At 50.2% G+C, this 54,541-nt stretch overlaps 1 protein-coding gene across 3 annotated transcripts; it reads right to left on the bottom strand.

Annotated features, from left to right (window-relative positions):
* Positions 1-10,538: 10,538 nt before the first annotated feature.
* LMCD1 (LIM and cysteine rich domains 1) lies at positions 10,539-48,345 on the bottom strand. 3 transcript variants are annotated; one of them, XR_008233591.1, is made up of 7 exons: positions 48,231-48,345; positions 30,433-30,521; positions 26,890-27,145; positions 21,408-21,743; positions 15,370-15,585; positions 12,209-14,967; positions 10,539-11,767 (listed from the first exon to the last, which is right to left on the bottom strand). XR_008233591.1 is itself a non-coding variant. In XM_052777915.1 (6 exons), exons 1-6 carry the CDS (start codon positions 48,255-48,257, stop codon positions 14,809-14,811), a joined length of 1,083 nt encoding a protein of 360 aa, XP_052633875.1. In that variant the 5' UTR covers positions 48,258-48,345; the 3' UTR covers positions 12,092-14,808. The 3 variants fall into 3 exon arrangements, 2 of the variants coding, with proteins under 2 accessions (XP_052633875.1, XP_052633876.1); XM_052777915.1 differs by lacking the exon at positions 10,539-11,767 and having other exon boundaries at positions 12,092-14,967; XM_052777916.1 differs by lacking the exons at positions 10,539-11,767; positions 48,231-48,345 and adding an exon at positions 32,479-32,516 and having other exon boundaries at positions 12,092-14,967.
* Positions 48,346-54,541: the final 6,196 nt, after the last annotated feature.

Here is a 54,541-nt window from a genome sequence, read left to right as displayed (position 1 = left end):
TGTGGGCAACTGAGTGCTGAGTGCCTCCCAGCCAGACCCAGTATGCTGGAGAACGGGAGAAAGCTGGCGAGAGCCGGCGTGGTTTGCATGCCACCGGCTGGCGTGTGGGTGCATGTGGCATTTGCCATGGTTAGTGGAAAGCATGTACCATTTGTTGAACTTTTATGGTTTAAATATTGTGCCTGACAGTCAAGGAAATTTTTGTATATTCTAAACAAAGCAGAAGATGCAGTTTCCTTGCTGGTTGCTTTCAACTGTAAACACTAGGCTTTGATTTGTCTAAACTTCTGTCCTTTGGGGGAAAAAGTCTTAAAGAATAAAAGATATTTGTAACTTTTTCAGTTTGTTTGTACTAAAAAAAAAAAAATCAAAGGGCTCTTCTTTTGGCTGGTGTGCCTCAATGAGCGCATCCCTGGCACGCCAAGGAGGGCAAATGTGGGTGCCGGGCAGGCTGGAGCTAGGGCAGCTTCCAAAATCACCAGGAACTCCTTGGGGTGGCGTCTCCTCGGGGACTGATTTCCTGGGATTATTCCCTCTTTATGCATATTTAGTGTTGCCTTGGGGATTTGCTGAGTTGCTGACATAACTGAGTTTTATCAAGAGCTTTGGCATTTCCCCAGGCAGCCGCTCGCTGCGCTGCAGCAGAACAGCAAAGAGCAAGGGACAGGGAGAGGTCATGGTGTCCCTTTACTTTAACCCGACATGAAGTATTGAAACAGAGCCTCACCCCAGGGCTGTGCACGTGGCAGTGACCCGGGGGGCTCCGGCCCTGGAGCAACCAGCTGGGATGCCGGGCTGGCCAGTGTGACAGTGCTTCGGCTGCCTGCTGACAACCGAGAAGCAAGTGTGGTCCCCAGCAGAGCAAAAGCAGGTCTGTGGGTACGGGAATTCCCGTATGGGGCCACAGCGATGCGGCTGGAGGAAGCCCCTGCTTGTGTGCTTTTTGGGAAGGCAGCAGACGACCCGTGCGGCTTGGGAGGGGTTAGGAACAGCAGTGGCTGGAAACCTGGCCGGGGAGCAGGTGGGGGACGGCAGCGCTTCCAAAAACCGAATCCAAGCTTAGGATTCCCCCTACCAGCTTTTCTCCCAGCTGCATTTAATAATGCAGACATGTGTCAGGAGCCACTGAGCCCAACTCTCTGCAAGTGGTCCAGCTCTGCGGTTAGCATCCCACGCAGCCCCAGGCTTTGGCAGCAAGGGCTGTAACCCCTGGGCTGCCTCCTGCGGCTGCCCTGGTGAGTGTGACAGCCGGGCACATGATGCTGCTGGGCTCGAGGGGCTGCAAGCAAGCCCACCGAGCTGGGGAGAGCCGAGGGTCGCACTGCTGAGGGCACGCTGGAGCCCAGGCAGCAGCCTCGGCTCGTGCTCCTCGGAAGGCACTGGGTGCCCCTGCAGTCAGGTGTTGGCAGAACAATAAGCCCCGCTGCAGTACTTGATCTCCCTTGAAAAGGAGCTGGAAAGTGGGTAAATGTCTCTAAGTGTCCAAAATTCACTTTTTTCAACCTGCGAATAGTAAGGCGCTCTCACAAAAAATGCTCATGTCACCTATAGCAAACCAGTAACAACAGGAAATAATTTTTGTGTGCCTCCAAACGAATTATTGTGGGAGACTGATGCAAGGACAGATCCTTAGCGCTGACCCATGGTCGGAGCAGCTCGGCCGCAGCCCCGGAGACGAGCTCATCCACTCTCGGAGCTGGAGGACGCTGGTGCTGCCGTGGCTTTAGACAAGACACAATGGAAGCCCTCTGAAAGAGATGTGGCCTCGTAAAGGCATCTGTTGTCCCAAGGGCTTTTCTTCCTGCTTGCTCCCAGTCTTTTCTTTTGGATAGTTCATGGCCAAGCCCTGCATTTAAAGAGGTGTCTTGGAGACCTAACATCTGGCCACGAAAGATGGTGTTCTGGATGCTGATATGTCAAGGCAACACCTCCACATCCTTTGGACAGTGTTAATATTTGGACAATGTTAAAATATAACCAGCATTTCTTAGTTTAGATTAATGCCCTGGCTGCGCCCCAGTCCTTGCCAACCTGCGAGACACTGCCTGGATTTCCTCCCACTCCTCAAGCAGCACAGGGCTTAGGGCTTGACACTGGCACTCAGCATTTAAACAAAATACACATTAATATCTGTGGAAGTAATGCCTGAATAATAGCTACAGGAACAGACACGATTAAGGGCTGTGAAGAAAAACAATTAAGCTGATCAGCCAAAATATTAGGAAAGCAAGTCTGCAAATACCATTTTTTTCTCTCTGAAAAATAAAGCAGCAGCCCGAGGTTGCTGGGAGCTGTGCTCTGAATATTCATGGGGTATTACTGATCCTCAGGCAGCGCTCGTTTGCAATGAGGATAAGGCAGGCCACCGACTGTTCACCTCTGCAATTTAGTCTTTCATTTCCTGCATTAGTACGCTATGGAAAAAGCTGAAAGTGCCGGTCATGGTGTATTAGTCCTGATAATGGCTGCGTGAAATCAGGCTGAACTCCCTTGTTTGCCCAAAGAGAGGAAGCCTGGGCCGGAGTCTGGGGGGAGAAGAGGAGGGTTTTCTCATAGCCTGGGAGCGCCCGCAGCCCCGCCGGGGCAGGGGGAAGCACGGACTCGGGCTTGGGGACTGTCGGACATGGACAGACAGACAGTGTTCCCATGGGACCGACGCTGTGACTTTTCCTCCTGAGAGAGACGGAGGCAAACACGACAGATCCGCTCGCTGACCAGCCTTGAGGGCATCAGGTCCTGCTTGTGTCCTGTTTGTTTTGACTCTATCGACTAGTCAGCATTAAACTCAGTCATTTAAAAATTAGATGCAAATTGCTTCTGACTGACCCCGCAGACACTCGGGGATGTGCACGCTTTTGCCTTTACACTATGTCACGGGCAGGCAATTAAACTTTGGTACAAAACTAAGAGCCATTTTGGTTCAGGTAGACTACTCAGGAAGGGTTATTTTTCTTGCCAGGCTCTTGCCTTCCAGCACTTCCAGGCTCTCCTGCCTGCCTCTGTCCCCCTTTACTGGGCAAGTCTCCCTTTCTCCCATCATTTGCAGGTTCTTCTGTGGGTCCGGCGACCAAAGATGTGGGTTGCTACGTGATGGATGCCGGCACTATATGGGATGGTGCTGCTGAAAGCAAGCCATTCCTCCCCAGAGCAAAACATCAAACTGCTATGTGGTTGTTGATTCAAAGACGGAAAACTGAATCACCAAATAGTGCAGTTCTTCTGGAATTACTCATGCTGCGTAAAGTGGGAATACGGGAAGGTATTCATTTTCTGGGGGATCTAAAATATAAGCTGGTACGTAGAAACAAAATAGTCTCTTGTAGCTCACTATTAACGTAATCTGGCATGAAACGGGGACGACCGAACGCTGCCAGTGGTTTGCAGACCCAGGTCCCCCCCTCACTGGTACGCCCGGTCTCCCTGGCAGGTGCTGGCAGCAGGCAGGACGGAGTCGGGCAGTGCCCACGCTGCCCACAGCTGGCCACAGCTGCCCGCTGCCGCGTCCCGCCGGGTTCACCACGGCGCAGAGCAGGTTTGCTGGTGGCTGGCAAGGCAGCGAAACGCGTGAGCTGCAAGGCTGCAGCAGGGCACGGGGCATGCCGCCCTCTCATTTCGGGTCCTGTCCCCCCCCTCGCTGGGCTGCCTCCACCCTCGGCTGATGCTCGCTGTCGGCACTCGCCCGGGAGGTGCGGTTTGGCACCGCGGGGCGTGGAAACACCCATGGAAAAAGCAACCGGAGAACAGCGCGGCTCTGTCTCTCCTGCGGCCCAGCCTGTACAACAGCCATCTGTTTGCTGGCCTCTGCGTTTGGAGGAAGTGCTGGGGAATTAAAGGCTGAGGAACAAAACGTTTCATTTCGGTTTGTGGCATGTGCGTGTGTGCGAGGGCAGCAGGAAGCATGGTGAGGGCTCTGTTTGGCTTTTTCCCCCCCAAAAAAGGGAAGATGTAACTCCAGCGTTATGCCCATTTAAGGCCACGCAGACACCTTACACGATGTATGAGACAAACCGGCTCTCGGGAAGTTCCTGACCACGGTCCAGCTCCACGAGGCAAACGCAACCCAAAAACGCAGTCCCTGCACCACCGACTGCTGGGATGCTGCCCATCGCTGGGCTGGGAGGGATGGGGAGGAAAAGCCTCCCCACGCTGCCGGGGGTCACGCAGCCGTGCACGGCCCTTCTCGTGCGCTAATACGCAGGAGACCAGCCCGGACCCGACGGCTGGGTCTCCGTCGGGGGAGCGAAGGCTCTGTGCCCGTGGGGTGTGGGGGAGGCAATGTCCCCTGGGACGAGAGCGGGGCGCGGGGCAGTCGCCCTGCCTGTGCCAGGCATGCACTGGGGCAGGGCCGAACAAACCCCGTTCGTCATCACTGGCTTTGCAAGCGTGGTCGATGATAGGAATGCGACGCTCATTGGAGCGAGGATGAGTTTTTCACCCTAACCTGCCACTTCTTGTCTTCCCTTTAGCTTCTCATCACATGGTTTAAAGCATCTTTTGTTGGCACAGGAACTGTGGTGTTGGAGCTGGGGAGGGATGAGCACAACAGACTTGGCAGTTCTGTAATGCAGCAACTAGGGAATAACTACGTGATAGTCATGGAGAAGCTCAAGAACACGAGGGGACTTCATTAAAGCACAGCTCTAGGACAGACACAAGGCTTACCCTGTTTATAAGCTGGCTGGTGGGGTTTGCAGAGGGATCCCCTTGAATCACCACTTCTTTTCATCGTCTGTTCTCCTGCATCCCCAGTGGGGCAGCATCCCTCCTCTCCCGCGGCGCAGTGGCACTACCGAAGCTGCTCGTCACGACTCCACTCTCTTCCAGCCACAGGAAGGTCCATCCAAACCCCAAGGATTTTATGAAAACCCCTCAACGTTAGGCACAGTCAATTTATCAAGGGTAGTAAATTAAAGGCGACTTGTTATTAATTTGGAGGTTCCCAGAGCGTGTGATCATTTAGTCCCTGTAAAAGCACCAGAAAAGAAAAATTGCTGCAACAAGTTTTCCTTGGATTTGAAGAATGATCTTTCTTTTCTGAGTAAGTTCAGAGCTGCAAAACCAGAAGGCTGGTGCCTTCCAGTTGAACAGCTTTCGAGTCCTGTTTCGCTAAAAGGGTTGCTTTTGAAGCCTTGTCAATCTAAGGAAATTTATTTAGGCAGTCTCAAGGGAAGGTCTTGGCAAACTATTAATAGGTTTCTTTTATAAAAGAGACCTTTATTTGCTGGTCTTTAAGTTGGCTTGTGTCTCGTTTGGCTTTTTGAGTTCATGTGCAGAGAAAATGTCTGTCTTTCTTTGACAGTTTCCATGCTTCAGCGCCGTTGTGGGGCTCCGGAGGAATTTGCTAAGCCCGTAATGAAACATCTGGCTCAACAATAACACAGCTGCGTGCGGCGCCTTCCCACCCCGGGCAGTGAGGTGCTGTAGCCCTCGGCATTACGGGCATCCCAACTGGTGCTGCGGCTCCGTGCAGCCTGCTGCAGGAGGCGGGCAGCACGGGCAGCGCAGGCAGCACGCTGCGCGATACGCTGGTGCAAAGGCAGATGAGTCACACAGGAAAAAAATAACCAACCCTGCTGTGCGTGCTTTCTTACCCCAGATCTGTTGCAGCTTGCCTGCTAAAGTTGCATTGGGACAGAAACTGCTTCATGGAAAAGCCCTTTTCCCACTCTGGATGGTAGATGGAGCTAAAGCGTGGGCAGTTGCAACTCCAGGGGACCGAGCGTGCCTGCAGCGTTTGGGACCTGCAGACCTGGACTCCCACTGTGGAGGTTTTGCCCCATTTCACCCCATGGCCGCCTTCCTGCAGCTCTCCCCAACACGGGCTACTTGCTTCAAGCCTAGCTGAGAGGGACGGGTGTGGGGTACCCAGGCACCATCCAGTGGGACAGATTTCTAGCAAAGGCTGTAGAAAAGCAATGGAAGAATTATCTTTGCCAAGCGAGTGGAGCAGTGAAATATGTCAGCACTTTGCACAACTTAACCCCCCCTCCCCGATTCCAAAAAAGCGTATTCGGCCACTGCAGCACTGTTCCTGCAGCCAGTGGGGTGATGAAGCACGGCCGCAGCTCACCCTCACGTCAGCAGCCCGGGCTGGGTGTGCTGCAGAAGTCTTGATTTCTCAATGGGGTTACCTGTCTGCAAGATGGTTTAAGCTGACACCTGCAAGTTGCCTAGACAAGTACGAGTGGTTATTTGAACACTATCCATCATCATTTGTTCAGAAGGCACTTTGCTTTCCAGGTAGACAAAATCTAGTTCCCTTCCATTTTCTTTTATTAGCAATACAACACATGCATGGATGTGCAAAGTCATAAATCAGGTATTCCTGCAGATGTGCAAGGCAGGACGGGAGAAGCACTGCTGGATGAGCACCGTGTCACAGGGCTGCTGGAGACGCTTGCCTGCATCAACTCGTGAAATAAGGCAACAATGCATAAAAACCTCATTGTGGAAAGGTTTACTTTTTTGGTGATTTGGCTGAAGAAGTTGAGTTAAAAAGTAAATAAAAGCTCAAATTAGATTTATATAGGCATAATTAACCTCACTTTTTATAGAATAGCACATAGCCATATGAACTTTATTTAGCTCAGTCCTAAAGCAGCAGCTGTTGCAAGTCTCTGGAAGAGTGTTTCCACTGAAACACACCAGCACTTCATGAGTACTTGTTTTTTCACCTCTAAATTTTTCTCTCTGGGGCTTTTAAGCAAGTTTTATTGTAGTGTTTATATAGCCACCTCAGTCTGTCCTTGGTTTATGTTTTTCTCACCTGAAGCCACTGAATTTTAAGTTTTATTAGTTATAGGTATCTGAAATCACATTCTTTTAAGAATTGACTCCACTAATAAAACTCCTTAAAAGTTTCTGTTTAAGGCTATTGTCTTCACCCAGGTATTGGATTGAGTTATACTCAAGACCAACAACTTTTCTATGGCTGTTTGTTACCACCAAGGTAAATAACAAGAATCCTATCGATTCCAAAAAGTCATCAATGCAAATCTCCACCTCTCTGGCCAGAGCAGAACAGCCTCTCCCAGGTCGAGGGGACGAGTCCTGCAGAGCCGAACAGCTCTCACACCCAAAAAGCTGTGTGTGCACTGCAGGAAAAGATCAGGAGAGCGTTATTTCTTCCCCCCTTTTAGGGATTTTTCCTACCTTTTCTTCACGGCCCCAGAAGTGCGGGGGATGCAGAGTTGGCCCCAGGCCCACACATCATCTGTGCCCTACAGCACCCAGCTCTCGCCCTGCCACCACTGCTTTGCTCCCGAGGACAGGGCTCCCTCTGCATGGGTTCAGCGCCCATAAATAAATCACAGTGCCCGGGTCTTTTCCATAGACCTCTGAGGGAAACCTGCTAAATGCCTCCAGATCGGCCTTCCCTCTGGCTCTGCCTAGAGAAACCTGTGCCAGGCAGTGGTGGGAGCAAGCCTTGCTGCGACACTCCAACCAGCTTCCCAGGCCCTCCGCGACACTGATGGGTTGATTGACACCTAGCCTTCAAGGGGTAGCCCATTAACAGTAAGATACTGTCCTGTCACAGGGATAGCTCATTTCCTCCTACCCATCTGAGCTGAGAAATTTTATTTCAAGTTTTATTGTTTGTCTTAGACTAGATATTGCAAATACATACAAAGAATCAGCATTCATTTCAGCAAACGGTTCCCTTCCTTCAAGCCCACCTCCCTTGCTGAGGTCTATAAAGGCATTGCTCCAGCCACTGCTCGTTTCTTAATTTTCTCCCCACTTTAGCAGTGAAGGGTCCCCAAGCTTATGTACAGAGCAGTGCACAGGAACTCCCCTGCAGCTGGGGCCAATTCCTCCTCTGGTCCCAGGGGACGTGTGGCCCCAGGGTGGGGATGACCCCGGCGGCAAGGGGAGATGCCGTGGGAAACCTGGGAGGAGGAAGGTGACCTGAACAGAGCCGCTGTCCTTAAACAGCCTCTGCCTTCCCACTGGCAAAATCCTCCCAAATCACAAACAGACGGTCCCTTTTTCTTCCTCAAATATTTCTTAAAAAAAAAAAAAAAAAAAGGGACCACAAATGAGACAGCACCGCGAATATTTGTAGATTCAGATCAGTTAAGCTTTGAAAAACTTCAGCTTGCAAAACTTCAGCTGAAATGCAGTTTCTGCCCAGTCGATGGTTATTTTCTCTCTGCCTGTGGGCTCTGCCCTCCCTTGCACCCACCCCGTGCTCCTGGCTGGGTCTGCTTTTGGGGGGGAGCAGGTGAAGGACCCCCTGTGCCTGGCACAGCCCCTCGCGCCCCGGCTGGGTCCGGAGGCTTGCCCCTCGGCTGCCGGCGTGTGCTAGACCGTGGGCTCCAGCCCAGGGCCGGGGCTCAGGCACAGCCACCCTTCCTTGCCAGAGCCGCTACACTCCATATGCATTTCTCCTCCATTGAAGAGTTTATTTTCAAAAAGTGCTTCTTCTGCTTTTAGACCATCTCGAGGACATACTGAGGGTAATTGCACTCACTAAGCCTGTTAAATAATTAACCTCAAATAAGTAACGGCACTGGGCAACAAGTTAATGTTATCCCAATGGAAATATTGAAGCATCTGCAGATTTTGCAGAGCCAATCGGGATGGCTTCCCCAGGAACCCCGTAGCCTCCCGCCGCCAGCTCCTCGCCGTTAAACGCCCGCCCGCACAGGCAGGGTTCCTGCCCAGCACTGCAACCTCCCGTTCACTGCATCTCGCCGTACGCCCTTGGCCCCTGCTCTGCTGTTCCAGCCTCTGCCTTACTTTGGCTCTGCCATTCCAGCCTCTGCCTTACTTTGGCTCTGCCACAGCCCATTTTACCAACGCGAGCCAGCGTCTCGGACGCGGGGATGGTGGCGTGCTCTGGCTTGTGAAAAGCAGCAGCATCTCGGACCTTCCTCCTTCCCTCCTCCTCGCAGGAGCCCTCGCCCCGCTGCAGCTCCCGCGCTCCTGCCCTTCCCTCGGGCAGCACCCCTGCCCCGAGACCGGGAAGGGAACCGAAGCAAGACTTGGGAGACTTTCCTATCCAGAAATAGTTTATTTAAAGTTTTAGGAACAATTTCACCTATTGTCAGTCATATTTAGGAGAACAATTATACAGAACATTTGCGTTTAAATTGGAGCTGAGTGTTCACGTACTCTATGTGTGCTCACTATCTTTGGCCATCGACAGGAGGAAATTAAGGTTTGTCCTTTGCAGATTCACAAGTTAAAACACTGGTATCAGTTACTGAAATACGTGATGCTAAAATGACCGTTAGACAATTTATCCCTATGCTTTTGTGAAAGAGCTAGATTAATATTAAAAACCCACCAGGGGAGAAGTTCAGCTCACCGGTTCAGCTCTTGCAGACCGGCAGACACCAGCGCTTCGCACCGTCCGTGCGGGACCCCTGTGCCATGCCGCAACGGTTGAAATGAGCAGCGTCCACGGAGAGGTTTCACAGCAGCAGCAGCACTGAAATTCACGTGTCGGCAGCACAGAAAACGTTACCAGCCCCGTGGCACTGTCACCCCCGGCCTTGCCACGTCCCCGGGAAGGGTGGCTGAGGTCCTCGGCACACCGCGGTGCTCAGCCGGTGCAGTGAGACCTGTTGCTGTCCGCGGCCGCTACGAAATCCCTCACCCCGTCCTGTCTGTTCTCACTTGGCAAAGAGCAAACCTGGTGCAGCCAGGACGAGCAGCTTGAAGCATCCAAACGCCTAGATTTTCCAGTTAAAGGAATCCAGTGCAAAGCTTGGGGAGAAAACAAACAAACTCACACAGCCAGTGCGCCCGGCACAGGGGAACAGCTGCAGAGACTGGGCACAGCACGCCTCTGACCGAAGCCGCTCTGAAAGCTTAATGTCCGTGCAGCATCCTGACCACAGGCAGAGACCTGTCTCTTAAGGTCCTTATCACCCTGGCCACCCAACCACGGCCAGGTGAGAGGCTTTACACCCGAGCTGTTCACGCACAGGTGAGCTGCTCGCTCAGGGCTGCATACAAACACAGCCCTCCTCCAGCTGCCCCCCAGGAGCACGGCGGGCCATGGCAAGTCCTGGGAGATGCCCACTCCCTGCTGACAGGGTGTGAGCATCCCATCACATCCCACTTCCCACTGACAGGGTGTGAGCATCCCATCGCATCCCACTCCCCACTGACAGGGTGTGAGCATCCCATCGCATTCCACTCCCCACTGACAGGGTGTGAGCATCCCATCGCATTCCACTCCCTGTTCTGCTGCCTGCTTCTTCGTTAGTTTTAATTTCATCTCCCTATCTGATGAGAAGAGACTTGCATGTTCAGAATAGCAGTGTAATGAGATGAGCCCATCTCATCATCTCACAATAGCAGTGTTACAGGTGACATTAAAGACCACAGCATGATGCAGATGAGCTGAATCAGCAAGTGGGATTGCTGACACCATCCTCCATCAGAGACCATTGCTGTGGGTGGCAAAGGAGATCACATTAACTGGGGGCTGGAGTGCTGCACTGTGCACGGACCCCCTCGCCGGGGGTCCCAAAGCCGCCTGCAGCAGCTAAAGGTCACGCACACAGCCAGACAGCATCCAGCAGTCTTTGTACAGGAGCTTTTATTTGAAATGATGGACAGGACACAGCAGTGGCACAAGATGCTTTTCAAATAGTCACACAACACAGTCTTTGCCTTTAGTCTATTCCTGTCACACACAGTAAACCTATGAAACATCTCAATTTTTATCAATTTTCTGTACAGACCCTCCGTATAATGCTCGCTGACAGCTCTCTATAAGACAGACCAGGATACCCCCGTAAATTTAACTTTCTTGAAAACCAGAGCTCGTGACCTGCAGAAGGCAGCTGCAGCAGCCTCCTTCGTTCTAGATGATAAACCATAGCAAAACACAGCACAATGTCTTCACTTGGGGTGAACGTCTTCACTTGGGGTGATCATCTTCTCATGCTTACACTGAATTTCAATTTTAGTATCAAAACTAAAGACTCACATATGTTTTGAGCTGTTAGATGCATTAATTTCACGCTTTTGCTCCTGACACTTGAGAGGCACAGGATTTTGTTAAGCTGTTTAATTGCAGTAGATTTTTTGGCAGACAGTATTTTACAAGCTGCAGAAATACCTGAAAGGCTCAAGTGGATGCCAGCAGTCCAAAAAGCCTGAAGCAAGCACGTGTATGCTGAAAGAGGGACTTCAGAGGGGAAGAATTACAATTTAAAGATCACAAAATCAAGACCCAAACCAGAACATGCTACAGTGGTATCTTTTTTCCAAGTAGCCAAGTAAAGGCATTAGCGACAGAGGATTGCGTTAACGGAGATAGACTGCGTCAGAAGTTGATGCTACTGCGCGTAGGCTGCGGTCACAGTCCGGTAAGATAAGCCCAGCAAAGGCAATATCACCAGGGACAATCCTTGCACGTAAAGCGGACTGGACCTCTCTCTCGCTCCGAGACCGTCCCACCGCAGGGAGGGTGGTGGGGATGACGCAGCCCTGCCCTCACAGCCCCCGGCAGCGACAGCCAGGACGAGGGCAGGGACGCCCACCACCGCAGTGGGCAGCAATGCAGCGCTGCACAGGGCGGCAGGCTCCGCTCTCGGCATTACACCCCCTCCCCACTGCCGCCCTGGGGTGCCAGCGCTCCCCCCAAAACCCTGTCCTCTCCCCGTGCCTCGGCTCTGACATTTACCCAAGTTCCCACCACGCACATTCTTCTGCAGCAGAGAAAACAAGCACCACCTCTTCTCCACCGCCTCCCTGCGAGCCTCTACTAGTGTTTTAACCCCGGCTGTGGTGGAAGGGGGATCCCCTTCACCCGCACACCTCTCCAGGCAGGCGAGAAGAGGGGTCCGCTGGAAATCCCACCTCTACAGGGCTTACATGTAGGTGCTGCCCCACAGACATAGCAGATGTGCCAACCGTAGGGAGCTGGGAGCGACCTCAGCCCTCTCTGCCGTACAGAGGCGCGGGACGTGGGTCCCCAGCCATACGGGTTTAGCGACAGACATTTGAGGTCCGGACAAGCATTCCCCACCCTGGGGACGTGCCGAAGCCACCCACCGTCGTCTCTTCTGGCCTTGATGCACACCATGCACCTCAAGCTAGCTTACTTGGTGTCAAACACTCAAAAAAAAAGGAAAAGTTGTCACTGTGCTGTTTGTTAGGCTCAATGGTGTCAGAGCCGAGAGTACAGCACCCAGCTCACGGGGTCCCCCGAGCCCCCCACCCTGCAGCCTGGGGAGGGGACCACTCGGCAGCTCTGGAGCAGGCTCGGCCAACAGCCAGCATCCCAGTTCCCGCAGTTGAAGGAACACCCCGCTGTGGTCGGAGTCCAGCTCACCCTTCCCCGTGCTTATTGTATCACAAACCCTTCAAGGATCACGCAGCCAGCTGAGGCAAAACAAACCAAAAACACCCAGGGAGAAGACTGCAGCATGTTATTGAGTTTTCTGTGATAGCAGTAGTTTAGTTACTAGTCTTTCACTTTTAAAAACTTGATGTTTTGTTGACTTTTTTTTTTTTGGCATTTAATTTTCTTCCAGGCATCTGTGTAATGGCTGTGCACCTACCTCCTAGGCAAATCACTCTAAGAGGTAACTAGCTGTGTGCACAGATGGACACTGACCTTCCATCAGGGAATGCTGTTTTAGATGTTAATGCCTGTGCTGAAATAGTGTTTCATAGGTGATTCACACTATTCCTGTCACTGCTTACACTGAGCGCATGCACTTTTGGCTACCTTAACATTGCAGGGTTTAGAACAACAATGCGTCTTAAAAAAAAAATTCACAAAGATGTAAAGACATTTCGCTTGTAACAAAATGAAGAAGAGGCAGTAAAGCTAAGCGCTGGGCTTTATTTTTCATTCCCACTTTACTTATAACCAAAGTGCCTGTATCTGAGGCTGATCCAAGGGAGCTTTATTATACCTAGCACAACTTCAGGTCTACTCATCCTCTCTTGACTTGCAGCATCCGAGTTTACAGAAGCAACACCCCCAGGCACTCAACGCATCCACTGACTAACTCGAGATGGACAAATGACCCCAGAAACATGTGCACCACCATACCCTGCAACACCCATCCATCCCCCCCACAGCTACAGCTGCCACCTCGAGATTTTCCTGCTCTGCTCCAGCAGCAGCATTTCATTTACTCTCTTTAAATCCCCCAGCGTTTCCAGGAACATCAGCCATGCAACAGCACAGGGCTGGACAAAGCGCAAGAGGCACTTGCACCCCCCGTACAGATATGTCTTTACACCACGTCGGTCTCACCTACTCAAAGACAGTGGTGGACTTGGCCTGCTCCTCCCCAGCAGCGGAGCGGGGCATCCCCCGATGAACCCAGCGGAGGGGCAGAGTCCGGCCCACAGCTCGCACGCTCTAACCCTGCAGCAGGTACAATTTCCCCCAACTCTCATTTGCAAGTTATTTTATCATAGGCAAGCAAACATCCACAGCACGGAGCATGCTTTAAAGAGAAACCAGCATCTTCTGTAGCAGAAAGAAAACCTAGCAATTGTGAGCTCCTTGCACACTCACCTTGGCAAAAAAATATTCCAGTTCTCTGGCAAATAATGTAGACATTTAACATAAGAAAAAAGACTGAGCACAGAGACATCTGCCAGCCTGGACTATCTGATATTTTCAGTGACTACCAGAAGCATCGCTTGATGTAGGGAACAAATACTATCCGCAGAGACTCAGTGCCGGATCCTGGGATGGTGTCACCCCATCAGATCCAAGAGGTGACGGGGACCTCCCCTAGGGACAGGAGAGCTGCAGGACAAGGAGCAGGGCAGAGCCCAGGGCGAGGGTGCTGCCAGCTCCCAGGGGAAGGTACGGCTCCCTTGTACTTGGAGGGGGTCATTGACATGTTACAGGGGAAAAACTGGCATTGCAGCATTTCAGGCACCGTGTCTCCCCCCACCCCCCCCCAGACAGCTTAGGCTGGAAAGCTGTTTTCCATAAAATTCCTGGTCAAACCCAGCCAAAATAAAGGCCCATACTTTAAATGCTTAACGGCCTCCAGCATCGCAGTAGGAACACAATGCTGCTCTGTGGAAACACGCTCGCCTGCAGTAACAGGCAGTCGGAGGCAGGCGAGAGGCTGGGGAGCCCAGTCGGGTCGGAGGGACCTGCCAGGAATGCTTTTGCATTCCAGTTTCGGGGCTAAAGCTCACATGGGTTGGGCCAGTCAGCTGCCCTGTGGCAGAGCTGCACCCTTCCCATCTCAACAGGGTTAAACCAATTGCCCTGTGTGCCAACTCGTTATTTTTACATTATTGTACTCTTAGGAGGAGAAAGCTACAGCTACATGTTGCTGCAATTTTCTATCATTTGCTTTCAGAAAGTAATCACCCAGGTTAATCAAACTCTTCAAACCCACTGCTTTAGTACAGTTGTCAGCACTCTGTTAGTGTAAACTTCCAGTATGGATTTCAAAAAATATGAACCACCCTTGTTTTTGACCATGACCATAGGTTTAGCATGCCAAAAGTTACTTTTGAGATGCGTTATTTCCAAAAGACTATTGCAAGATCTTAGTCATAAGAAGCTTAGAGAGACTTTATAAAAAACCAGCATAACACAGAACCTCCTTTTCAGTCCCTCCTAGTCAGATATGCCATGTACTTCTCACCCGCAGGTGTACAAGTTTTCTTTGCATCCTGCCCAAGGAAATATTCTCCTGCAAGCTGTATAGGATGCAAGGGGGCACTTAGTTGCTTGCAAGTGAATATCCAGGCTCTAATTTTTTTTTTAACCTTCCCCTTCTCATTTACTCGAGAAATGACCCCAGTTCTGGTGGGACCTCGGGGAGCCCGCTTTGCCCCCAGGCTGCTCCCCGCTCAGAGGCGTTTGCTTTTGCTGCAGGTTGTGCACAGGAGGCTGGCGTTGTCCAGAGTAAAGGGTTTGCCGGTCAGCAGCGTCTCACACTCCAGGCAGGCGAAGTGCTTCTTGTGCCAGGTCATCCCTTCTGCCTGCTGGTAGTCCTCCGAGAAGATGATCTACGGGACAGACAGAAAATTGCTTATTTCCACCATCTCGCCAATCCGGAGCACGGAGAACCGGCCCCGCACCTCCCACCAAGCCCGTTAACTGCGGAGGCCAGGCTTTGGGAACAGGTAAATAAAGGCACAGGACTGCTCCTGAGCAACTGCGCCAAAGTCACGGGCTGCAGTTAAGCACTACAAAACCATCAGGTTTTAAACGCAACTAGAGCCGGACCCTCGCTCTGAGACAGATACGGCGTAGCTAGCCGAGACCGTCGCTAACGTCCCGCTGCTTCACCCCATTTTCTTCAGGCACCTCCAGCTCCCCAGAGCAGGTACGGACCGGGCGGCCAGCACCAGAAGGATGCCGCTCCCAGAGGAACGAGCCGGCGGCTGGACCCCCGGGCCGGTGCCTACCTCGTCGCAGCCGGCACAGCGTGGCCGGAGGCTCTCGCAGTAGTGGCGTCCACACCAGGCGGCCCCGCTCTTCCAGAAGTAGATGAGGTCGACGAGGGGCTCGGAGCAGCGGCAGCAGACGAAGCACGCCGGGTGCCACTGGCAGGAGTAGCCCGCCCTGTCGGCGTAGACCACCGGGCAGTCCGCCGGCACCGGCTGCTTGCAGGTCTCGCAGCACTGCAACGGAGAGGCAGCGGGGTGAGCGTGGGGCGGGAGCAAAAGCGGCGACGGTCGGTGCACGGGATGGGTATTTACTCCTCATCCTGATTCGCGGCGTCTTTTCGACGCATCGTGCTTAACCGCGCAGCCGGCAAGCAGCGGGGTTAGGAAAACAGAACACCGCTATCTCCAAGCACGTCCTCAATGCTTCCCGCTTCTACATGGTCTGAAGGACCTACTGCACGCCCGCTCGACAGCCCGTAGCACCAAGGAGGACAGTAGAAATAAAACATCTAATTCCACGACTACTAAGCTGTGTGGCTTAGGTTGTTTTTGTTTCAGCTCTTGTTCTGCGAAGGGAAACTTGAGAATACCAAAGCCAGATTTTACAGCTGTGCCAGCTTGGAAGGCCCAGCGAACACACCGGTCCAAAATGAGGCTATCGAAACAGTGCAACAAGGTGGAAGAGCAAGGAAACACTTAACTGAAGAGAAGGCAATGGTTGCAGCTCCAGAAAAGTGCTGGGAAAAACATCTCAGTTGTGCAACAAGACTCAGACAACACAGAGAGCATCGCAGGGCACCCATGGCTGACAGAACCAACACCTCCAAGTCTATCACTCCACACCCTGTGCGAACATTTGGACCAGTGCTACATATGGACAGAGTGTCAAGCTGTTAATAATATTAAAAGTCATTATAAATATATATTTGCCAGCCTTCACCTGGAATACTGTTTACTTTCTTGCAGCCAGATCCTCAGTCAGGTAAGAATGGCACTATCCACCATCAGCTAAGTGTCTGGCCTTTGGGACCCACCCCCCAAGCTAAAGCCAACCTTCACTAAGATCCAAAGGTTCTCCAAGAAAGAGTTAAGACATCCTATAGTGCAGAAGTACAGCACGTCAAAGATGTTATTTTGCATAGAGATTGTGAACTTCGTTCTTTTCTCACTATTTTTTAATATATACCTCTATGCCTAAGGCAGATGTCACACTACAGATTTCAGCACAGTGCTTTCAATTTATAACAGTCCAAAAAGACAGAATTAGATTTGGCTAATCTGAAATTAATTAGCATCTACACATACTACACACAAGACCAACTGGGTTTACTCTTTATCCGTGCCTGCAGAGCGATCCTGCGATTAGTTAAGAGCAAGCTTTAAAGCTCTCCTCTCTGAAGCTGACAGCTGATGGGCTGTTATTTAAGTTCCTATTTAAGTCTGGATAGTCCAGGTCAGGCTAATAGCTTCCAAGTCTGTGCTTTGTCACTCCCTAGAAGAAGTGCTCTTAAGTAGCAGCTGGAGTCTCTTCCAGCAGAGCCCTTGGCTGCATGGGCAGACCTACTTGCAGTCTCCCCAGCAGTCTGGCTACGGCTTTTGTGAAACCAAGACGCAGTGTGAAGCAGCTTGCGTGTCGCACGTGTTGTGGCTGAAGTTGCCGTGCCCGACTGGAGCATTTGCACAGCGGCGTTCCCCCTCCAGCACGCTCCAGGCGGCACAGGGTCAGGGGTCAGGAATTTCTCTGTGCTCAGATGATGACTTTGCTTACAAATGCTCTGATTTAAGTCAACAACCTTCTAATAGGTGGGTAGAAGACACAAAAATAAAGTTTCTCAGTAGAAGGTAAGCTAACAGTTCCTGAGGAGGACATCCAGGAGGATATCGGGGATGGGGCAGGGACAGAGGAGGGGGATGTCCCACGGGGCAGCTCTGGTCCATGTCCCGAGGAACAACACCCTGATGCCACCACAGCCTGGGAAACGCTGTGCTGGGAGTACAGGACCCCCAGTGATCCTCCCTGCTACAACCCCAGTAAAGCAGCAGTGGCAGAAACAGCCTCTCTGGGAGCCCAGAGGGAGTGGGGTTTCTCTACGAGCTCTGCAAGTGCCAGACTAAAGACAAGTTCCCCACCACATCCAGCCCCTTTTGCTAGTTCACGGCATGAGTGCTAAAGAGACTATTCTTTGCACGTAGGGAGTTTTCTTAAACTCATTTCTGCCTTTACAGCAGAAGGTTACAGGCCTGTTTACACCCACCAAGTGGCTTTTCTTTGTTTCGTTGCTATTATTTCTAGCACACCACACATTTTGCTATTGCCTCCTCCTTCGTTCAGTCTGGATTTTCAGTCACTGTCCCGCAGCCCTTGGAGCACTTCCACCACGCTGACAGTCTTCTCCTATTTTACCAGCAAATCCAGTATAACGAGCAAAGGCAGCGCAAGAGGAGAGACAAAATGTTTCCTGGCTTGGCTTTTCTGTGAGTCTGAAAGGGGATACGTCTGCTTACACTGCTCCTTCCACCGCGAAGGGCTTCAGACGCTTCTCGAAGTTGTCCCAAGACGCACGCCAAGGAAGGAGTAAAAGCTCAGGGCGGTGCAGAAGCCGAGCTCTTTCTGGTCTGCATGAACAAGGACGTGGAGCTGCCGCACTCCGCGTGGACCAGCTGGCAGGGCACTACTGCCGGCACACCGGCCTCGCTGTCAGCGAGGGCAGACGGGGTCCCATCAATTCTGCACCCGTCATACGGGACCGAGGCCGTACTGTTCCCTACGCCCCTGGTACCTCCCCAAGGCACCAGATCTGGGCGACTCGGGGACCAGAGAGCCCGACCCTGCAGCTGCCTCCACACTGTCACCCCCAGGGAAAGCGCTGGACCCATCCATCCCAGCCCTGCTTATCTTGCAGGATCTAACAGCGAGAACAAACACAAGCAGCTTTCCAACTCCAAGCTCAAGTTTCTTGCCAATAAGAACTGTTAAAAAACCAACTTATTTTGCTGTTTCTTTCTATGACAATTATTCACAGGGCTTTTCCCAAGTATCATATAACTTCCATCGCCCTGCCATTTACACACTAAATAAAAAGCGGCTCTTCAAATTTAAGATGGGATTACAGCTTGGTACTCATTTTACATCTCCATTGCAGAGGGAAAGGAGTGAAGACTTTATTAGCACAGTTACCAGAGGTGTTGGCCAAGAAAGTGTCCCTTTCTCATAAGCTTTTTCAAACTTGCTTTCTCCACTGGCTGCTATTTTGCAATGAGAGCTCCCACAGAAGGAGCTCCCCGGACACCACGAAGCTTCCCCTGAGCACTCACTACATGGCTGGCCTCAAGCTTTTTGGGACAGTGGCTAATTTTGATCAACTGCCTCAGGATTTGATTTGATTCCACCACAGTGGCTTATAACACCAGAACACTTTCCAGTTCTGAGGGGGTTAAAGATGATTTTTATGCTCAGTGGAGAACCTTCAGCTCATAGGACAGACTTATTACAGTCATGGGGCCCCTCTCTGCAGCCGAGACAAGTTCAAAAAGCTGTTTGAGGTCTGATGCCTCTGACAGTGATTTACATTGGCCCTGTATGTTTTCCTTTACACACCAATTTCAACACAGCTGGCCTGAGTGTGCAATAAGAGGTTTAACAACCTTAGCACAGGGACCACACAAACACCCAAGGAAATCATTCCAGCTTGTTTCTTGGTGCAGCTTTGGTGCTTTCTGGGTTCATTCTCTTCTAGAGCAAGGGTAGTGGTTTTTGGGGGGTTTTATTTGTTTGTTTGGTTTTGTTTTTTCCCCCCCCTCCCACATCCAACGTTCATAAATCTATAGCTCAGACTCACATCTTGATCTGAAATAGGGTGAAATCAAGCTGCTGGTGCCAATTAAGAGGTTTGGTATTAAACAGATTCAAATCTGTGTCCTACTTCTAACAGACTCAAATGAAGAAACGTCATGCAAACTGCTTGAGAACCAGGATCTCCTAAAGCTATTCAGCACCTTATCTTCCCCCTATGCTCTTGAACCAAAGGCACTCTTATCTTCCCAAAAAGCCTTTTTCATTCCTGCAGTCCTGCAGGTCTTCAAGGGCTGGGACAAACATGCTCCCAGCTGAGGACAGCACGTCCTGGAGAGGCCCCGGGCAGGCTGGTGGCACTTGTGGGCATCACCTGCGGCATCGCAGAGAGCAGCGGCGGAGGGGGGCTCGCAGAGCTTCCTCAGGCTTGGGAGCAGGCGTCATGTTTAACCCCCAAGTTTTAGGAGACACACAGGAGATGGTCACACAAGTAGAGAGGTACCTAAACCTCCACTTCTGGAGCATGCTGATCTACATTTCAACCCTGAACATACCGACAACATTAAAGCCTCCGGTGTCGTTGGCTTCGTGCACTTCATTTCTCAGTCCCTTTACATTCATTCTCTGTCTTCATATAGCTCATTTTGCTCACAACTACTTTCAACCTCACACATATTGCAAAGTAAAGTGTTCTATCTCATTTTTCTATGGCATAACTTTTCTTTCAGTGCAGTTTTGTGAAAGCCGGTTCGGCACGTTTCAGGTCTTGGGACACAGTCCATTCGTATCAGGTCAGCTACATTGATTCCTGCACAGGAGATTAAAAAAAAACCTGCCCATTTTAATTTGGAGGGGGGAAGCAGGAGGTCTGTCTTCAGAACAGCAGAAACCACAGCACTTTGCAGTCTGCTGCGAGCTGAGCTGCACAGCATGCTGGTCAAAGTGGATCTCCTGCAACTGCTTTTGAAGTAGTTCCATCTTTCAGCTAGTGCCTCTAGAAAAACGATGCTTTAAACTACAGAGAATAACATCACAGTTATGTATTTATTTGGAAGGACAAACTTGCAGTCTAAATAAACCCTCATTGCTAAGATGACCTTTATTAATGAGTTTAATGGAAACCTTCCTTTTTTGGCTATTTATTTTAGCTTAAAATTCTTTGTCCAATTCAGTATTTTGTTGCAATAGTGAAAAACTTTTACTGTATCACCGGGCTCTGAAAGTCAGATGCACGTTAATAGAAAAAGCCATAGCGGAGGGGAGACATTACCCAATATGGAATGAAAATGAAAACTGCTCTTAACATGCTACAATCCCAGTGCAGTAATGGCTAGAAAAATCTTGCCCTAAAAACACTCAGACACCATTTTTTTTTCCCAGCTTTAAATCCTTTGCTGCAAGTCACCCTCACAAGGGCCAGTACAAAATATTTTCACTCACCATATTCTGTGATAAGCGTTTGTTCAGCAACTACAATGGCCACTCCCGAAGGCGCTGGGAGAACTTAAATCTAAAATGATGTTGGGGAATCTCAATCATTTCCCCGTGGAAATGTATTTTTATGCCCAGAGACGTGCATGGTGTGTTCAAAGTCCCCCAGAGCGATTACAGCCCTGGGAGCACTATCTCCATGTTCACAGCTTTGCATTAATTAGACTGAGCCACCACCTCCTGTCACTCGCAGTCTTTCCACTTGCGCAGGTCTGGAAGCCTAGCTGGAAATACTCACTAGCTCACAGTAAAACAGTTTCTGATCTCAAGTACCTGACTGATGCACAATCACCCAGGGACATGTCACGCCCAGCCCTTCCGAGCTGCCAAGAATCCAAAGCTGAAACCACTGGCTCCTACTGCTAATGGAAAGTTTACTTACCTTGGTTCGGCACAGCTTTTGCCGTGGAGGGAGGGAGATGGCGGAGAGGAGATAACCCACCCCTCCTCACCCCCGTTAGATGGACGCCGGTGCTCGGCAGGGCCGGCAGGAGCATGCAAGGGGTCCCACCGGGGTCTTTCCCCGTGCTGTACCAAAGCACACCACGACGCAACTGAGCATCGCAGCACCACTCCGGTAGTTTGGAAAAAGCACTGCAGCAGACTTGGAGATGCCCGCGGGACCAGGACCGTGAATGAGGAACAGATCACCCCGGCTGGCACAACCTTCTCCCCCCTCTAGCTGAGGCCGAATCTCTCCCCTGCGAGCTCCCCAAACTCCGAGCGGAGCCGGGACACCCCCGCCAGCCCGCCCCGCTGCCGCAGCACTTACGTAGTGCCCTCCCGCGGGCGCGCTCTCCAGGGCCCCGTTGGTGGACTCCGGGGGTTTGCCGGCAGCGATGCTCTTGTCCTGCGGCTTCCCTTCCTCCTTCCCACCGCCGCCCTGGCCCGGCAGTGCCACCTCCCCAACGCCCAGTGCCTCGGCTTTGTACTTCTTCACAAAGTCTTCCATCAGCTTCAGCTCGCCCTCAGTGAGGCCGCGGCACTGGGACGGGTCCTGGTCGTACAGCGGGAGCTGTCTCATCAGCTGCCGCCGGCGATAGTATGCCCCATCCGTCCCCGCCACCGGCTGCATCTCCTTCGGGATCAGCTCCATGTACTGCATGGCCTGGGAGGGAGAGAGCACCGACAGTCACCCTAAGATACCTCCGGCGGGGAAGCACGAGCTCTCCTTGCGCGGGTGCCTTGTAAAGAGATGCTCCGCTCGCATTATGGAGCGGTGGCAGAAAATGTGCCCCTGCCCCTCCCTTCGAGCTGGTCTAACCTACACTTCAGAAAAAAAAGCCTGAACTTAACACAGATGCAAGCTGCAGCCAGGCTGTTGGTAATCATTTTATCCTCAGAAAACAGGTTGGGTGGGGTTTTTGAGGATTTTGGGGTTTGTTTTTAAAAAAAAACAAACAAAAAACCAAACAACCCCAAACCAAAAAACAGGCTCCCCAGGAAAGCAAAGCAGCAAAGGCTTGCTTCACTAGTTTGTACCCAGATCCCAACACACCCTCCCTTGCCAGCACTAGCTTGCCACTATTTCAGGTAATTTGACAACACGCCTGCTGAAGAGACCAGAAACCCATAAACATCAAAACCTGAGCCCAGCCAGCTTCTTGCTGCCTTGTGCCAGGATGGGGAGAGCTCCAGGGAACGGGTCAGAGGCTGCACCAAGAGCACCCCATAGATCTCATGGGCTGCACGTAGCATAATTTTACTGTAAAAGATCCCCTTTTATCAATAAAAAAATAATCTTAATACAAGAAAAAGTGGTCAGATAGCAGTTGAGTCTGTATGTAACAGACAGCCACCAACTCTACCCAGCTATTGACTCTGCAGTAAAGGGAAGGTGTTTGGTCACTGATGCCCTGCAACATGGAAAGTAAATGCCAAGAAACTATCCCAAATCAAGTCCCCTGCTCAACTGGCCACTAGCCACCACCTTAAAAAAAGCAGAGTAAACCATGATTGCAAGAGGTCTGTCCCACACTGAATTAGCATTTACAGGACAGTGGGGTCTGTACAGTTAACTTCTTCTGGCCTGGTGCTAAGGGGAAGGGAGTTTCCCACTCAATGCATTTTCCTATTGTAGTGTGAAGAGCTAAGGGGCAGCCAGTTGGCTCTCTGCCATTCCATTTTAAAGACCAGCATCCAGCTGCATTAGATTTGTTTCTTACTTGGTCAGCATTTGAAAACTGAATTTTAAGAAAGTAGAGAAGCAATTAACTGTTTACTGTACATAGTCTGGTTCAGTACGGCTTTTTAAATACAGAAAAGTGTGCACAACACTGAACAACTCGTGACATCTGTAAAAATTTCAAAGTCACCTTCCACCTCAGCTACTTTCAGCCAGATAGCAGCACTGCAGGGCAAGATTCCTGCCTGAAGATTTGCAAGAGCAATGGGTAAATGACTTAATGGAGGCAGGGATTTTTCCCTGTTTCTTGGAGTGCATGTTAACATCGCTGCATATTATATTAGACATCAACACTCAACGTATTGTGCCTCTGTGCAACTGCAGGATTGATATCCAGAAGTTTACTGCGGGAGGGCTGTCACCCTGTGGGAGAAGGTGCTGCTTGGGAATAGCTGGTTAGAGAGCTGCAGGGTGCTGTAGAAGTGATCTGGTGCACAGATGGCTTTCACAGAAAGTGAGAAATCCTAATAGGAACTACAGAAGCAAGAGACAAGAACTCCCTGACAGCTCCTCCCAGGCCTCACACAGGCACTGCCCCACAAAATAAGGATACTGCCAGTGGTATCTGACAACTGGCAAAAACAGCAACCAAAACCTTGATGCTGTATGACCATGAACATTAAGACAGCGTATGCTATGCAGTCTGCACTGGCCTGGTTCAGTCGCAGCAAGAGCACTAGCAGAGTAGTAACACAGTAGGATCTTAATGGAAGAAATTCTTAATCCACTACAAACGGGCCAAGACTAATGAACACTTCTACCAGAGCTACAAGAATAGCACTGCACCAGCACGTGTATCTGAAGCGCCTTGTTCCACTCCAGCACCAGACTCTCCATTGCCAATACAAAATGTCTGCGCTGAAAGTGAGAGAGAAAAGCAAAGTCTCAAGCCTCTCTTAAAAGTACAGCTGGACTGCTCAGTGGCAGGTTTCAATATCTGCCCAGACATGTGGTGGGATTTCACTCCCTGATCAAGGGAATGCTTAAAGTTACAATTGCAGATGTCATAAAATGTGGCCAGAGAATAGATCAGGGACAAAAATTCAACCTGACACCAAAAACTGACATGAAGGATAACTAAACATCGTTTCTTCTGCTGCTACCATGTATTATTACGGACAAATGCTTTACTATGCCTTAGCGCAGATAATTTTGAGGAAGAACATTCTAGGTTTTCACTGTTAACTACTGGATTTTGGAGATATTTTATGACCTGCTCTTTTCACTTTCCCCAAGGACCCTGAATATCCACTTCATAACTTCTCCAGGCACAGCTCAACAAAAACATGCTCTAAACTTCCTCCTATTATTGGACCATCCACTTCAGGACAACAATATTAAAAACAATCCCAAGTTTCCAGTCTGCCTTCAGAAGGAAATCACTGGAGCGAGTCAGTTATGCACTAAAAGCTTTTGGCCCCAATCCCTTTTAAACTATCCCGAGAAAGACTGGCTGTCAGCCATTCTCCTCAAAGTTTGTCAAGTTGATCTTCAAGCTAGAATTCATCAAGGTTGTCTTCAAAGCTCCTGCACCTCGCTTACTTGAACCAAAACATCTTCCAGTCTGCTGAGGCACTCTTTAGGGTTCCAAAGCTTTCACGAAGCACATACCCTGACCCGGCCCTTGCCAGCACCACAGGGACGGAGTTTGCTGCTGCGGGTGGGGGGGGGCCGCGGTCCCCAGCTGCCCCCCCTGCACAGGGCTGCTCGGGATCACCCCAAACACGCACTCACAAGGGGGTACGGTCGGGGTTCAGGCCCGTAGAAGAAGAAAGCAGCCCAGAAGCATCCTTTTTCACAGCAAGGAGCCGACCCTGCCCCGAGGTGCTGAGCCAGCCTGCGGAGCAGTGAAACCCGGTAAACCCGATAAATCCTGGGCTGGGAAGCATGCTTAATGAATCGGGCTGGGTGGGAGGAGTGCCATCATTGTTCTCCCCATCCCTCATGGACTCCCCGATGCCCCGTGGGACCTGTGGAAGGCAAACACTGGTTAAACAAACATTCCTGCTGGGCCAGCTCCTACCAGAGACACAGGGAAGGAGGAGGAGGAGGCTGTGAGCAGCAGTGCTGCGATTAAACAGCCTGGCAGTCGGGTGTGTGTGGGTCTCGGTCCCTCATTAAAGCCCAGTGGTCTGCCCCAGTCAGCACCACAGGCCCCAACTGCAATCCCAGTACAGACCTCATGTCACCTCCAGTCAGCCCTTCCAAGGGGGTGAGGGCAACGGAGTTTTAAGAAACAATCACAGTCTGCCTCTCAGGTCTGCAGCTGCAATTTCACATTTGTTTCCCCAATTCTTCTTCAAAAAAATCTGGTTGCAATTTTCAGCAGCTTTAAACTATTTGTTTAATTTGAAGAGTAAAAGCTGTCCACTAATGACAGTGTAATATATAATGTTTTTAGTACCACAACACAGTTAAAAGCCAGTTAAGTGCTTTCCCTCAAGAAGCACTCTGCTGGCTAACACTTCCACACACCGAAAACCACTTCCATTCGTTCCCACACGGCAATATTGCTTGCCCAGACAGAAACGAGGCACAGGAGGGAAGGAGGGACTGGGCTGGGGGCTTGGTTTCAGATCCAGCCCTCAGCATGGGACCACAGTCCCCATCTCCCCTTTTTACCCTGACTTCTCTTTACAAAACCTAAACAAATATTTTTATTTGGACCAGACTATGTTTAGCTGTAATGAAAAAAAAAAATACCCAGCTCCAGTACTGAATCTGGGAGGGGTTCCTCAGGCAGCAGGGACAGGCAGAGCTCGTGCCCACGCAGGCAGGATGCTCTCAGCCGCAAAGCTCAGCTTAGCTTTCCTCCAGGCCAGCACACCTCGGCACGACGAGCCTTCCCGCTCCTGTTCCTTGCGGGGGGAAGCTCTGCAAGTCTGCTGGGGACAGGGACAGGCTGCTGCTGCACCTGGGCAGGGGTGAGAGGAGGGTCCCTGGGCACAGGGGCTCCGAGCCCATTGCTCTGCTCGGTTGCCCTGGGCCATTGCTGGAGGAGGTTTTCCACTGAAGTGATGCTCTTCTGCAAGCAGGAGATGGGGAACCCTGAGGCACAACTACCCAGCTGCCCACCCAGCATCACGCTGCCCACCACACGGAGAATTTAAACCCCCTTTCCCCCCTTCTCCAGCAAATTTGAGCCGAAGTTAAAGACAACAGCATTACAGAGAAGCTAAGGCACAAAGTAAGCACTGTCAGCACGCTGTTTTGGCTCTGTTTTGGTATTCCTACAGATGTTCGTCCAGGGCTGAGGTGATGCAGCATTCAACAGGAAACAAGGCTGTGTTCTGGGGAGGTTTAGGGCCATTCTGTGATCTACAGAGGCACAAGTGAGCACTAGTTGCGCTCCTGGCTAATAAAGCTGAGATGCCAGGCCTATTTTAAGTCCAAGATTTTAATAACTACCTCAGCTAGCAAAGAAAATAATTACCATATTAAAGACAACAGTTATTTTGCCCTTAAAGCCCATATCCGTTACAGAATAATTTACAAACACAGCACTGGATTTAGATGCAGCATTACTTCTTTCCACATTGATTTAATTTCTCTGCTTTTGAGACAGACTAAAGTATAATTTCCTGAAGTGTTTGCTGAAAAACCCCTCCAGGTTTATGGAAGTGTACCAGCTAGCTACCTCTACCTGCGCTGGCTGACCTTGGGACAGGCTCACATCCAGACTTACAAAAGAGATCAGACTCAAAAAGCAAGGCAGGACCTCCCTCTCCAACAGGGATGTCAAAGCCCAAGGCAACTCCTGCCCAAATAGTTTTTACTGGACATGAGCTTTACCATAGTAGTGAGCTTTCTAGTTGTAAAGCCCAGTAAGACTTCTCCTAGAAATGTTAGCAAACCTATAAAAACCCAAAGGCAATCCATTCCCCTCTCCTACCTACCTACTCTGGTTATTTATGCAGTTTTCCAAAATATGAAGCGATACATACATTTCTGCTCTCGGAGGCAAGCCATATATTTTACTGTTTTCCACAGTAACTTTATTCCAGAGCCGAGTTAAGTTCTCCATTAAGTGACACAAACTACCCACCAAACATGCTGTGGATTGTCTTACCAGCTTCTGGGTGAGCCCCGGTGGAGCCCACTCATATGTGATGGTGTCAAAGGTGGGGTCTTTCCGAGAGATGATGGGGTTGGTGATGATCATGCGGTTCCTTTTGTAAATGCGAACGCCATCACCTCCTTTCACCCGGGCGGTGAGCGTGGCATACTTGGAGTCTGACAGCAGGCGCCCAATTTTCCGATCGTCCTCCACGTCCGAGCTCAGGCTGTGATCCTCCTGGCTGCATTTGCACGACTTACAGATTTTCCTGTGGGTGACAAGCAAGATCATCCTTTTGATACGAGCTGGGCCCTGGGAGGCATGCAATCATGCGATGGCTCAGCCACGGAGCATCAGCCTCTTCCAAAGGTTAAACGCAGACCAGGGTTACAGCATAAGACAAAAGGCTCCTGTGCCCTGAGCCAGGCAGAGGAATTCAGCAGAATTCACAGAATCATAGAATGGTTTGGGTTGGAAGGGACCTTTAAGGGTCATCTAGTCCAACCCACCTGCCATGAGCAGGGACATCTTCAACTAGACCAGGTTGCTCAGAGCCCCATCCAACCTGACCTGGAATGTTTCCAGGGATGGGGCATCTGCCACTGTGGTGGTTTTGGCTGGGGTAGAGTTAATTTTCTTCACAGTAGCTGGTATGGGGCTATGTTTTGGATTTGTGCTGAAAACAGTGCTGATAACACAGATGTTTTCATTACTGCTGAGCAGTGCTTACACAGTCAAGGGCTTTTCTGCTCCTCACCCTGCCCCACCAGCAAGGAGGCTGGGGGGGGCGGGCACAAGGAGTTGGGAGGGGACACAGCCGGGAAAACTGACCCCAACTGATCCCAGGGATCTTCCAGACCATAGGACGTCATGCTCAGCAGATAAAGCTGGAGGAAGAAGGAGGAAGGGGGGGAACATTCGGAGCAAAGGCATTTGTCTTCCCCAAGTTACCATGACACATGATGGAACCCTGCTCTCCTGGAGATGGCTGAACACCTGCCTGCCTGTGGGAAGTGGGGAATGAATTCCTGGGTTTGCTTTGCTTGCGTGCATGGCTTTTGCTTTACCTATTAAACTGCCTTTATCTCAACCCACGAGTTTTCTCACTTTCACCCTTCCGATTCTCTGCCCCATCCCACTGTGAGGGAGGTGAGTGAGCGGCTGCGTGGGGCTTGGTTGCTGGCTGGGGTTAAACCACAACCACCACCTCTCTGGGCAACCTGTTCCAGTGTTTCACCACCCTCATTGTAGGAAATTTCTCCCTTGTATCTAGTCTGAATCTCCCCCCTTTCAGTTTAAAACCATTACCCCTCATCCTATTGCTACAGGCCCTACTAAAAAGTCCCTCCCCACCTTTCCTGTAGGTCCCCTTTAGGCACTGGCAGGCTGCTCTAAGGTCTCCCCGGAGCCTTCTCTTCTCCAGGCTGAACAACCCCAACTCTCTCAGCCTGTCCTCACAGGAAAGGTGTTCCAGCCCTCGGATCATTTTTGTGACCCCCTCTGGACCCGCTCCGACAGGTCCATGTCTGTCTTGTACTGGGGACCCGACAGCTGGACACAGTACTGCAGGTGGGGTCTCACCAGAGCAGAGGTGGAGAATCCCCTCCCTCGACCTGCTGGTCATGCTGCTTTGGATGCAGCCCAGGATACAGTTGGCTTTCTGGGCTGGAAATGCACATTCCTGGCTCATGTCCAGCTTTTCATCCCAGAGGGATTGGCAGCAGCACGGAGCAGAAATCTACGAACTCCTAAGTGCTGTCCCCAGGTGAAAGCAGCCACAGCAGCCCTGATAGACTGCTGCCTCCCACCCACCACGGGGAGCTGCCACTTTCTCTGAACTTTGAAAACCCCTTCAAGCATCACTAAATCTCCCACCCTCACCAGTCTCCAACAGCCAAGCGCTAGCCTTGCCTCTTACAAAGCTTTACATGGCATTAAAAAAAGTGACTGCTAAAAGAGAAATCTACTTAAGTGTCTATCATTTTAATTATAATAGCTACAAATCATAAAGACAAGCCTGTAAGGCGACTCTCTCCTGGCCAGCTTTTCCATCAAATGCTAATAGCAAAAAGGACAAACTGACTCTGATGCAACCCCAAGTATTTCAGCAGGATCATGAAACAAGTATGATTCAAACCAGCCTCTGAGTCAATAAAAAAAAAAAAAAAAGTGATTCAACCAAAAGAGTGTTTTTAAGTTTAGATTTCCAGACAGCTGGGGTATTGAAACTGGGAACTGAAGGCTGCAGGACACAACTGCAGGCCACCATCGTGAAGCCTCCTGAAGCATTTCAGCAGCAGACAGCACACCTGCAGACTGCAGGCTCCTGTGCACCGCTGCGACAGGACCCAGCGGTGCAGCCCACACCAAACAGGAGTTCTCCAGGCTCACAGAAAAGAGTCTAGTGTTTTGCAAGACAACCTCAGAGGGCACTAATTCCTGTTTAATTAATGACATCTGGATAGCTCACTTCCCTTTCAAAGCCCCCTTTGTTTCTCCCATTTCGGTTTGCAAGCAGATAGGGCAGGGCAGCAGCCCACTGCCCATGCCCAGAGCCAAACACGCAGCACTGGTCGGTTCCCACCAGCTACTGATACTGGGTGGCTATTTACTTAAATTAGTGTTTTTAAGAGGAAAAGCACTGAAAATAAAGTATCAAATAACAAGACATTTCTGGCACCGAGCATAGCATTTCAGCCACCAGGACGCTCAGGACAGCCAGCAGCAACAGCCACCACAGTGCTGCCAAGCGGGACACAGCACTGAGCCCTCACCAACGGTTTTGTTTCACTCTGCCAGCTCTGCACTCAAGGATGAGGGTGACAGCCAGGCACTCGGCACATCTACCAACAGCACCAGATTATCCTTTTGGTCAGCATTTCCCTGTCTCCAAAGCAAGCAAGGACATGTTTGTTTTCACTAATTCATTTCCAATCTGACGGGCTGGGAAGCCAGCGTGCAGCAGGCAGAGGACCCATGCTCCAGCACGCACGCTGCGCAGGGCTTCGGGTGGCTTGTGCGAGCACGGCGTGCAGCAGCTTCAGCTCTGTGCCCCGCTCCTGACGTCCCACTGAACAGCACCAGCCATGCAGGGCTGTGCCGGAGACGGTTCCTTGGCAGGGGAGACCCTTCTGCAGGCTGGGCCATCTCTCACCCCAGCTTTCTCCTCTTCCCAAGCCACAGCTTGCTGCCAAGACCTGCACCCAACCTAGCAAAGATAGTCTCAACTCCCAGGGAGCAGGCAACGTTAGCAAAAGTGGAAAAAAAACCCACTGCATGAGAGCCTTAGCTTGGTTTAAGGACTTGTGGATGAGATTTTAACTCAGAAAATAAAAAGGCAGGACCAGTGAGGGAAGGGGGATGGAGGGCAGGGAGCACGAGCATCTTCTCAACTCAGCAGTTGTCCCAGCCAGCCAGTGTGTCCTCTCTGCACCTCCCACCACCACACTTAAGTGCTCTGCAGTTCTCCTTTGCACTCAAAGTCACTGGAATCTGAATATCAACAGGACCAAAGGGACAGTGTCAGGGCAGGGCCCATCAAGGCCAAGACGTTACCTCCAGGAATGTGGCTCGAAGCCCGTGCATGTCCCTCTGCAGCGTAAACACGGCACACCTCTTCCTGACTGCGGCTGGCTCACCGACATCTGGAAAAGAATGGGACACTGGAGTTGAAAAGGCTTTATCCTCAAAGATTATCCGAGTCTAGAGTACTAATAATTGTGTTTTGTCCTTCAGACATTGATTTCTTCAGCCATGCCTTATGCCATGTGAACACTCAAACCTCCCAAACACCATTTGACCGCTGACCATGCAGACCTGCTACAAGTTTATTTAGGATGCTTGGGATGAAGGTTTTCAGCTTAAAGTGAGGGAAGATGGCATGTCTTGAACAGCATGGGGGGGATGGCACATCAAATACAGTGAACACGCACACACACTGGACAGCCACCTTAATCTCATGCACAGAGGCCTCAGGGCTCATTAAAAGGTTATTTTGATTCAGCTTATATATTGCATATGAATCTGTGCAAATCAGAAATTTCATGCAGTGAGACTGCGAGGTGCATTGCTATAACCTTGCTTTACTGCAGCTTGGATCTCCTTGGTCTTTCTACAGGGGCTCAAGTTTATTTTGGGAATGTGGCATGTTTCCACACCTCTGGCACTGGGCTTCACGGGTGGTTTCCACGGTGAACAGGAAACACAGCAAGGAATGGCTCCGGGGAGGGAAGGCAGGGGAGGGGAAAAAAGGACTATGGTTGTGCTGCACTTTCTGCTGCTCACTGAAAGCAGAAGTCACTTATATACATGTGTGCTCACTGCTGCACAGAGACAGTCCTAATAACCTCCCAAAAGGAGACAGACAAGTGCAAAACACCACAACAGGAGCCAAGAACATTGGAAAATAAACCTATTTTAGTGTCTGTGCCATGGATTTATCAAACAGGGCTTTTTGGATGTGAAGAACGCAGGAGGGTATGATGGGAGACAAAAACAAAGTACTGCAGGAAGCACCAGGGAAAAGTGACTCTATGGGACCCTGAATTTCTCAGCCTGGTTGTTTTTACAGAAACTCTCAGACTCCTGATAGACATGTTTGTTCCCTGTAAAAACAGACTTACGGAGAACAAGGACAGTCCCACCCCCAGGACACACACCCCCAGCAGAAGCAATGGCAGCATCCCAGGAGCTGACCCTGTGCAGCCAGAGATTAAACTACAGGGTGGTCATCCACCTCCGCAAAAAACCTAATACTTTCAGTCCTCAAGAAGCATTATAAAGTGCCAGTCTTGCAATTTTCTGACCACTTTAGACCCCACATTCTGCATTTTCCATTAAGGCTTAACATGTACAAGTCTCACACCACCATGCCCTTTTTGGTGCTTGCTCCCATTCATCAAGTTTTTGCAGAAGATCTTTAATCCCTCTCGAAAATACAAGCTTGTTCTAGGCATTGACTATTCATTTGTGTGAACATATTTAGAGCCCATCAGAAGAACAACTGAGGCTGCAGAGGTTTCTATTGCTGGAGAAGGGTGTTGCCCTTCTATGCAATCTTAATCTAGTCCATGTGTGTTTCAGTATTATGATAGTCTTTCATTACAAGATCACACACTATTTAAATCAATATTACACCTCCTCCTGCCCCAGGTCCTCTCCCCACTCTGCAGTCCTCGTCCCCTCCAGCACCAGCTCCCCGGCTCCTCAAAGCTCCTGCAGACCTGGGGCACCCCGAGGTCTCCTCTGACATTCAAACTCATTCTGCAGCTTTCAGAAGGAAAAGGTTATTTGATGGCACTGAGTTAGGAAAGACATTTAATTTACTTGGAAAACCCAGTGTTGCTAATAAGGACAAAGCTTGTATGAACAGATGGTTCTAGGAATGGCCGCACACTGGTTTGCCAATTTTAAGGTAGACAAGAAGCCTTTACACGCTTTTTTTTTTTCCGCAAAACTATTAAGTCTCCATAGAAGGCTGCTCATCCTCGAGAAGGACAGCCCAAAGGGTACAAAATGCCCCATTTCAGCTCACTTTGCCCACAGGACTGCTATTTCATTTGTGCCTCAGCTTTTACCTGTAGTTTTCACCTCATTTCTCACCTGCTGTTTTTCCAGATACTTTGAAGCCAGTGAAAAGACTTCTCACCCTGGGAATTCATAAAAATACGTCTTAAAAATGGTCTTAACATGCACACACACTCCACCCTGCCTCTAACATCCAGAAAAATAGGACTTTTTGATTCTTCAGGTATGTGCCAGCTCTCCAGAAGAGATAAAAACATTCAAGAGTCCAGCACAGACCACTTACAATCTTGCCAGTTCTGGAACCATGTGCTAGATGCCTACTAACTGATGGGGGTTTTTAACCAACTCTGATCTTAATGAGTCAGACAGAAGCTGAGTATAGGCAAGGGACTATGAATGGTTGTTTATTTAATACAAACATTTGGATTAAACAAACTTATTTGGAAAAAGTTCCATTATATACAAGGGGGAAAGCAAAGGGAAAAGCATTGTCACTAGCAAGAACCAGTATGTAAACCCCCAACAAGACAACCTGATGCTTCACAGTCCAAGTGTCAGTGCAGGAACTCTTAGTCATTTGGGGGTGGCCACCAGCCTGTGACCTCCACATTAATACATAAACCCAATATTTCACTTTATTGCTTCAGCATTAACAAGATCCTTTCCTGGTAATTTATTCAACCTGGTAATTTGTTCTACTTGTCCAAATATGACTTCTGCTTCATGTCCCAGGTCCAAGTTTGAGGTTAACTGCTCTTTACTCAGTCTAAACCCCATGGAAGTACCTGCTGAATCAGTACGCTCCAGATCACCCTCGTACCTGCTCTCCAGAGCAGGCTGGCACTACACATCACCCCAGTTAACTGGAGGATCTGTGTCCAGGCTGCTGGATCTGTTCCAGACACCCACCCGACTCCAAATGCTGCCACGCGATGGCTTGGGCATGACTGTCCATTGCCAAGGGCAGGGTGAGCATCCTGAAGCCTCCCAGCTGGCAGAGCTGGGATCAAACGCGTGGTACCCCACACCACAGACCGTGCAGCCAGCTCACGGATGGATGGACAAGTCCGACAACTGCTTCCGACAGTCCCTGTAAGTCTTGCCGGACCCGCTGAAGCGAGGCAGGCTGCACCCGTCCAGCCGCCGACCCGGCACGGCACCTCTGCCAGCACCCCAGGAGCTGCTTTTGATCTTCCACTGTTGTCTCCCTGCAGTGACACATTTACTCGGTCCGAACAAATACAGTAAAATGGATCACGTTTAACACAGCAAAGTCTCAGATCTCATCTTAAATTGCCATTATTGTTTCACTTGAAGACCAAACTGCTGGCATCAACAGGCGATCCTTGCCTTTGGGGTGTACAGAAGCCGGTCATCCATTTCCTTAGGACAAAACTAAACAAGTCCTAGCCCTGATCTTTGGCCACATATAGCTTCAGGCACGCGCAGAAGACCTAGTCACCAGCCCTCCCATTTGTGCGCTTTGCACATGCCTTTGCAACCAGGAACACCAGATCTCCCTGGAAACTCTTGTCTGCAGGTGTCAGTGGCACGACTCGCTGCTCCTCACCGTGCAAGCTAGCCAAGAGTCTGAAGCTACAGGAAAACATATGGGGGAAACAATGCAAAAATTGAGAGGCTCTTCAAGGCGACACGTGGCTCCTGTGACGGCTCAGGTTTACCTGCCCTCAGAGGTGCAGGTCTGCAGCAGGAGGGGAAGGTGCCAGGATGGCGGCTCATCCCGCCACTGCCTGCAGGGCAGCTCAGGTGGCCCCGTGAAGTCTCAGGACATCCCTGTGGCACAGGCAGACCTCGCCAGGGCAGCAGGAGCAAACGGACCCGAGCCCCCTCCGCGTGGGGACGGGGCAGTTATCCATCGCCTTCCCCTGCGAGCTCGGACCCCTCCGGGCAGCATCTCCTCGCGACGGCTGGAAGCACAGCCACGTCTCTGGAGGACAGCGTTATTCCTTGCTCCCTCAGAAGCGGAGGGAGGTTTGAGCCACTCTCATTTCCATCCCTGTGCAGGGGCCAAACACAACAGGCGCCGCTGCCTGTTTTGCGGGCTGCCTGGTCAGCAGGACTTCCTGCCCAGATATGGAGCTTCTCCTTGCCGCTGCGCTCCGGCTCCTCAAATATGCATAAAAGGAGATTTCTTTAAAAAAAAGAGACACATAAGACACTGCAAAAAAACCCCCCAAACCCAGTAAGATAATGCAAAACAAATGCTCCCATCTTAGACTCCACCTATGCCCAAGCCCATTCGGGAACAGCAGTGTTAAACAAGGAGATACTAAAGTTTAAGATAAAGAGTTTGAAGACATTTGTAATGCTTTTCAAAAAAAGCCCGTGTCAACAAACTGCTTGGAAGAAAAGCAAATTCTGCTCACCGTGACTAGATATACAATGCATTTTAAGATTTCTGTTTTGGCTTTTTTGTCTTATAGCATTCTTGCTATTAAAAGAGAGAAAAGCAAGTCAGTGCAGAGGAAATTCTTAGGTAGTGAAATGATAGGAAATTGAGGCCATTCTACCCACAAAAACATTTCTGAACAATCTCAGGAATACGCCAGTAATACCATGGTTCACTATTTTACTGGCCAAAGGCAGGGCCATCCTAGACACTGGTAAGTTCACTCAGTGGTTGGAAAATAGAGCGCCTATAATGACAAGGAAGAAACCCAAATATGGCTCCATCTTGGTTTAGAGTTTGAGGACTCCTTTGGAAAGGAGCACTGAGCTTCCAAGGCAGGTCTGGCGAGACAGACCCCTGGTTAGCAGTTATGAGCAGGTCAGAGTCCAGCTCCACCAGCCTGCTCCATTTGCAGCTCAGCTGAGACCCCAGAAGGTTTTTTTCTGTGTATCATCACCCTCTGACCAGCCCAGCACATCTTGGCCCATGACCCTTTGGCAAAGGGTCTACTGAAGCTAGTTTGACACTTGAAGTTTGGTGCAAGGGGACACATGGAGATAACACTATTTTCACATCCACGTGACTTGAAAATCCTTCCAAGAAGTGGAAGCTTCTTTCCACTCTCCTCACCACCAGTTCAGTGCCAGAGATCTAGTACATCCACGAAGAGGAGACTTCAGACTAAACTTAGTTAAGTGTTTCCCAGTGAAGGCTCCTCTAGGAACAACCATGCCATGCCCAGGCTAATGCTACAGGCAGACAGGCCAAACTTCTAGACCACAAATTGGCTGAACTCAGACCTGCCAGTGCTCAACAGACACACCAGCTATCATAAGCACAGGCCCTCAGAAACGTCTCCTCCCTTCTTAGAGTTGCATTTACCCAAGTACTCTCCTTTTAGGTACAACTGGATATATATGGACACAGAGCCCCATTAGCTGTTATGGCTTTGTGCTCTCCACACACCCAGTCTAAAGCTGTAGCGATAAACAGCTCAATGCCAAAAGCATCAGTAACGGGATGGCTGCCGAGATCCTCCTGCAGACGGCTGATGTACTGTACAGTAAGGAAAAAAGTGCCTTGGGATGTTTCGGGTGCATTTAATATCTCTGCTTTGTATAGCCACAGAAGTATGGGGTGGCTGCAGCACACTGCTCCTGGGACACTCATTCCACGAGACCCAACTGTTTTATGGAGTAGCGAGTAGAAGAAATTAAATGCAATACAAAATTTTCACAGAGCTTACAAAAGGCCAGTTAGGAAAAGCTAACATCCTAACGTCCTCTGCTAATAGCTGCTTTTGCGGAGAGGTTGGTTTATCTCAGGTCATTGCAGAACTGAGAAGTCCCACTGGACATCTGTAACACACAGATTAACCCACCAAGTGCCACGAGAACCCATAGCAATATTCTGCTTTCCTTTAAGGACTTCCATGAGTTTGATACATGAGGGAAATTGAGCATAACAACTGCAGACCAATACCTAATGCAGCTGAGCATGTGCCTCGGGCTGTTTCACTGCCTGCAGCCTGGTCCCCCCAGCCAGAGGCACCCACCTTTGCTGGAGAATTTGCTACTGACACTGCATAAGGGAAATGCAGTCACAAATCTGGCACTTGCTTTTTGGTGATGCTTAGTTTTTTTCCTTTTCTTTTGCTGTTAGACTGCTCCTTATACCATCTTTCTTCAGCTATGCACAAGGCACAGGGTCAAGCCAGACTTGATAAATTAGTTTTGACCTCAGCAGAAGCATGCTACACGTCATGAGACCACAGCACAGACCAAGGACTTTAAGTGACAAACAAGGTGGAAATAGGAAAGTGGAGCCAGCTCTAGCTGCTAAGTCAGTCACTGTAACAAAAGGACGATAACTGAAGCAAGGAGATCCTTATCTGATCAGGGATGCTTAGCGCGTATTCCCTTGGAAGACCTTTAGTTCTCTTTTCTCCTGGATATCTACAGGGACGTTGGTCTAATCACAAGAGGAGTCTGTAATAGTCCTGCTGATGGGAAACAAACACCTTGAAAAGCCAAGGTACGTCCTAGCAGTATGGTTTCACCATTAGCAGTACATACACCACATACCACCAGCAAATGCTGGGCAGCTTCAGCCAGGAGAGGACATCCCTTTGGTCAGCAGCAGCACTGGCCACCACACCGCTGCTGAGGGCAAGCGGACCTGTAGGGTCACGAGCCCAGCTGGCAGATTAGTCTGGAGTCGCATCCTCAGAGGAACTCAGGCCTGAAATAAGGTCCAGAATTTTGGCAAGTTTGGCCAATGTGGTTATTAATCAAAGACTGTTGAAGACTCATAAAACTTCCAAGAACAAACGCCCTCCTGCAGGAGTTAGTTTCGCACCCAGTGATGGGACACGAGGCAGGACTCTGCTCGCTCCAACTCGCTGTGCTCGATGCCGGCAGAGAGCACAAGTACCGTCACAGCGGATCCACGAACAGGCTGAAGGGTAACCCCACGAGAGCATTATTCCTCGCCGGCACTGCTGCACAAGTCACCTGCTGCTCTCCAGCCTCTGAAAGGGCTTTTGGGACCGGCTGGCACAGCCGCAGCTCCAGAAGGGACTGGCCAAGCGGGGCCCGCCTGCTTCTGCAGAGGTGTCTCAGTCCTGAAAGCACTTATTGCACAACACCTTATTTGGAGACTAAAAACGGCGATGGAGACACATAACTACCTCAAGTATGTTTTCTCCTCCTTTTTAGGGCGGAGAGAGGAAAAGTTGGTTTCCAAAAAGTTACTGCAAGTTCACAACAGTGCTTCAGAGCCGAGGTCCTCGTTTCACCTCTCCTCATGGTCAGACCGCTCCCCAGTGCCCATGGCAAGTTCAATACAAACCCTTCTGTGCAGCCTCTGGAAGACCCTCACGCAGTCTCGGCATTTGATATCCTACCCCAATAAATCATAGCCAGGGCAGAAGAGAGCTTAAGTGAAGCTAAGGGACCACATGAACACTTTGGGTGGGGTTCCTCCAGCTGCAATGAATTTTGGAGATTAACAACTCTAACTTTGAGAAAGTCCCTTGAACAAAGAAAAAAGGGAAAAGTCATACAATATCCACATGTGTGGGACCAGTTTGCTCAGCACAATTGTTGAGGAGTTCAGGGATGTGGATGGACAGCAATTAATTTGTCATCATTAGTTGACTATAACAAAGCTAAGCTTTCATAATAATAGGGAGCTAACTGAAACTTCCTTAAGGATTTCCAATAACTGGAGGGTGTAAGTGTTTACATCTAACAGAAGAGGTATCTGTATCACAGCAAGGGGAAGGCTGCAAGCTCTGGAAAAGTACACCACCATCGGTTAAAGCTAAACAGTATTTACACAGGCTGCAGGAGAAAAAAAATCAGCCAAGCCCAACAGCAAAATATTAACACATCCAAGGGGCTGTGTTTTAGTCAAAAGCAGGAATAAAGCCAGACTCTGTACACACAAAAAGCCTCTTTGGCTGCATTTCCCTTCCTATTGTGGGTCCAGCAGGGCAGATTTGCTATAATTGTCGTCTTATTCACAACCACGTTGCACCCAACTGTCCCTTCTCAGCATACACACAATCGTCTCTCCTTCAGGAAGGGCGAACTACCTAGCAGCCTGTCTGACCAAAGCTAGGGATTTCTGAACTCTCTCCTCATGAAGCACCAGCAGCATGTAGCATCAGCTACTGGCCAGAAAAAGCTTCTCTGGGATGCCTAGGGACTCGGTGGCACGAGCCTCCCCGGCAGAGAGAGCTGGCAAACCCACCTGCTGCCAGGTGACCTGGGGCTGGTTGTCCAAAGCAGCCCCCCAGCCCCTCGGAGACCCTGGGCTGAACGGGGGAACTGCCCTGGCTGTGTCCAAAGCTTCCTTTGGAGCACTTCACTTGGGCAGCAAGGTCAAGCACTTGGCTCGGTCACCTCTGCAAATCCTGGCATCAGCAGCAGGGACAGAGCCATCGCCAAGACCAAGCCTGGGGCACGCACGTTATGAGATTGCCCTAAATTTAAGGCGAGGCAGGACACTGTTGTGCTAGCAATGGACAGACCCTCTGCTGCTCCCCCCAAATCTTCTAGTAACTAGAACTACCCTAGTTCTGAGCCCATGCTGTTCTGTACACTATTGGGAGTCTTAAATAAGGTATCAATGTTTCAAATAGCTATATAGAGCGAAGGTAGTGCCCAGGTTAATATTCGCTCTGAACTAACAAGAAACCCATGTCAAATAGTCTCACTCCTATTTTAATTTCCTAATTCAAGCTGAAAAGCAGATGCACTAGAAGAAATAAGTTTCTCAGTTCCCTGGTCACATTACCAAGATTGTTTTTCCTTTCAGTGGTTCCTACGCTGGCAAAAGGGTCACATCAGTCCAACAAATCTGAACTCACAGGCGCTTGGTTAAATGAGGCCCTTCGATTTTAATCATTTGGCTAGCTTTTGTACATACATTTAAGTGCAAGGGCAGTTATCATTAACACTCCCGAGGGTATCAATGTATCACTCACTACCTGCGTATCAGCACAGCAATGCTGAAGGCTGAGCTATCCACTACAGCTCCACATCACAAGGCACAACTGAAGTACACGTCAAAAAACAAATCTCATTTTCAGTGTAACTTAAATGATGGTCCAGAATTTCAGATGAACACAAAAGGCACTGAAAACTTGGCCTAAATGTCCCGGTAGTAAAGGCTGTATCTGAAAAAACCCACAGCTTTGTTTAGCTATTTAAACAAGTAATTACTCTGAAACCTAAAATACTGACTTAAGGTCCTTTTACCATGTAGAAGAATCCCAATGAATCCTCTCCTGGATTCATTGGCAGAAACCTCCTTTCAAGAGCTGGGCCTCAGGCACCTTAATTCATGGTTTGGATGGGCAATCTGTCTCACTCAGCATTCTCCTAGACAGCTTTCCCACCTTGGAAAACCTCTGAAATTCCTTGAGGAAGGGGATCACCTGCTTCTCATTAAACCTGCTTCTTAAACTTTTGGGGAAAAATTGCCCCCAAAGGACATCACTGGAGAGCTGCAAGGATCCAAAAAGCTCTTTTGTGGAGTTGTTCCTCAGGATCCAGCGCTGAGCACAGCCTGGGGCGAGCGTTGCTCCAACGCAAGAGGAGCAGCCGCTGGTCCGACACCAAGAGCTGGCAGAGGCTGGAGAAGCGGACGACTCGACCTCAGCTCTCTGCGGGTACCAGTGTCGGAGCCAACGCTGACCCAGGCTTCTGCCTGGGAGGGCACAACCACCAGCAATGCCACCCCACTCAACTCACCCTAAATGCACATTAAGGCAACGAGTAAGCGAGATACTGAAGGAACCCAACACACAAGCCCTGGGTAGGATGAAATCCCCATGCCCTGGGTGGAGGACAGGGAGTTCAGCCTGGGTTTGTTTTGGCTCATCCTCTCTTCTGGAAGAGACACTCTACGGATCTCACATGCAGGAGCCCCGTCTGGTTTCACCGCGCTGCCATTCACTAGGGAAGATGTTTGCTGCTTCTGCTTATCGAGCAGAGGCAAGGTCTGATGACATCAGTCTGACGGAGGTCAGCTCTGCTCCGCACCCAGCCCATGCAAGTGTCCCTCACCCCAGACACACACGGCCGGGGAGCTTGCACGCAAAGCTACAGCATTCAGCCCAACTGAAGTATGAAAAATGTTAGCTGTAGGGGTGCTCCTGGGGATGTGGAGTTTTCCTTCCACTTTGTCAGCGTCAGCACTAAGGACACTGATACACCAGAGCAGAAGAGCCACAGCAGCAGACCTGCCACTCCTGAAGCACACTGACCTTGTCCAACAGTTTTACACATTGCATACCACACTAATTTTTTCCCCTCCTGCTGACCACCAACAAACATCCTCCTTGACTACACCTGATGTCTGGTGAGGTCCAGTTTCAGGTGTGCTTGGGAGTCAATTCCCAGTACTGGCACAGAAGAAACTGTCCCAAACATGCCTTGGACCAGCCAAAGGCCAGGCAGGAGGGCTTCCCTCAAGTGGAAAACTCAGGGCTGTGCTGGACAAACTTTTCTGGATTTTAGAAGGGGCTCCCTGACAGTGTCTGCAAGTGGAATACATTTGCACAAGGGCAAACAACTACTCTTAGAAGTACATTAGTCAATACACACACTTGCTACTATAGTTTTGACTGGGAACGGTGAAGGATTGTTTTGATTTATTTTCTTCTCATTTTCATAGACAGAAAATATCTATTGTAATCATGACCTGAAAGCAATTTGTTTCCCTGCCAGATTCTGAGCAAGCACAGTTATCCAAATTACCACACTCGCAGAAAAAAAAAATTCACTTAAAGACTGTCTTTCATCTCATTCTCTATAGGATTTATTTAAGTCACCAGTGAATGAGTTTGTATCACCTGGAATACTGGAAGCAGTTATTGATATTAAACTTTGCAGAGTAAGAAGTTGCCTTTTATTTTAGCAACATAAAGACCAGGAAAAGGCACCGATATCTGAGAAAACTATTTCAATGGAGCTGCCAGATCTCAACCTACAGGATGACAGAGATACAACAGAACCAGAGCCTCTGCAAATATCTCGCTCTTCCAAGAGCACATAGTTGGCAGCATTCCTTTCTCCACTAACAATGTGTGAATTAATGATAAGAGAAGGGCAAACTTTGAAAAATAAGATGAATAGATTTTTCCACAAGCAAGACAGTGCTTCAGACACTTGGTCTTAATTATAAAACTAATCCAAGTTGTGCATAGGTGTGTGGAATGGGAAGAACCCACCCAAATTTAATTAAACAGCAGCTGTGCCGAGTTCCAGAGTGCTCAGGTAAGTGTCTCACTAATCACCAATTACCTTCACTGAGCCAGCTTTGTCCTTCCCACCTCCAGCACGAGGAGAAGGTGCTGAAATACCATCAGGAATGGGGGTCCCTCCATACACTGACATGTTGTGCTTCAGGAACTGCTTCCATCAAATTTCTGTACAACATGACTGATTTCGTCCTCCTAAATATCTTCTCAGCTCTACTGTTCACATTTTACAGCTGAGGAGATCAAGACACAAGAAGGCTGAAGATGTGCCCAAGGGCACAAAGGCATTTCACTGCAGCTTCGCTGTATCAACCCCAAGGTTTCCATAGAATCTGGCCACTATCGCAACCCCCTCCACAATCTCAAAATGCCCATCCAGCTGTGCAAGAATGACAAAAAAAAAATGGCTTGGGCATGCAGTGTTCAAGTGGAAAGGTATAGTAAATTAGCAGCCCTCTGACAGCTACTGCAAAGTTGTCACACCAGCCTCTGTGGCTGTAGGTCTGGTCTGTGTTCACATCCTAAATGTCCAGATCCAGGACAGGTGCTTTAAACTAGGAGAAATACTGCTCAGTTACTGTATCCTGATGCTCTGGATCAAGACACATGGCTGACAGGAGCTGGCTGGCTGTCCTCCTGCAGGCTCCCTGTTGCAGCTGGCACTTGTGGATGCTCTTCGGTAGTCCAAGCAGACTTGGCAGCACGTGTGATATGAACAGAGGGGATTTTTTTTTTTTTTTTTTTGCCTGGAGCTTCATGATCTTGACACAAGTTACACTCTTATATAGAAGGAAAATCAAGCGAGGTGTTTGAGTGACACATTTCTAGGTCTTCAGAAAGAGAAAATGAACAAGTCCAAGTTAATCTTGTGGCTGGTGATGCCCTGAACCCTAATGCAGAAGCTGAAGGGCTGTGCCACCTCAAATACTGGTAGGGCACAGGCAACCAGCCACAATGCTTTTGGGTAAATTTGCTTTCCTATGTTCCTCTGATAAGATTACAGTAGATCTGTCATCCTATGACAGGTTTCTTCCCAATGAAACACTATCTGGAATACATAAAGACTATGTAAAAGCTAATCCTGACAGAATTTAGCCCATTTAGTAAGGCAATAAACCCCCAGCATTTAAAGATTCCAACAGACAAACAACTGCACTAGAAAATAATGATATTTGCACAGCAGTTTGTATAGAACAGCCACCCAGCTGCTTTAGTGCTTCTCTTAACCAAGGCTTTAACATTGCAGCCACAAGCAAAAGTTACTTTCCTAGAAGTGTGTATTTTTGCATGTCTGAAAGGTACAGCTAACAGCATCCACAGTTAAGTACTAGCAGAAAAAACCCTTTCCATTTTCCTTATTTCCTACTACTCAGCCATCCCCCTCCCTTTCCCCAGTATTTTTATTTGCACTGTTTGACTTTCAACTGAGCCAGCCAGCACGCTCTCCTGCTCACCAGTGCCTATTTTAATTCACTGGGATCACCCACCCCCCCGGGACAAGGAAGAACAGGCTTTCCTTTCCCTTGCCTCTCTGATCGATTCAGAATAGCCATTCCTGACCAGGTTTGAGAAATTGCACCTAGTGAGCTAAATATTAACAACTTATGATACCTTATCTACCAGCAATTAAGTCAAAGCTGCTATTCATTTCAGTTTTATCAACTGCTTTTAATGCACTTTGCATTTGACTCATGAAAGCACAGTGACCTGCAGGGGAGGGCAAAACCAGCACACCCAGCAAGAGTCCCCCATCACAGAGGTAAATAACTGCTCTGGAGCAGTTCAGAGCCTTTCAGTAACTGAAGTACTGAAGTCAAGGGGTTCGGAGTAGGTGAGATGGTAAAAGTGTGAGGAATCAGGCTGGTAACCAGCATTAGGAAACTCTTGCTCTTCCAAAAACTGCAAATAGCTGCCCTGAAATCTTTCCCTTTCTCTGAGCCCCATCTTTAAATGGAGCAATAGCTTCAAGCTAGGACATCTGAATACCTCTTTTCCTGAATGGCTGAAATACAATATTTCCTTTTTAAAAGGGAAAAAAACCCTCAAGCCTAAACAAATACTCCAGACACTGCCTCCCTGCAGGACAAGAGGGATTTTGTAACGTGTAAATTTATTTTATGGGACTCAATTTAGCTCTGAGTCCAAGTCCCAAAATAAGCTCTTTAACCCATGTGCTGCTTTATGATTTCATAGCTATAAATACTCGTTCAGAGCTAAGCAGGTTTCTGCATTAAGATCAACATCTGTTTCCCCGTGACAGCTGCAGCAGCGCTTCCTCCCTTGGGCTCCAGCAGCGACGCTGAGCTTGGAGCGGGGCTTTCAGTCCCGCAGGTACAAACCAGCTTTCACAGGGGGGCACAGGGGGGCTACAGCCATCTCCCCAGGCCACCAGCCACGTCTATCCCATCACCGACACAGGGACCAGAGCCCTTGTCCATCCAGAGGAGGCTTTACAGAGAAGGTACCAACTTGTCATAATGAAACTCTGAACTTCTGCTAACGGAGACTATGACCAGCAATCGTGACCACAAAAGAAGTGTCTGAGGAATAAACTCTCGGTGGTCTAATTGTTAAAAATTATGAGGTCCAACTTTCAACAGCAGAGGTGAAATGACCTGTACAGTTCCTGACAGCATTTACACCAATGAGCACTAGCATGTTTAAATGACTAAGGCCATGGCTTTGCAGGCACACTCACTGCAGTTAGAGCGCTTGCCATCTTTATCTCTGCATGCCCAAATTGCTTAGAAGTGGTTTTGGACAGAATAGAGATTTTGCAGATGTATCCTGCAGAAGAATACTTCTGGGCATAACCCCTGTTATTTGGGAGCCGAGTGTTTTTCCCTGCAAAGCCAGCCATCTGCCTGAGCGCTGCGGAGGATCGCCGAGCACTCACCGTGCTGAGGGCAAAACACAGCTAGGGGTTCAGCCCAAGTACACCTTGATCATACAGTTTATGAAAGGCATACAGTTTATGAAAAAATAACTCAAAAAGCTGAGTCTCCAATGTATTCCTCAAGTTTTTTAAAAAGCTCTATGTTTTTGGACTTTACAAAGGGCACGTTCCCAATCCTGAAGAGTGTTCCCATCCACGTCTGCAGATATACACAGAGGAGTCTTCAAGCATCCAGATACTTTAACTGATGGAGAACGGAGGCTTCTGCCTCTTCCCGAGACCCCAAGACACCCAGGCCCCCACATACGCTGGGGCTGATTTATCACAGCAGCAGCAATGCTTTTTCCCTGTCCTACAGTCTGCTTTGGGTGTTTGCAAAAACCCATGCTAAAGAACTGAAGAAAGAAAAAGTTAGAGAATTAAAATTTGTATTTTAAAGCTCTGAGTGAGCTTTACCTTGGCTTTGAACAGGGCTTTTAGCCTAGTGGGTTATTTTCTTCTCCTGACAAAAATGGACTGAATTTAGTGAGGACAGTACACAAATCCTGCTGCCTGCACAGTCCAGCTGAACCAGCTCCAGTAACACACAAAATGCCAGCCATCACGCTTTATCTTTGTTTTGAGTTTTAACTCTCCATTTAGAATTTAATCTAAACAACCCATTTGCCAAACAGAATGCCGTCCCACTCATGCTGTTTTAATTTCCTCAGAAAGAATCCCATAATATGCTAGGCAAGACATCAACAATAATTAAACCCAACAGTGATTGAAAATCAAATTTTCAGGGCCTTGCAACAAGCCCTAATGAGTTCCAGACTTGCCTTCCCCGACTTGCTCAAACTGGTTGCGCAACACTGCCAAGCCAAATTAAAATTTGACAGTATTCCACCCCATGCCCAGGAAAAGTGCCCTTCTCATGATTCAGGAAATTAAACAGCCGTCTACTGCAAAGACGCCCATTTGTCTTTGGACATATATTATTCAGACAGTGATCCAGTGCCTGTATTTTTTTTTCCCCTCTTGTTTTTAGTGTGTCATTTCTTATCCCTTTTGAAGTGCAAACTGGCTGGGACTTTTCCTTTTTGATACTACCGTGCCCAGTTCCAGTTCAGGTGACAGGCAGCTTGTCAGAAGAATTAGGCAGACCCAGGGCATCATCACACCTCCCTCGCCCCACGCAGGGGTGTTACGCTCTGCACTGCCTGCCCACGAGCAGCCACGAGAAGATCTCACAGCAGAACTACGCCCTTCCACTGCAGGCAGTTTGTGCTATTCCCTTCACACGTTTAAGTGAAATTAAAGATGACATCTTGTCCTCTGCCCTTCCACCAAGGGGAGCTAAGTATCCAGCCACATGTGCTGGAAAGGCTCTGACGGTTTCTGCATTCACAAGCCTTTCAGGGCGCGTTGTAAGCCCCCTGACGTACCGCTGTGCAGCCTCACTGCTCCATCCCCTGTGGATGATGCTCGAGAAGTTCCAGGGAGACGGGTCTAGTGCAGAGACAGCTTTTCCAGGGCACGTTTCTGCTCCACAGCACCGATTGCTCAGCCCTCCTTGCTGCCCACGTCTAGCCCTGTTTCTCTGCTCCCTCCCACAAGGGACCCCCAGCCTGGGGCTGCTGGCAGGGGCTTGGCCCCGCTCAGCCCCCCGAGCAATGATCTGGGCAAGGCAGGACCAGAGCTGCTGTCTGACAAAACCAGACTGACCACAGCCCAGCACACAACCCACAACTGCAGTCACCCATGAAAAAGGGTCAGTTTTCACTCCCGTGGGATCGATCTCCACTCGGTGCCTGGTACGAGCTTCCCGAGGGTCTCCAGCTGGCATCCAGAGGTGCCCTCCCCACGGAAGCTGTGGCAGCCAGGACCCTATGGACGTGCCCAAGGGTTATCAGCAACAGGGACCCACTGGCAGAGGACACGTTGCTCCGAGTCCCCAGGGATGACGCACCAGAGGAGACCTTCCCAGCGGGTCCTCGCCAAGCCCTGGCCACCCCCCCGCACGCCTGCGGGGACAGGGTCACCCCACAGTGCCGCACTGGGGGAGCCTGCCCTCGCCAGCAAGCACTGACAGGGTCCCTGTGGCAGGCAGCCAAGGGGGTCAGCAGAGCTGGAAGGAGGAAGGGAGGGAGGGAAGGAGGAACTCCTCACTCCCACCCAAAAATCAGTTATTTCAGGCAGGACACACGGAGAGCAGGAGCATCATGCTGCAGAGGGTGCATGGCACAGCCCCATCCACCCAGACCGCAACGCAGACTGTGACCCCTGCTGCCAAACACCAACATTTGCCCGGGGTCATCTACAAGGAGCATCCAGTTTTCCATGAAATCCAACAGATAGCTTTCCTTGGGATTCAGCAGCGGCACAGTTCAAACCTAGTGGGATAGAGGGAGCTACCCCTCCAAGACAGAGACAGGCTGACCCTTCCCATCCCGACAGTCAGGGAGGGATCTCCAAGGACACCATTGGCAAGAAACTTCTCACAGAAGTTCACGGCAAAGGGTGCCGTCCCCCACCGGGAAGGGCTGGAGGTGTCCCTGTGCTCTGGCCGACCCACGGAGGTCCGTCCCCGGCAGTCAGCACTGCCCGGCCGGGGCCATCTGGCATCAAGAGATGGGATTACAACAATGTGGAAACCGAGAAGCGCTGACATTAAGTGTTTAACTCATCTCCTAATTATACAGTGACAAAGGTACAGCAAGTAAGGTCATAAGAGCAGCTGCTCCCTGGCAACCCATTCTACATGTTTTTTATTTAGCAATTAAAATCCCTTCCATTCAGCTTAACACCATGCCAAGAGGGTGTTTCAGTTATTCCGGTTCTTTTGCTCAAAGGACACTGTGGCGGAGACCCCCGGTTTCCTGGGGAAAGCAAGGCTTTGACAACCTGAGCACAAGGAGCAAACACTTTCCAGAGTGTCTAAAAGGAGACAAGCAGCTCCCCGCAAGGACACAAGCTGAGAGCAGCAGTGGTCAGAGTCTTATGCAAGTTAATTTAGACAACAAACAGTTGCTTTTCCAGCAAAAGTTTTCTTGAAGTAGATTTCTTGTACAGAAATAAGAACAAACCCAGATGCACGGCCAGGCGCTCTGGCTGGGCAGAGCCAGCGCATGCCTCTGTGGCCACAGCACACAGCTAGAGCTGCCCTATCGAGATGTAGGAACAATGTAAGTACTTCAGAGATTACTTTTGTCCACTCTTAACCCCGAGTATTTAATAACTCGCACAATATTCATGCTCCGTGACATTTCTCCTCTGTGCATCCGCTGCTTCAGCTCCTTACTCAAAACCAGTATCACACCAGTTGCTGGGGGAGCTTTGCTCCAGAGGAGTCCAGACAGTTTTGAACCGGGCCACGTAGTCAGAAGGAAAGAAATAAGGAGGGCAAACCGCCCTGGTAACGCGGGGTGCTGGGGGGGTCCCACTCACGCCCGAGGGAGCTCAGCACCCCCCCGCCTTAGGGAAGCCTTTGAGCAAGCACAGCCGGCGGCCCGGGGCAGGGGAGAGAGGCGGCGAGGGGAGATGCGGAAACCCCTCCCGAACGAAGTGAAGCCGGACGGCCCCGCCGGTGAGGGGGGGTCCCAGGTGCGCGTCTCTCCCGCCCCCCGCCGCTCCGGGCACCGCGCAGCGCCGGCAGAGCCCTGACCGGGCACGGGACACGCAGCGGGCAGGGAAGGGCAAACAGGACCCACGGGGGGCCCAGGTCGGTCGGTCATTCGGTCCGTCCGTGTGTCTCCCCCCCGACCCACCTTCTGCACACCGGGGCTCAGCTCCATCCCGCACCGCGCCCGCCGCTCGCCCAGGGCGCGCCGCCCGCACCGGTGCCTTTCATTGGCGAGCGCGGCTGCCCCCACCCGCCTTCAGCCAATCCGCCGCCGCCGACAAACTTTTCTGTCCAATGGCGTGCGGTGGGGCGGGGCGCGCTGGCTAACGTGCGCACGTGTGCGTGGGCGAGCCTCTCCGCGCAGCGCAGCGCGGGTCCCCCCGCAGCCCCTGCGGCTTAAAAAAAAGAGAGAGGGCAAAGAAAAAAACCAAAAATAGTGGGTTTAAGAGCTCCCGCCCCAAAGCGGCGGTGTCACGGAGGGGAGGGGATGGGGCCCGGGGCCTGGGGGTGCCCGGGCGGGGTGGAGGGAGCTGGCAGCTCTCAAGCCAAGTCGCCTTTCTAGGCTGGGCTGTCCGGCTGTCTTGCCGTCCTGCTGTCCCACTGTCCTGCTGTCCCACCATCCCAGGCTCTGACACCAAGCTCAGGGAAACGGATTTCCCGAATCAGACAGGAATGTGCTGGGGCAGTTTATCACGGACGACAGACAGGGAATGTTTTTAGCAGAAGAAACTGTCCAAAGCCATGTTTCTCCTGTTATTTCAACGTATGTTGAGCATTGAATGACAATCTATTGCCTTTTGGGTTATTTTTTACGTGAAATGGCAAGGTCTTCTTTACAGCTTTCAACAAACATTCCTGCCTGCTCCTGCTTTGGCCAGGAGGCCTGGCACAGAGCCCCTTTGTGCAGGTGAGCGTAAGAGGGCTCCACATGCTCCCCTTCCCAGCTCTCTCCCCCTTTTGCTGTTCCCTGCCACTCTCCCTTCCTTGTTGTGCCTGAGTCCAGGAAAAACCCATGCTGAAATAACAGAAACCAGGATCCGACTGCTTCCTTACGTTCTGTGATCAAAGCAGAGCTACCAGGAGCTGGGAACACAACCACAGCTCGGGACTGAACCATCTCTTTACAACTGTAATTTGAAAAACAAATCCTAAACTCTTGTGTTGATTTAATATCTCACACGTTGGTACATTTTTCTGAGATTTCTTGCATACTTTCCTGCAGAGAAGGAAAACAGATACCCTGGGCTCATTTTGACCTGTATTCAGTTTCTGAGAGCGCTTCGTGATTAATTATGTCCCTTTTGCTCATCTGCTGCCGCATGTGACCCTGGCAGGATTTATTAGAGCTCACGGTGCATTTTGTCCCCAGCACCTGGATGTGCTTTTCCAAATTATAATACAATGTACAGCGGCCGTGTGGAAAGGAAAATGAGTGAATGGCGGCAGAGACTGGTACCGCACTGGGAGGAGACTGGGAATGCAATGCAGGCGCCTGTATTTCCTGTCTCGTGCTCCAGCCACGCTCTGCTTTGCTGCCTACATGGTTCCTCAGCCTGCAGAAGAAGATAAGGACTGCTTCCAGCTACGGGATGTATTGCTTGGGTCTGTGCAGAGAGGGGTAAATCTGCACGGTGCCTCAGGGGTTGCTGAATTCTCCAATCGTGCCTCAAAATCACCCGGGCACAGTGATGACATCATTCTACAGCTGGTGAACGCCGAGCTCTCCTTTGCAGCCCTGTGCAATGCTGGGTGCTTTCCCTCTCCGGCGCAGGACAGAGTGGTCGATGCCTCCCAGGATCCAGCCCAGGGAGAAGGGATTCATTCTGTTCAAGAGAAATAATCGGAATGGAGCTACGTAGGTAATACTGGCCTGATACAGTGAACAGGCCAAAGGCATCAGGGGCTGGTGACCCCCCCCGGGGAATGGGACTGTGCCCTGACACACAGAGCAAATGTCTGCATTTTTTTAGAAGAGGTGTTTAAACATCCACAAAAAATACTGGGTTAAAAAGCAAAGGCAGGAGAGAAATTCTGGAGAGAGAAAGTCCCTCTGGGGAGGGCGTTTGAACCTGACCTTCCAGGGGCATTTTGGGAGCGAGGAGAGGGAACAGCACAGGGATATTGTTTTTCAAACCCGTGCCATGAAGGGCTTGGCAGCCCCAGAAAACATTTGAAATGGCAATGGGGTGACATTACCTCACTTTCCCAATGCACACATGCATGTGGCAACCTGGGAAATAGGAAAGAACTTACAAAGGGATTTCTGGGAGCCACAAGGCACGGTGGGACGGGCCAGCACCCAACAGGGAGCTGCCACCCAGCCCCAGGGACAGCTGCGGCAGGTCCCCCCACCGCTCCCGTGCCTGCCCGGAGCCGAGAGACGCGCTTCGGACAAGCACGGAGAGAAAGGCATCTGTTTGTGGGTGGCAAATCTGTGTTGCGGAGAGACGTTACATGGAAAAGTGCTGGGTTTGGGTTTTTTTTGTTTCTTGGTTTTAGTTCTAAATAGCAGCTGTAGAGCCGTGCACCAGCAGGCTCTGGGTGCCAGGGCAATGACCAGGCTCTCCTCCCCATCTAGCGAAGGCTCTTCATCAGCATGGAAACAATGCTTGACACAGTGTGTAATTAGGCTCTATGATTTCTTAATATTGGAATAAAACCAAGATTAGAATAAGATTTAAAAACATCCCAGATGCTTATATTCACAATAAAATACATATGGAATTGTTGTAATTAATGATAACACAAATAAAGCATGGCAAGCGATAGCTAAGCGTAGCCAGAGCGAGAAGCCCTATCGAGGGCAGATTATTTCTGATGTTCAGAAACCCCTTGAGAAGCACCTGATAGTGGCTGCGCTCAGAGACAGGAAACTCAGCCAAGCTGGACAGTGTGACTGGTTTAGTTCCCAGGTTTCTGAACAATTCAGCCTGTCATCAAGAATAACAGCCATAAATGTTGTCTTTGAGGATGAGATCTGCCCCAGCGTCACAGCAGGTTGCGAAGCAGGGCAAAGTGCAGTCAGGGAGAGGCAAAGGCAAGTTAAAGTCGGCTCCGAGGAGGACCCGGCTGCTCAAACTGTGCCTCGGGAAGGATGCCAACGCCAGTTATCACTGACGGCCTCTGAATAATGAGTCTGCGCTATACTTAGCTCTTTGCTAGGAAGAGACAAAATCATCCTATGACTAAACACAGTTAAGTCTCTGCAGTAGTCATTCCCCATAAATTGCCGACAAATGCACAAAGGGGAAAGATGCTCAATTATGAGAAGCAGAGATTTCAGCTTCCTGTTGATTCACTGGCAGCTTTTATCAGGACAAAACTATCCCCGCAGAGGTGTCACCAGACTATAGCTTCCTGAAGTGTGCTCGGCGGTCAGCTGAGCTCTGAAGGCAGAAGCCTGTGCCACGAACAAAAAAATAGTTGCTAGCTGATATAATGGCAGTAAGAGGTTGGCATTAGTAATTGTTTCTGAACCAAGCAGAGCTGCTCGCTTCTTCTGACAAGATGCTGAAGGTGAAGACACACTTCCCATCTCCTTTGAGTTCCTCTTGATTGGTCTGCAAGGTCGGGAGTTTATTGGAGTCACTGAGGACAGGGGAGGAAAAGACATATTGGGTCATCTGTGGAGGGCCGTCTCTCCTAGTGCATCATTCTCTGTGATTTAAAGCGTCTTAAGCAATACCCATTTCTCAGGTCACAATCTGTACTTGCTAAGATGGATTTTGCAAGGTCTAACGCAGTTGAGTTTGCAGCTTTATGCCTCATTTATATTCCTGCCTCTCGTATTGTTTCAGCCGTGGCTTTGAAGAATGGAGCAAGCTGCTTTTCAGCCCTTCTGACTTTTGAATCTGGAGAATGAAGGCCACGTCCTCCCTGTCCCTTCCCGAACCCCGCACCCTCTCACCAGACACTCCCCTTGGCAGAGAGGGAGCAGCTCGCCAAGCCCGGCTCTCTAGTGTGTGCGTCAGAGCTGCGTCTGCAGCTGGCAAGCCCACCTCAAAGGCTTCGTCCTCGTGCAGCGGAGACCCCCCAAAAAGTGGGAAGAAGAGGATGAAACAGGAGAGGAGCCCATCAGGTGCTGAGGTGCGGACAGGCGCCGTCTAAATTAAGACAAACTCCTGGGGTCGTTGCAGCTGGCCAGTGATTTACCAGATCAGCTCGCTGGGCTGGAGCTTCCCTGTCCCCTCCTTCGCCACCACCCACGTGTCAGCCCTGGCTGTGGCACGCACACGTGTGACACACAGCACGGACCTTGGCAGGATCCGTCCTTGGCAGGAGGTGGGTTACGACGTGGTCCGTGCAGTCCTTCGTGCCAGACCTCGGATCTGGATTGCCATCGTGGCGGGCGCAAACCCACATGCTCCTGCCCGTGCATCCACTGGAGGTCTTTGCCCATGGGGAGCGGGAGCCCTGCCTGGACACCAGCAGGCTGGCGGGTCCTGCTGCGGATGCTATCCACGCTTACACGGAGCTCTACGGACACACGATATACATCGGCCGTAAGGACTGAAGGGAGACCGGTCCCTGAGCCGCAGCTTCGCTTGCACAGCCCTGGCGCGTGTGCGGGGATGGGTGCCGGTGCCCTGCTCTGATCCCAGCCCCTCTCCCTGCTCGGGCTTCTCCGGGGAAGGGGACAAGTCCCCAGGAAGGTGGCGAGGTGACACGGAGCGAGGTCGGCGTTGAAGCTGCCCGGCTGGGGAATCGGGGTCAGGCTGCGGAGTGGGGGGTTTAAGAGACCAGGCGTGTAGGGAGCGGACTAGCAAGGCTGAAGCCCTGCTGCAGGAGAGAGGCAGCGCTGGGGGAGCAGGAAGGTCTTCTTAAGAATTTCTTGATTTCTTCAGGAATCTCAGATGGAGGAAAGGGCCAAGTTTCTGCCTGGAATTGATGCTGACCTGCTTTGTTGTGAAGAAATAAAAAGCCTCGCTGCAGAAAGGGGAATGAAACCTTGGAGCTGAAAATGAATTTTGCTGTTAACCAGAAGGCTGATGCCTCTGGGCTGACAGAGCTAACGTGAGCCTCGAAGAGCCGTCGGTGCTGCTCTGCCCCTCCGGGTAGATCCACGCTGATACCATTAATTTAAAAGAGCTGCTTGACTTGCTTGTTGACTGAGGCAAGTGAAAATTTGGCCCAGAGACAACAGAAATGGCCCAAAACTATAAACATTTATGATGCCATGAACTAGTTGAAGTCACAGACGGCACACCCCCGTGTGCTGGTGTGGACCACCGCAGCCTCAGCGACCGGGGGTCTGCGTGAGCTGGTGAAGTCTTTCGTCTCTTTGACAGCAGAGTTTGTGCGCTGCAGATCAAGAAGCTAATGCTATGGTTAAAGGGATTACTGCAAACTATGCTGTGTTTTCTAGTGAGAGAATTTGTGGTATTACATTCTTGGCTAATTTTCAATTTTTCTCTTTTGTACAAACATAAAGGGATAAATGAAGTAGAAAATACGGCTCCGCAGCTGCTTTTGGTTAAGTTTTTGCCCCTCTTCCGTGAACGTAGTAGTGAAACTACAGATTTGGTTGAAATATTTTTGGATAAATTTTCATCTCAGTCAAAACAACACAATCAAATGAAAAAGACAGAAGAATAAGTGGAAGAAACTAATCAAAAAGGCAGACAAATGACAATTAAATCCAGTCAGCTCCTTTTCTATTGATTATTGAATAAAACAAGCCAAATTCCTGTATGTGCTGATTTTGCCCATGGTTGGTTGTAAAGAGATATATGATTGCAGTGGAAAGAAAAAAAAATACTGCATCAACTCTAAGAAATATTTTGTGGCAACATACTATGTTTTTTTCATTGGTCGTGATCAAATGAGTCATCTAGTTTGTAGTCAGAAATAGATCCAGTAATGTAGATTACAAAATAAAACAGCAATACATGTGGTTATGAACACAGCTGTTATGATATGGGTTTCCTAATTTGGCTATATTCATGCAAGGTCTTTCTTCCAAAGCTTTACGCAGTTAGTTTCATCATCAAAAGATTATTTGTAGTGAGTAAAGCTCTTAAAATCATGTATCAGTCTGAGTCTCTGAATTCTGTAAGCCTATCTATAAAGTAAGAAATGACATATAGCGTTTATGAAGAAAATGAATCATCCTTTTTGCCCTTTTGTTGTGAATCAAGGACTTTTTTTACTTTTGCCTTGGCCATGCTGCTCAGAGGAAGTTATTCCAGTGCAGACGGACCCGTCGGGAATCGCCTGCCCGGCACAACCAGCTTCTGTGCTGAGCCAAAGCAGCCGCCGGAACCGCACCGGGCTGGTGTGGTGGGGTCTGGCTGGCCCTGCGCTGCCCGGGAGTCCGGCTGGAGCCGGGGCTCGCAGCAGGCTGACGGCTCGCCGCTGCCCAGGGCTGCAGGACCCACCGCCGGGCTCCCGAGGGACCGGTGCCACGATGGGCAAAGCTCCATGGTTGGCATTAGCTTCGCCCAGTGCTGAGAGCGG

This window comes from Harpia harpyja, chromosome Z (genome assembly GCF_026419915.1).
Source record: "Harpia harpyja isolate bHarHar1 chromosome Z, bHarHar1 primary haplotype, whole genome shotgun sequence".
Lineage (NCBI taxonomy): Eukaryota > Metazoa > Chordata > Aves > Accipitriformes > Accipitridae > Harpia > Harpia harpyja.
The sequence above is the reverse complement of the archived record's forward strand: the minus strand, read 5'-3'. Positions and strand labels throughout refer to the sequence as shown.

Bases quoted from the DNA above. Each gene is read 5' to 3' on its own strand.
- LMCD1 (XM_052777915.1), bottom strand. From the start codon at position 48,257: ATGGAGCTGAGCCCCGGTGTGCAGAAG. The intron at 30,522-48,230 runs GTGGGTCGGGGG...ATTCTTTTCCAG, and splicing joins TGAGCCCCGGTGTGCAGAAG to ATGTCGGTGAGCCAGCCGCA. The intron at 21,744-26,889 runs GTAAGACAATCC...TCTCCCTCCCAG, and splicing joins CGGGGCTCACCCAGAAGCTG to GCCATGCAGTACATGGAGCT.